Consider the following 50,501-nt stretch of genomic DNA (forward strand, 5'->3'; position numbering starts at 1 on the left):
CATATAAAAAATACCCAAGTTGAACTTCGACCTCCTCCTACAACTCTACAACTACGGTAAGAAAAAAATATATTTACCCGATCAAAAGTTACAGACGTTTGGTCAGGAAAAAAGCTCTGCACCACTGTGCAGTGGCATATTATGAATTCTACCATTTTCTTATTGAAACTTGTCGATTTTGCCCTACTTACCGCAAATAGAAGAGTTTTCTAAAATATTTTCACAGAACTTTCTGTTTGGCTGACCTTTCGGATTTTAGAGAATTCTCATAGTTTTTTCTACACATCTATAAAATTAATTTTTAAATGGTAAGTGTTAAAGCCAGGAAATACAGATATTTTAAAATTAGCATTCCATTCTCTTTTGATACGAATTGTCTTTCACACTATTATGTTGGAAATTTTTATATTTATGGCGCATAAATTTTGGTACCATACATACAATGTGTAAAACTTATGTTATTCGTTCTTATTAAACTCTCATAACAAAGTTATAAAAACTACAACAAAAATATTCAAATTAAAGAAAACAACCCAACAACATTGCCTCAATAAATTTCGTTCCGATCATTAATAAATTATATTTAATCTGCATAATTGCTGTTATTTTAAATGTTATTTCTATCGATTTGAAAACTGGTATTTGGTGCCAGCGCGTTTTAAAAATTATTTCATATTATACGAAATTCTCCCATTATTTGGTATAGGTGGGAATTAAACGAAACTTATATAATGTTGGATTCTAGATATTAATTAGCAAAAAAAAACGGCACCAGAATAATTGCCGTTATTGGTGCATAGAAATAATCCAATATATTATATTATGGTACATATCTATTAGTGAATTATTTATATTAATTGTCTAATAAACGATTGAGAATTTCCATTTGCAATAATTGAATTTATGGTTAAATCGTTAAAATGCTATAGAAAAATGACATCTAAATTATAATTAGTGGCTGAGAATTGTCAAGCAATAACTTGTTATAACTGATTTAAAGTTTCCAAAAAAATATCTCTTTATTGTCGTCGGCTTGTCCGACTATAACTTCCCAAAGAGGCCGAGAGGTCTGTCGCAATGTCATGACACTTACATCATCTTGTGTGGTGACATATTTAGGTACATATCCGATATCCATGTTCGTATATCAATAGAATTGAAAATGTTTCGGGTCATAGTTAAAGTCTCTAACTATAAGCCGATTTATATTTTGATGATTTTAGTGGTTTGTCCTATCTCTTGAAAACACAGGGTAAGCAACATTGATAAGAAAGACATTCTGAACATTTATTAAGAAAAAATGTTTGTATTCATTCTCATAAAAACAAATTAAAAAAAAAATATTAACAAATTATAATTATCACAGCGAATAGTTGAAATCCGGTTTTATAACTTTTACTTTTTATGAAGTAGCTAATTAATTAATAAAACTTGATTACCAATTCCCTATATAAATCAAAACAAGAATATTTTTTTATAGCAACTAAAGCAACAAAAAAAAATACTACAATTTTTAATTGTTTATTTTCTTCTTTTGTTTCTTCTATAAAAAATAAATATATGCTTTTTGGAAGATAACAAATCTAACCCTTTAACACCAAATAATATTAATTGATAGATAGAAGATAGAAGAATTGTTATCATACATAACGAATGAGTAAAAATTTACTTTGCTACGACCGTTCTTCAAGACATTCTTTCCGAGAAAAAAGATCCAAATTTATTGCCCTTTGGCTAACATTAAGACATTTCATGGGGAATAAAACCAAACATAAAAGTGTGTCATGTTAAGCCCCGCATACATCTTTGCCATATTTCAATCGATAAAATAATAACATGTTAAACTTAACAAATTTAATTATAGAGGGATTTTATTTTGATTAATGACCAAATATACAAACACGTGTAGCAATAAGGTCGTTTAGTTTATTACCAAGTCGGATTCGTAGTTTCGAGTTTTACAATAACATTGATTTGTTATACTTTTGGTAGTATCAGCGTCTTGTAAAGTGTGAGTTTGATCTGGCGGGAGGTGGCCTTGTTTCTAAACTGCTTACTTAGACCATAGTAGCATCTGTTGGCCATCACAATCCTCCGAATTTCAAAACTGATGTCATTCGTTTTATTTATGGCGGTACCAAGGTATATAAAGTCTTTAACTACCTCCAAGCTGTAGTTCTCAAGTTCCACAGTTGGTCCGAGTCTACTGGACGTCTTGCGCGTTGATACCATCAGCTTGGTCTTCTCGCTGTCAAATGCGGTTTTATAGTCGACAAATAGGTGGTATGTGTCGATGTGTTTTTCGTGGATCTTTTTCATGATTTGGCGCAGAGTGAAAATCTGGTCAATGGTGGATTTGCCAGGTCTGAAGCCGCATTGGTATGGTCCGATGATGTCATTGACCATTGGCTTCAATCGTTCACACAGCACACTGGATAGGACTTTATATGCGATGGGAAGGAGACTTGTTCCTCTATAGTTGGCACATATGTCTTGTCTTGTCTGCTTTTTTGTGCACGGGACACAGGATGCTGAGGTTCCAATCATTGGCCATGCATTCATCTAGCCAAATTGTGCTAATCAGCTGGTGCATGCTCCTGACCAGCATTTGGCCACCAGTCTTGAATAGTTCGGCTGGTAACCCATCGGCTCCTGCTGCTTTGTTGTTCTTGAGCCGATTAATTACTTTTATGACCTCATCTTGGCTAGGTGGTATACACTCTATATCATCATCTCTTATTGGTTCTGGGGTATCTTCTTCATCGTCATTATTTGATACTAGGAGCTTTTCGAAATGCTCCTTCCAGATCCTCAACACGCTGTCTGTATCTGTCACAAGGATTCCTTTTTCATCTCTACGGGAGGATGTGCCTGCACCAAAAGCCTTCGGTTTGGTGTTTTACTCGTTGGTAAAATTTCCCGACTTCATTCTGACTCGTGTACATCTCGATTTGCTCACGCTCACGTTTTTTCACATCATTAGCATTACGACACTCCTATTCGTACCATGGGTTTCTTAGTGGTGGTTTTTGGTGCCCAATTGTTCCTTTTGCTGCAGTTTATAGGGAGTGGGCAATTCTTTGCCATTGTGCTTCTATACTATTATTGGGACAAGAAGTGCTTTCTTCAAGCAGATGGGTTAGTTGAGCGGAGTAGGCCTCGGCTACCTGTTGTGTTTGCAGCTTTTCGACGTCGGGTTTCCGTGTTGTATTAGATCGCACCTTTGCTGCAACATTAAGACGGGTGCGTACCTTGGCTGCCACATGATAATGGTCCGAATCGATATTCGCTCCTCGGATCGATCGGACGTCTAAAACACTGGACGAATGCCTTCCGTCTATCACAACATGGTCAATTTGATTTCTCGTTGCTTGATCGGGAGAAATCCAGGTGGCCTTGTGTATATCGCGATGCTTGAATCTGGTACTGCTAACTACCATGTTTTTTGTCATATGCTGTTTCTAGGCGCTCGTAAAATATGTCTTTGGTCTGTTCATCGGAGCATGGGCGCAAATTAGACTGATGTAAAAGAACTTCGCTTTTATACGGATTATAGCAATTCGCTCATCTACTGGAGTGAATCTGGAGACAAGGTCTTTTATTCTCCTGTTAACCATAAATCCGCAGCCAAATTCATGTCCCGTTTCAAGGCAGCTATAATACAGGGCGTAATCATCTGATTTACTTACGCCTGTCCCTTTCCATGGCATTTCCTGTAAGGCAATAATATCGGCTTTGTACTTCTTGAGTATATCCGCCAAAGCGAACACTGCGTCTGTTCTGTACAACGTGCGCACATTCCAAGTGCAGATTCGCAGATCGTGGTCCTTTATACGTTTGCGGGGATCGTCAACATTAGGGGGTTTGGTTTTCTTTTTCTTTGCTTTTTCATGGTAGGTTGGGTTTTCCGAGAGTGGGCAACTAACCCGACGCCTCAACCCATTTTTTATAGTTCTAATGGGTGAACTCGCGGCACATATTAGCTCACTATTTCATCGGGTGATGAGAATAGCTCCCCAGTTGACACCGCGGGGAGGTCTGTGTCCACAATTGAGATGAAATAGGGACCAAGATAAGCCTGGACTTCGCCATGTTAAAGTCAATCAGAGCCGTTGCTTGGTATCTATCATCCCCTACGCCACCCGTAAATGATGCACCAAATTTGTTAATATTTGATTAAGACAAAGTTTTGCACAGAATACTAAATTAGGTCCTGATTGATGTATACGTACTTTTATTGGAATCTTTTCAGATTTAGATATAGCTCTCATATATAGTTTCGTCCGATTTTATGTGAAGCACCATGGATCCTCTTCTATTTGCACGATATTTTGGTGCAAATGGAGGAGCCTATGTCTGTTCAATTTGCATGAAATATTGCATAGCGTATTGGATTGAAGTCGCTTCAGCTTTAGATATATAGCTTCCATATATACTTTCATCCGATTTCACCTAAAGCTTGTCCGATTTAGACCAATTTGTACACTATGCACCAAATGAAACCTAGAGTAACGTGTATTGGATTTTGTGTCAATATAAATTTGGGGTAGCGCACTGTGCTGTAGCATACGGTTGCTCAAATTCGTAAATTTATATATGGAACCACACATATATTTTGGTCGATTTCCTACAAGTGATTGACATTCGAAGTTTTATAAATTTCAGAATGATATGTGTACGAGTTGTTTTAATTTAGTTCAAATATCTATGTACTTCACACGGTCAATTTCGTCCGATTCCATTTCAATGGTCCCCCAAAGATACTATGTCTATTCTATATACAGGATATTGTACAGATGAGCATCTCTAGTATGTACCCAAAGTGGTGAAGGGTATCATATAGTTGGCCCCGTCCGACTTTTGAACTTCCGTTACTGGTTTTCAATAGTGCAGATATTTGGATCAAATTATGAGGAACCATTCTTGCGTTCTTGTTCTTGTTCTAAATAAGTTTACAGATATCTTGATGTAGAAACTCAAAATTATATATACATTAAAAGAATTTATCCATAAAATCAATGTGTAAATGATAATCTATATAAAACAAGGGTTTGGGGAATACCTAAATAAGATCCCTATAACAAATAATGAAAAAACTGAACCAATTTGAATGTTATAACGAAATTACTATAATTGTATTAGATACGTTATCATTTAAACATGGGTTTTTAATATGTATTCTTTAATGTATATATAATTTCGAGTTACTACATCTAGATCAGATCTTTATAGACTAATTTAAAACAAAAACCACATGATAGTCCCATTTTTAAACGAATTACAGCGCTATATTTGGCTGGGTACAAATGTACCACGGTTATTGATCTACGTATACTTTTTTGGTTATTGATTTAGGGTTAAAAACTGTGACTAGATGATTATTGCTCAAAACTGGATAATATAACCCTCTATTATCCAATTTTAGCAGATTAGAATATTTATTCATTTCTAAAACAATTTCTAACCATTTTCAAAAGGCCAAACTAATAATACTTGTTATACATTTTTAAGACACCCATTGTTCTTTCTCGTGGTTGGGCGCCAAAATGACGTCAACGTTTTTAGCAAGAAATAGATAATATTTTCATAGAAAATCATCAACATGAATGCGAATACCATCTGTTTAATCCGATTTGACAAATACGAACTCCACCAAGAAAATATTAAGATGACACATAATGCTAAATAATACCAAACTGGCTAACCACAAAGCTTTGGCTTCTTTATTCTTTTTCAACTTAAGCGGTGTTAAATAAATTATTGTCTATAAAAACAAAAATCAAAATAGCGGATATATAACACAACAACAAAAACACGAAACAATATCATATTTTTGGAAACTAAAACTTTTTTGGAATGCCCAAAATCAAAACATCACAACATTGAAATGGGGAAGTCCCATGTATTCGAAACGTATATTTAGATTGTATAGATGTATAATTAGTATTATGCCTAATAGGTGTATTGACCTATTGCAATAATAGGTTATTGAAAGGGTGTAATTTAACGGCATGACAGTTTTTTTTAATGATTACATTTTCAAAGCAAGAAAAAATTGATGAGGATAGACAATAAACTATGGTCTGTTCCCGTACTCAAAACTGGTAAAACTTTTCAAATATATTAAGGAAAAATCGAGAACAATTTGAAGTAATTGAAGACCCTTACAGGTTCAGAAACAAAGCAATATGTAACTTCTAAATTAAAACTAACTCATTTTTTAAATTACATTTTTTTATTTACATTTAAATAATCTCGTGTTGGAAATTTTCTGAACAGATATTTGTTTACTCATTCTCAATCTTTTTTCTACAATTTATTGTTGTTCACAACCAGAACTCTATGTTAACAATTCTAGGATTCATGAATTTTGAATTCTGACAAAATGTCAAACACAAATTAAAGGTGGTTGTTAACATATAAGTAACAAAAGGTATAGAACTTGCGACCAAATGAAATATACAATATGTCAATAATGACTTCATATGTCAATAATGACTAATTATTAACCATTTTTAAATATAGATGCTCGTATTCTGCATACCGACATATATATATATATATATATATATATGGTAGGGATTATTGGGTACTCACAACTCAAACCAGCAAGGAAAAGACGAAAGTCGATCGGGGCCTACTACACTATGGGTATATGCAAGTGGGGCTCCCAAGATTCTTATATTGATCTGAAATTTTGGCAACACTAAAAACACTACTTACAATCTACAATCTACTTACAATCTAACACTACTTGACAAAACTTAATATATATCATTGTTGGCTGAATTTCTTACGCTGTTCAGTGTCTGGTCTCAATTGGGCACACTTTAGATATTTGGCGTACAAAAGTTCGGACTTACATTAAACATTTTCTGTGAATCAGTTGTTTGCCCGAAATGTAACATTAAAGTCAATAAAATAAAATATAGTCACATCAATTGGAAAAAGCTTCTAAAACCAAATCAGAATAAAGGGGCTGGTAAAGCTTTCATATAAAGATATGAGAGCTATACTCAAACAGTGACCGATCAACCCAAAATATTAAACCGAAAATAAAGAAAACCGTTATTCATTTGGGGGTTTACCAAGAAAAATTTGCCCAAAAATACCAAATAGTGGCGCCCAATGAGAACCCAAAATACAGATCAATCTGATTAAAAATTTTCTCAAGGTGACTTGTTCTTGACGGGTATAAAACATTTATTATTTTGCCATCAGTAGGACGTACATAAGGAGGAAATAAAAATATAAATATACATATACAAGTCCCCGCCGAATTTTTAGTATTTTCAAAGTCTTAGCCAAATTTCTCTGGTTGTAATTTGGCATTCTGGGTTCATAGAATAATAAAATAAAAGCAATATAGGTCCTTATGTTTTAAAAGCCTCCACATAATAGACCCGAATTATTTAAAATCAGTACTTGGCGTTTATAAAAATATAAAGACAATTGTTGGAAAAAAAAATATTTTTTTGTATGCCGTCCATTGTCAGTAATATTAATTTATGAGTTGTCGGTCAAACTTCGAAAAATATTTACCATATTCATTTCCACATATGGGCACTTCCGCAAAAAGGTAAACCAAAGTCGAAGAATTAGTTTCCTTATTTATGCTTAAATTCGTAAAGTAAAGGCAAAAAATACAAAGAAAGGCCACATTTGTCATTTTTTCTTCTTGTTCTTAGCATAAATACTAATTTAAAGACTATAAATGCAGAGACTGTAGAAATAAAAATTGCAAAATCAACAATGTCGAGTGAGTTACGTCGCGTTAGTGACCGAGAAAAAGCCTTCGCAAATAAAGGGTATGACAAATTTTAAAATTTTGAAAATGCAATTATATTGCTTGATATCTCTTACTCATGTAAAGAATATAAAAAGTTCAAAATATTTACACATTTCTCAGAGTTTTACCATTTTTAGCAGTGATGTCTGAAGTCGTGTATATTTGAAGTCGCGTGAGTGACCGCTCTTTTGTGGCTTTTATCTCAAAAGTTAAAAACTCCTAAAGTTCTATAAAAAAAGTATCATGGGGGAATTGTAAAATATGTAATTGTTTTCGATTTATTTAAGATTTAAAATTTGATTTTGCCTCTGAAAGTCGTGTAAGTGACTGCGGAAGTGCCCATATACTAATTATTCAAGGGGTTAAGTTAAACCTGAATGTTTGCTTTTTATATTTTTCCGAAAAATCAACTTCATCTATTAAATTTGTAACCTATCTGCCCAGTGATCACTTCTTTTGCTATTATGTTATGACTTCAATAACTGTAAGGTACAAGATCCACTGAAATTTGTATTTTTATTTTTATTATATTATTTAAAAAAAAAAAATCATCCTAATTTAAAGGTTGGCTACAGGGGTTGAGAAACACCTAAATAAGATTCCTATAAATATAATAAAATTCGAAAGCTACCACAAAAGTACTATCATTGTTTTAGAGAGATTACCATTTAGACATGAACTTTGATAAATATTCCTTTAATGTATATATAATTTTGTGTACTTTCATCTACCTCAAATCCCCATACACTAATTTATAAAGCACACCTGATAGTCAAATTTCTAATGAATTATAACACTAAATTTCGATGGGTAAAAAATGTACCACGGTTATTAATCTATTGACTTTATAATATTAAATTTGTATAACTGTTTCATCAACTATGAGTGAAAAAAGTTACACTTTTAAAATTTATAAAGAGGAAATCGAAAATAATTTCGATTAATTGAAGATTCGTGTGGGTTCTGGAGCATAGATTATTTTAATATATATGGGACTTTTTGGGATGTTAATTTATTTTTGGGGATTTTTGAGGATAACACATCTTCATTTGGGGATTTCAGTTAGAACAAAAACTGGCAACGCTGGCAGAAGAAGCCACTACCTACAGAGTTGATTTTTTGTTATTCAAGCTGTCCATGCTTATGTGATAATGCTTTTATAATAGAGGGTATATGGAGTTGATTATCTAGAAAAGTTCCGCAAATAATATTAAATTGTAAGATTCTAATCAAACAAAAGAGTACAAAGCAGTGTTGCAAGCAAACAGTTTTTTTTTACTTTTTTCGAATTAAACAAATATACAAATTGATCTCACGCAGACATCTGTGTTTCAACTAAACAAAAACTTGACAATTCGTTCGTAAAATATAATTAACATAATGAGAGCTAGTTTTGTCAAGATAGCTAATTTTTAAATATTTTTAAGGTGACGTAAACGTACGACACTATAACATATTGTATCATCTAAAATTGTGGTTGCAGGAAATCCTTATCGTGGGTGGTAATCATAAGAAATGCAAATGAAATATTCTGTTATTATTAATAAAACAAAATTTCCATCACGCTAGAATCTTCGCAACGATCGTGATTAATATAAATAAATATAAGATTCCACATATTTACGGTATTAGTCTTCTTAAGGTGATTTCTGGGATTTTTTAAATCCATTAGCATCATTATTTGGCGGATGTTTTTTTTTTTTTTTTTTTTTTTTTTTTTTTGTTTTGCTTTTGGTCTATGGCATTCAAAACTTTTAAATTCAGTAAGTCATGATGAATGCAAAATATATTCTTGGGCGATTATTGGACATTTGTGTGCGTATAATTTGAATGCCATCATTTCGATGCCTCCTGAAATTGACTATGTCTTCAGAGACCGGTTTTGGCCATTCAACTTGCCTTTCGGATGATGTTTCAATTTTTGCATTGTTAATGTTATTAACAAACAAATTACAATAGGCAATAATAATGCAGAAATTGAAAATAAAAAACACATAGGCTGCAAATCTTCAGAATCTTGCAAAATCTTCATTATGTCCCACATTGTCAGGTGGTGTGTGTATTATATTTGTCATTCCGTTTGCAACATCTCGAAATATTCATTGGAGAGCCCAGTATTTTTTCTGAATAAAATTCGCTGTTTTCCGAAGATACAATAATTTAGCGCTCCGGGCACTTGGTGGGCTAAAACCGTCACTGCACAAAATTTCCAAAAAGGTTCCATGTTTAGACAATACCTTTTATATGGGGTTGGTATTTTCATGAATTCAGGGCATTCTGCAACAAAAGGGGATTGGTGGGTAAAACACAGGAAATTTTCAATGTTGGTTCATATTTTAGAATAGCCCCATATAAAGGTCTCATTTACATACAATCATAGCACAGCCGCCAATAGATGTAATTAGGCATTCCACTTTCCAGATAGGTAAAATATATGTTCACAGGAAATATTCTCTATAGGTTCATGTTTTGACATAGCAACAATATAAAAGTCACGTTGGTTCCCCAACGTTTTTTAAAAAATTTTTAATACCCATCCCATTGTGGAGGGTATAAAAGGTTCGGCCCGACCGAACTTAACAATATTTTTACATTTTTTGGAACCATGATTTTGGAAAAAATGCAAAGCTTTGTGGTGACTTCGATATGGGATGATCTATCAGTCTTAGTTGTGATCTACGCCTTGGGCGACGTGTATTGAATAAAAATAAAATAGTATGGCATCTTCAAAATTGGTGAGTGATGTTTTGAAAGTGCAAAAAAATGTAAAAAAGAACATAAATATTGTAACATTCAATTGCCATGGATTAAATGCTGTTCCTGTCAACATCTTTAAAACCTATTTTGAAAAAAGTGATATAAGTTAATGAAATCGAAGAATCGGTTTATGTTGCAAATATAAATTGTATGTGATTTAAAAAAGGTGTCAATTTTTAAAATCGTTATTGTCCCCATAATTATTTTCCCACTAGATATTGATTTTGTTTTATCGAATAAAATAGAAATAAATACTGGATTAACATTTATTTCTTATTTCTTATTATTCGATTTCGAATATTATTTTTGAATGGCCTGAAAACAACCTCGATAATAATGGTGTTTTTGAGTGTATATAATAATGAAAGGAGTCTAAACTTGTTGAAATAGGTTCAGATTTAAAGATATACAAATGTTAAATAATTTTCGAATTTGGGCAAATTATTACAAAATGTTGTTCGTTTACCCAAAAGTTTTTCAATATATGTGTAATTAGCAAATTCTTAGGAAAATGAAATAATTTTGAAAATAGCTGATATTTAATCAGCTGTTTTGAATTTTGTAAACAAACAAAAAATTGTTCTCAAGAAAATTGATTGTTTTGTGAATTTTATTTTGATTTTGTATCATTAAATACCAAAAAAAAAACAAGTATTTAAAAATAAGGTAATACAAAGTAATTGGCGAACGATTTTTTAGGTTCCAAATCCAAACAATTTGTTTGTTGTTTTAATCAGCTGTGTCGAAACAATCTTTTTACTGGATGTTGTTCGTTTACTTTTTGCAGTTTTCTCTCTTGAGAAGGAAAAATTCGTATTTACTCTCTGCAAATTCTTACTTGTCAAATAAACCACAAAATAAGGGGAGAGCCGGAAAACGATACCAAAACAATACACAGGCGGACGATGAATAATGGTTGTGGTGCCTTTTTCTTTAGAGTAATACATTTATTTTTGTCAAAAAAGTGTGTGAGAGAGAGCGAGAAGAAAAATGAACACAAATAGTGGTAAAGTAGAGCGAAGTAAGCACGTACTAATTGTGATATTGATGAAATGTTTACATTTTTGGCAAAAGGAGTGGCTTTCTCGTGATTATAAGTATTTTTACTAGGATTCAAAGCGAGGCATGTAGAAAAAATTAACAATGAATGAAATTATGAAAATAATGTTATACTTAGATATTTGTCGTGTAAAAATAAATATTTTGGTTAAGTTTATGTTAAGTAGAATATTTAAACATTTATATAAGTCTGCGAATATAGCATTACATTACTTCCATAGAGAATATCGTATAATTTTATCCTTAATTTGTACGATGTTGCTGTTACATTTTCAGTTATTGGTATGTGCCATTTTGGCTTATTTCTCAACATTCACTTCTGCCGGTCTATTGGATGTCATCTTACCCACCATTATGCAGGAACATTATAGCTTTGTGCCCAGCAAGGAAGGTTATCGTTTCAAGTAAGTAATTTTTCCACAGTATTTCCCATATAGTGTGTAATAAATGTGTTGTCCTTCTCCATCTCTTTCAATCCCTCGCATAGCTTGGACGAACCCGATGGCAGCAAACGTGAAGAAGTCGGTATGATTATGAATCCCGGTACACCGGAAGAGGAGTTAGTCGTTATGGGTACCTACTCGGTTTACGATGAAAAGACCGATTCCGAAACTGTTACCATGTACACAGCCGACAAGGATGGTTACAAGGCTCGCTATATGTTGAAGAACCGTAAATTAAACCCCAGTACTTTGAAATCGGCGACAGGTTAAATTATTTGAAATTGCGTGTTGCACACATTTTCAAGTGGTCATTTTTTAGTTAATTTTATTTTTTATTTTCGATTTTTATTTATTTTCTTTGATTTTCTTAATAAAAGTGTATAGATAAGTTCGTTAGATAAATGTGTTTACATTCATTCATGAGTGTCTTTCTTATTGCCTAGATGTTTCTATATTCGAACCGGTTTCATATTATTATTTTTTTAATATTCAAAACTGAGCTTCTTTATCGAAGAATATGGTCATCGAATTTGGCAAAACGAGATGTAAGTGTTTTTCTGCTGTTTTCGGCAAGGTCAATGTCACATAAATTTGCGTGTTGGTTTTGGTCGCGTCTGGTGTATTTTTTAATCCTCTGTTAGACGTGGTGTTAATGTGTTACTCCCTCGATATTTGTACAGCATACATATGTAGATATGTATATTTCCATGTGGCAGTTACAAATTTAAAAGAGCTCAGAGGTATACAATTATCAAATCTATATAAACATTTAAATAACATTCACGGCCCATTCTGCAGTTTTATGATCTAAATTTGTGGATCTTGTCTGAGCAATTGTTCCGTTTGTAACTCATCGAAATATTCATTTCCGAAAAACAAAAACAATTTTATCGTAAACACATATAATCAGTTTGTTTACATTTTTGTTAAACGCGCGCGTGGGTTACGTTTATTTTCTATTTTAATAAAATAAATAAAACATTAAAAAACACATTTATTTTAGAAATATATTAGAAATTCGTACTTTGGAAGCTTTTAGATAGTATGTATATGGGCAATATTGCCAATTTTTTAACATAGCTGAAGCGGAGGTTCACCCCTTTATAACTCGGGAACTACTTAAGTATATGAAAAAAAGTGAATAGTTTTGGGTTAACTGATCTGTCGTTGCAAACTGTTCATGATATTGACCTCCAAACTTTATTTTGGTGGAAGCTGAGTCTACTTTATTGTAAAAAAACGTGTAAAAACAGGTTGAGGCGAACCAGTTTTTTTATGTTCTCTATCGATTTGTGACTAAGCCACTCATTGCACGGTCTTCGTGTCAAAAGAAAACTAGAAGCCAACAAAATGGGGACTACGCCCCTTATGTATCATTTTTCAAAATTTTAACTGCATCTACCTTTAAATGATGCTGACATTTTGAAGCTCGATTTTGAGTGTTTTTTTAATTTTACTTCTAGCTTTAATACGCAAACAGGAATTTATAAAAATCGATCATAAGATTATTGTAGTCGCGATTCTGCGTAATTTGATATGTATTTTGTGTATGTAGTATGCACAGCTTCAGAGTAATACTCATCCGAAGGTGCGAATTTTGTGCGATCAAATTTCTAAAAAACCTATTTTTCGGGCCAAATTTTTAGATCTGTCAACTGAATGATATGGGTACCCGCGATCAATAAGGTTTTTTACGTTTCGGATGATATAAAATCTTCTTCGTGAAAATCCATCTACTAGAACGGCGAGAACTGGCCTTCCAAAAACACGAAATTTGGCAAAAAATGTTTTGGAAAATATCGCGGATTTATTTGCGTTTTCTGTGTATCATTTCCGCATCAATAAATGACCTCATACGGATTTTGATCTTTTTCGAGAAGAGAACTTTAAAAACTTCAGCCGAAAGAGAGATGTACCCAATTTATCTCAAAAATAGATTGTGATGGCACATCCATGGTTCTTAATGGACCACATTGAAATGGTATATATCGATGTATTTTTTTAGGGTGCACACCGAAATCGGATGCGCGTTAATGGCATATGGAGTTTTCGGAAATTATTCGCGTTTTACTATTTTTTGGGTACTTCAATGTAACGTGCGGCACATTTTAGCCTTCAAATGAAATTTCGCAAAATATATATGAATTGGAAGATAAACTTCAGTACTTCCTGAAAACCGCATGCGCATCAAATGAATTTGAGAATTACGCGAATTAGACTCAATTTATCTCAAAAATAGTATGAGCTGGCACATCCATGGTTCTTAATGGACCACATTGAAATCGGTATAGATCGATGTATTTTTTTAGGGTGCACACCGAAATCGAATGCGCGTTAATGGCATATGGAGTTTTCGGAAATTATTCGCGTTTTACGATTTTTTGAGTACTTCAATGCAACGTGTGGCACATCTTAGTCGTCAAATGAAATTTCGCAAAATATATATGAATTGGAAGATAAACTTCAGTACTTCCTGGAAACCGCATGCGCATCAACTGATTTTGAGAATTACGCGATGTAGACGCAATTTAAAATGTATATTTCATAATATTATTTTATTTTAAGATTTATTCCTATTTATAGAATTCTAAGATTTATCGGAAGGGTCTTGATATAATCCGCAAGGCGTATACTTATAAACAAAAAGTGATTATTATTATATATGTCAATTTTTCGGCGAAATTCGGGTAAAATAGCAGAATAACCCCAACATTTTTTTCTGAAATTTCTTGTATAAAATTAAAAAAATAAATATGATGACATTATTTTTTCGAACGAAAAACAAATATTTTTCCTCAATATCTTGTTTTGTTGTCGCTGTGATTTCGAAACCGCTACACGGACTTGTGTGATTTTGATATCATTTGATTCACCATCGTGTTTAGATTGTGTAGATATTTTTAAATTAATTTTTAGGTATGTGTATGTCATTAAAATAATGAAAATATTGATGTATTCTGCTATATTTTTTTATTTTTCTCATATTTCGCGAATATGTGCAACTTTATCGTGATTATTATAATATATTCATATTCTTATTTTACGGAGGAAGATATATATCAACGTTTTTGGTCAATATAATAAACGGCGTAATTTTAAGATTTTTTTCTTATGCCCAAAATTAAAACCTCGATAACTTTTGCGCGCATCAACCAAAAATTTGATCGCGAACGGTTTCGGAGTCAGAACATTTTTCTCTATATGTGTACCAAAAATCATAGATGTGCCACAAAAACAAAAAAGCTGATTTTTTGAAAATGGAATATTAAAAAATTGGCAATATTGCCCATATATGTGATTTTAGTAAAAAACTAGTAAAAAATTCGTTATGTTTGGCCGGTCTAAACTTTTCATAACTTATACCATGAGGTATACATATAAAACACCTGTAATCCTTCTGGACTTTAAAGATATGACAGATTGTGCCACGAAAGTGTTTTAGTATGTCAAACACAAATGAAAGCACAGTCGTTTTAAAAACGGGTGCATAATCCCAAAAATACAGAATAATGGAGGGTAGCGTTATATGGGACTATCCAAATAAATGTGTCAATATTATTAATTTAGTAAGATTTTTTAACAAATGATAGTTCAAAATACTAATTTCGTTGAAAAACGTGACATAAATCCCCAAAAAACCGAATATTTGGGGGTGCCGTTATATGTACGCTATGGTAAAATGTTGACCAATATTGATTAGTTATATTAGGAAGATGGATCACCCAATGAACATATAAATTATAGCAAATTTTATTGAAAAACGTGTCCAAAGTCTCCAAAATGCTTAATAATGGGGAGTACAGTTTTATATGGGGGCTATCTTTAAAAGTGGACCCATATCGAATACTTCTGCTAGGGAGATTTGCTACCCAATGGGGGTCAATGTACGAAAATACAGTCAATTCAGTTTAAAAAAGTGTCAAAAAGTCCCAGAATACCGATTATTTGGTGATGCCGTTATATGGGGCCTTTTCAAAAACGTGGACCGCTTTTTGTAATACCAAACATACTATGAGTAATAGCAACGTATGTATGTGCATTCAACAGACAGACGGAAGGGTAAATCGATATAGAATTTTATTCTGATCAGGAATGTCAAGAATATTTCGAGGTGCTGCAAACGAAATGACAAATTCAATATACGCTCCACCTTATGGTATAAAAAGATCGAATATTCAAATACCTGCAACCAATAAGGAGAATAATGTTTAGAAAGATATATACTTTAACATTGTATTTAAATTAACAAATATTTAATTATTTATTTCATGTTATTTCTAATGTTCGGATTTTTATTTAAAGTATCATTAATTTAAGGGGACCCCCCCCCCATACTCGGTTTCAAAAAATTTAATTTTGTATTTCGATTTAATTCGAACCTACACTAATTCAAGAATGTTCCTATAAATTTTCAAGTGAAAATCTCAACAATTTTTGAAGATATAGTCGATTTATTGTGTTAGCATCAAGTGACATCAAGAGGGCTTCTCTAACTTTAGACGCGTTTTTCTCCAAACAGTGTTTTTGCGAATAACCTAATCGATTTCAAATTTTGGGACTTTTCTCTGTGAGTGTATAGCTATCGTATGAACTAGGATAAAGCCAATCGGTGAAGATCTTATTTATTTTTTTAACTAAGTTTGTGGTCAAAAATAGGCGATTTTCCAAAAAAAAAAAATTTCAAAGTTCCGCCATTTTGTTAATTGTTGTGCGAAGTCAATAATCCTAGTTCATACGAGAGCCAGACATGTACTCTTTCTAACAACGTTGAAATTTTCGGATTCCGATGTTCCAGTGAGGAGTTATCATGCCCGCCATCAAAAAAAGGACTTTTCTTTGATCACTAAAAACAAGAACACAAATTTTTTGTAAATTATTTTTCTTCTTTTTTAAATCTTCAAATATATATGTGCAAAGTTACAAATCTTAACAAGCATTGCTATTCATTTACCAGCCCATTTAAAATCTTAAAAATAACAAATCGAGAAGGGGGGGGTTTCCCTTAAATTAAATGAAAATGTTCATAAATTAAATAAAACAGTAACAGAAATTCATTTTCTTAAAATACATTTTTGTATTAACCCTCACCTTTTTTATTCACCCTTTGCCAGCCAGACAGTGAAAAAAACGTAACCCTTAAAAACAACCGTTATATTCAAAAAATCGACTCAAAATTGATTTGGCCCAATGACGAACCCTATTGAAATTGGGAAAAATGTAAATGGTGTACCAAAGTCTCTATATATCTTTCGATTTGCACGAAATTTAGCACAGCATACTGAATTAGGTCTAGAACGATATGTGTTAAATTTCGTGAACATCGGTCCATATATATTTTCGTCCGATTTAATGTAAATGGTGTACCAAAATCCCTATATATCTTTCGATTTGCACGAAATTTGGCACAGCGTACTCAGTTAGGTCTAGAATGATGTATGTTAAGTTTTTTGAAAATCGGTCCAGATTTAGATATAGCTCCCATATATATTTTCGTCTGATTAATGTAAATGGTGTACCAAAGTCCTTATATATCTTTCGATTTGCACGAAATTTGGCATAGCGTAATGTATTAGGTCTAGAATGATGAGTGTTAAGTTTCCTGAAAATCGATTCAGATTTAGATAAAGCTCCCATATATATATTTCCTCCGATTTAATGTAAATGGTCCACCAAAGTCAATATATATCTTTCGATTGCACGAAATTTGGCATAGCGGAATGAATTAGGTCTAGAATGATGTGTGTTAAGTTTCGTGAAAATCGGTTCAGATGTTGATATAGCTTCTACGTATATATGAACATAACGTGTGACAAGTTTAGTTGAAATCGGTTTAGATTTAGATATAGTTCCTATATATAGTTACGTCATTCCTAACGTCTGTTAGGAATATATCCAAAGTGGTGAAGGGTAGCATATAGTTGGCCACGTCGTCTTTAACTTTCCGCATTATAGATTTGCCTAGCCCCTATGTGGGAGGTACCAAAAGGAGTAGACCGATATTCCCCATGTTGGAACTTGAACTAATTTTGGAAGAGATAATAAGATGGGCAAAGTTTGGATAAAATCAAAATTTTTTGAAACAAATTTGGTCCAAAGAAACATGGGGTCTAGGACCAATATTTAGAACCATAATCGGTTTGTAGAAATGTCGGCATAGGAACACTTTTTGGTATGTTCCTTACATTTTTATTTCAAGTACCTGTCAGTATATTTATGGTGGAGGGTATCCAAAGTTCGGCCACGCCGAACTTAACGCTTATTCACTTGTTTTTACTAATATGTTATTATTAACAACATAAATTAAATGTATGAATGACTCTGTAATATCATTATTTTGTTGATTGATCTAAGAGGGGCATTTAGTAACCCTATCTTGCACGATCAAATCAGCTGTTTGTGTCAAGCGAGAATTTAATTCTGAAAAAAATACAACACAAACCTTAGTATTTATTTAAAATTGGTTTTTAATGGCGTTTCATATTGTTTTGTTTTTATTATTGTATTTTTATTGTAGTTTTATTGCATTTTTTTATTAATTCATTTGATTTTAAATCGAAATGGAAATAAAATGTCGATTTTTGGTACAAAAGGCTTTACAAACAGTAAAGAAAAAAGTTTGAAACCATATGATTGTCACTTACAACTTTTTAAATTCACCTTGTTAAATAGTAATTATTACAAGTAAGAAACTCATATTTTGTTTACACTTATTAGGAATTCATTTAAATTTAAAAATAAATCGTGTAAAACATTGGTCCATAATTGACTGAAACTGGATGTATTTTCCACATATAGTAGGCCTCGTAGTGGAACAATTAAGCTGCATGGAATCTATTATGGATAAATTGGGCCTGAAGACATTTTAATTGCCTACAAATCCCCGCACAAAATATTCAAATCAAACATCTTATTAAAATGTTAGTTACTCAATTCCTTTATATCCCATTATTATATATTTGCTTAATTTCTCATTAAATTTATACATATGTACAAATTTATCTCACGCCAAAATCTATGTATCAACCAAAACAACAAAATAACCAAAAAACTAAAAATTGTTTCGTAGAAAATAATTAGCATCGCATGAAGGGAGCTACTTTTGTCAAAATAGCAAAACTTTTAAATATTGTTTGTAGATGACGTAAACGTTTGTCACTGTAACGTAGTGTATCATCAAAACAACATAGTTGCATGAAATCCTTATCGTGGGCGGTAATCAAATAAATTTGAATATTAATTTTTTGAGATTTTTCACTCTTAAATAAATAACAACAAACAAAATAGAATCGTCATTATAATCGTGATTAATGATTAAAAAACACTAGCACAAAGTATAATAAATGCCACATATTTATGTTATTAGTCTGCTTAAGGTAATTTCTGGGATTTTTAAATTCATTAGCATCGGTGTTCTCTCAAAATTCATTCGGTGATGATGGATGGCAACGATTCTATCTACCGAACTGTGTAAGTGTTGATATTCTTGGACGGCATGCGATATACGAATAATTTGAATGCCATCATTTCGATGCCTCCTAAAATTGACCATGTTTTTTTTTTCATAGTCTTAGACCGGTTTTGGCCTTTCAACTTGTCTTTCGCTTGCTGTTTGAGTGAGTGTTTGCTTAGTTAATATTATTAACTAACAGATTATAATAGACAATAATAATGAAGAAATAGAAAAAAACCACAAAACTTGTATTGGCTGCAAATCATAAGAATCTTGCAAAGTTTATTTGACATCACGATTTCTGAAATAAAAACATCACAAAGCTTGGTGGTGACTTCGATATGGGTTGATCTATCAGTCTTAGTTGTGATCTACACCCTGAGCGACGTGTATTAGTCAAAAAAAGTGAAAATATGGCATCATCAAAATTGGTGAGTGATGTTCGAAAGTGAAACGAAACATAACAAGATTAGTTGTGACATTCAAAGATTATGGATTAAAATAGTTTCCTGTCAAGAGCTATCGAGGCTTATTTTCGAAGTGTTATATCCGCTAAATTTTCATTTAAAAGAAGTAAACGATTTTGAATTAATTGACATTAAAGTGCGTTAAATGGTGTTTTTGAAATTAAAAATTAATGTTCGAAATTTTAATAGTCATTATTGCTGCCATTGATCGAAATAAAATCAAATAAAATTCTAAATTGAATTTGAATAATCCGTATCAGAATGAGCTAGAAATAAATACTTGGACTACAAGAATTTATAAATGTCAATGTGATAACACCATATATACTCTATTAAGATTTTATTTTCCTCGTTTTCAAATGTTCGAATTTATTAAACATTCTAAGCTTATCGAACTTATTTCCAATCGTCTACTTCTTGATGTTGACGTTTAAAATATTTCAAAAGTAATAAACAAAAAAAACAAAAACAAGTGTTTGAAAAATAGTATAAATTAATGATAATTATCTGCCGATATCTGGTTTGAATAACTCCAGTCACCTTTTTATAAAAAAGGAACTTTAAAGATCATTTGGTTTAATTGAATTAATTAATGTTCAATACGATGATATTTAAAACTTGTTTATATTAAAAACATATTCAATACGAGAATTCTCGTGGAAATATTCTTCTGTATCGAAGGGAACGTGAATCCCATAGTCCGGACTATGGAGAGATTAGTAAATGGTGGAATGACCGGCTACAGACATTGCCGGCAAAGACTACTATAACTATATATATATATTGCAGGAGGACTCAAAAATTTCAAAAACTAAACATCTGACACTCTGCTACATACGAAAAAGTATATAGTATAGTATTATGCAAATTTGCCTTTATTATACATTTTTATTTTTCACCATGGTACAATTATAAAAGGTAACAGCAAGTCCCAGCTGATTTGATTCCAACGTAATACTAGTGTCAATATGAATTTGACAAATTATGTTTTTAAAAATCACCCAACAGGAAAATTGGGAACGCATACAATTCGAAATTGTTCTTTATTAAATGTCCTCCCGTATTCATTTTACTCAATCTGCCAGTTGAGAAAGTTTGAGGAAGCAAATCGTTCTTCATTGAATAACTCGCAATTCACTGCATTTTCATATGTGTTACACAAATCAGTGGCAATAGCTCAATTATAGGAAAGTTGTGGAAGCGATAGAAATATAAATTTGAAAGATTTTCATTCATGTTTTTCAAATTATATTTTGAGGATTCGAAAATATTTTATTTTCAAAATAAATATAATTTATTTGTTTGTTTACATTTTGCTGTCAAATGACGTTGACACTAGTATAACTTACAAAAACAAATTTCCATGTGGTTGTTGTATCGTTTGTTGTACAACAACACTTGCTGTTACCTTCTATTATTATACCATGATTTTTTACAAACGTAAAAAATAGACAGGAAACTATTGATTTTCGATAGCATTGCCATATTGAAATGGATAAATTCAGATTATGGTTGTTAAGGGGACCCCCCCCATTCTCGGGGTCAAAATTTGTGTTGATATAATTCGAATCTACACTGATTAAAGAATGTCTCTACAAAATTTCAAGTGAAAATCTCAAGAACTCTTGAAGATATAGCCGATTTATTGTGTCAGCATCAAGTGACGGCTGAAGGGCTTCTCAAACTTTAAACGCGTTTTTCTCTAAACATTTTTTTGCGAATGGCGGGCACGATAACTCAAAAACTAATAATCCAATCGGTTCCAAATTTTGCAACGTTTCTCTGGGAGTGTATAGCTCTTGTATGAACTAGGATAAAGTCAATCGGTGAAGATCTTCCTTATTTTTTAACTTGGGTTTTGGTAAAAAATCGGCGATTTTCCAAAAATATTTTTTCAAAAGTCCACCATTTTGTTAATTTTAGAGCGAAGTCAATAATCCTACTTCATACCAGAGCCAGACATGTACTCCTTCTAACACCGTTGGAATTTTCGGATTCCGATGTTCCAGTGAGTAGTTATCATGCCCGCCATCAAAAATAGGGACTTTTCTTTAATTACAAAAAACAACAACAAAACAATAACAAAATTTTTTTTGTAAATTATTTTTCTTCTCTTTTAAATCTTCATACATATATGTGCAAAGTTACAAACCTTAACAAGTATTGGTATTGATTTACCAGCCCATTGAAAACCTTGAAAAATTAAAATCGAGAATGGGTGGGGTTCCCTTAATGCAAATTAGGGCTGTCGCCCTTAGCATAAAATGCCTACTTTAAAGTTTCGGCAAATATATTAACTTTAAGCGACATGGGTTCCACTGTAGTTCCACTGTAGACCCAGCTTACCAAACAAAAGAAATTGAGTTTGAATAGATTCTATTTTATCAGAATAATACGGCATTTACATTAGAACTTTTTACCGGGTTAACCTACTTTATGAGGATTTATTTGACATATATTAAAAGTAATTGACTGTTTAAACCCACTGAGTTAACCAAATCCGGTACAATGTAAACTACTTCAATACTTCTATAAAATACAACAACATTCTAGTACTGGTCAAACTAAATAAATATGCGCTTTGACACAACCTACAAAAATGCCTTATCTAATATCCAGATTTATTTTAAATCATGGTCGAGGAAGAATTTGGGTTTTTTTCTGCAATAGGAAAATAAACCTAAACACATATTTTCATTATTCTAATAGGATATACTCAAAATTAGGAGATATCGGATATGTTCTGGAACACACTGTGAGTTTTTTTACACCTCACACATACACTTCCCCTCAGAAGTTACCTTCTGTTCTGCTTCTCACTTAAGGGGCATTCATTAATTTGTGTAGATTCGAATTATATAAAAAAAAATTGTTGACCCTTAAATTGAAAATTTCGAACTTCTGCACAACAAAAACATGTTGCCATACAATATAAATGGTATACGATTTTAACATTGTTTCTGCAATTTTTTGTAATTTCGTTAATTCTAACGATAATTGAATTTTTATATTTTATTATTCACAACATAAAGTAATGTATGAAAAACTCTGTAATATCATTAATTTGTTGATTGATTCAAGGGGACGACTTGGCAACCTATATTGTTGGAGCTTGTTTCAAATCAGCTGTTTGTGTCATGCGAAAAATTCATTTGAAAAAAGCAACACAAACCTCAGAATATATTTAATACTTATTGTTAATGGTTTTTCATCTTAATTTTGTGATTTTATTCCGATTTTTTTTCGACAAAATCTTTCGAATTCGTGGGAATGCATGGCATATTTATTAAAGATAGTCTCATTTGCTAAATCGATGATGGCAACCCCAGTAAATCTGTACTTGATTTTGTCATTTTAAAATAAAATTTGTATTTGAAACCGTAACCATTTACGTGCGACGAATGGCATATTTGAAAATATTGAAATAAATTATATTTTATAATAATTTTATTTCAATATTTATATAAAGTCTTGTTCTATATAGTCCGTTTCTTATATTTGCTAACATCCTTTGGAGAATGTTAGCAAATATAAAGTCCGTTTCCTTATATTTGCTATCTTTCGTCTTTCCTTTTTGAACTTTTCAATGAGACACTCTCAAGGCAGAACAGTTAATGTTATTTATTAACTTCAGTAGTGTTTGCGGGTTATTTGGGATACCATGATGTCCACTATTTATTTAATATTAGCATAATCCACAACTTCGATTAGGGTCTATATTTGCTGTCAGGCTCACAGATGGATTTTATAAATACCAAGTTTATTATTTTGCCATCACCAGTACGTGCCCTCCACCATAATATGGAGGGTATATTAATTTTGTTTTTCCGTGTATAACTCATGGAAATAATCACTTCCGACCCTATAAAGTGCATATATTCTTGAGCAGCGATGACGTCCATTTAAGCATGCATGTCTTTCTGTTGTAATTACTCTAGCCTCTTAACGAAGTGAGATCGATCGTCAAAATCGCTGAAATTTGGTAAAATGGGTTCTTGTTGGCCAAAATCCATTATATTAGAGTCGTTTTTGTGAAAAGGGGAAATTTAAATACCTTAACTTAGCACTGTTAGGCCATATGTAGGGGAGAGGGGGGCACCTTTGAACGTGGGGCACCTTTGAACAGCGCTCATAAAATCTTGGTTTAATATTTTTCCGACCCGCAACCACATTTTTGTATATGGCAATCTTGTTCTCTATATGCGTAAACCACTTTGACTTAATTTTTCAGTTGTCGAAAAATTGTGCATGGGTGACCATGTTTTCTCAGTGTCATTGTAAACTTTTATTCATTTGGTTGTAAGGGCGCAGGAAGAATTCTGTGATTGTTTTCCTTCGCCAAGCAAATTTTTTACATTCCAACAATCATTTCAAACATAACTAATGTAATTTCTTTCATGTATATTTATTACAAAAAAAGTTATTTTAAATTTCCGTAAAATGCCATGGGTGGGGCACCTTTGAACATGCCCATTAACTCGGGTAAAAAAGGATTTTTTAACTTTTCGCTTCGATTTATCAAAATTTCAAATGGGCAAATAAGATTACGAAATTAACTGTATTTTTCACCATATTAATTTTTGTTTTTAAGTCATTTTATGTTTAATAACTTTTGATCTAAATTTTTTAAATTTTGAACATTTTTTATATATTTTTTAATGAATTAATGCATTTCTGATATGTATGAATAAAATACATACATATTTGAACATAAACACTGTAAAAAACCATGTCGTTCAAAAATGCCAATCCATTTTCAAAGCTGCCCCCCTGGGGGGCAGTTTTGAACACTTTGAGTTCGTCCATTAAAACAGTAATAAAATATATTTATCAAGCTTATAGTATGTCATATGTATATTCATTTTAAAGGTTACATATGTACCTATTAGTTAAAATTTATAAGAAACCAAAAATTATAAAATAAAAAATTTTGTAAGGCTTGAAAGCAAAAAGTGTTCAAAGGTGCCGCCCTCTCCCCTACTAATTTTAGAAAGTTGTGCAAAATATGTGTCAACCGAACTTACATGGGATCTATATCTAAATCTAAACCAATTTTATCCAAACTTACCAGACATTTTTGCAAACCCATTTCGATACGTTACAAATAATAATGTTGTGTCAATCGAACACACTTTAACTCGTTGGTGCACCATTTACTTAATATTGGTTGAAACTATATATAGGAGCTATATCTAAATCTGAAGCGATTTCAATAAAACATTAGGCCAAAAGTAAAAACTTTTTTGCCTATTTTATCAATATGTTAGGAATTGAGCACCAACAAGTGAAAAAATTGACTTTTTGTCGCTCAAATTGCTATTTCAGCCATTGTGTAATTTTACAATAATGTTTACTGGAAAATTAAACGAACATACACGACCCATTGAAGCAGCAATTAAGAAATGTAAATGATAATTGGTTAAACTGTCTTAAACCTGTCATATTTCCAAATATTCATTAATCATCCTACTACTAAATCTACTTATTATAAAATATAATAAATATTTATAAAATTATAAATTATATATTACTATTGCGTTTTCAGTTGTTGGTATGTGCCATTTTGGCCATTTTCTCAGCATCCGCTTCTGCCGGTCTGTTGGATTCCATCTTCCCCACAATTATGCAGGAACGTTATAGCTTTGCCCCCAGCAAGGAAGGCTATCGTTTCAAGTAAGTAATACTACAATTGTATGTCCCACAAATTCAATGACTAATAAATGCTTCGTCCTTCTCTCATCTCCCATCTCTCATCTTAGCTTGGAAGAACCCGATGGCAGCAAACGTGAAGAAATCGGTATGATTATGAATCCCGGTACACCCGAACAGGAGTTAGTCGTTATGGGTACCTACTCCGTTTACGATGAAAAGACTGATACCGAAACCATTACCATGTACACAGCCGACAAGGAGGGTTACAAGGCCCGCTATATGTTGAAGAACCGTAAATTGAGCCCCGGTTCTTTGAAATCTTTGTCTGGTTAAATTCATTTTAAATTGTGTCGTGTGTACAAATGATTATGTCATTATTTTTTTAGTTTTTCTTTGTTTTTTTTACTTTTGTTCTTCATTGCCTATGAGATTTTTTTAAATAAAAAATTAATAAATTATTTAGTTAGATACATGTGTTTTCATTCAATGATGTGTGTCTTTGTTAATTGCCTTGGTGTTTCTAAATTAAAACTGGTTTCATAAAAGTTTTTTTAGCTTTCAGAACTGAGCTTCTTTGCCGAAGAATATGGCCTCCTGAATTAGCATTAAAACAGCAGATGTTGAGAGGTAAGAAAAAAATCCAAAACGAGATGTAAGTGGTTTTCTGCAGTTTGCTTCTTTTTTTTCTATGATTAGAAAGACAGTCTTGTGATCTTCGACAAGGTCAATGTCATACTAATTTGCGTGTTAAAACATATTTATTTCTTTTTTTTAATCCTCTGCCAGACACGGCGTTGAGGTGTTGTATTTGTAATTATTCATCGATATTCGCACCAATAATTTAAAGCTATTTGCGTATTTTTGTCTTTATGCGACTGCTACATCACTTAAAAAGAGTCCAGCGGCAGCCAATTATCTAAATTGGCTTAATCCCCATTAACAATTTAAAGCTATTCATGTCTGCAATTCTGTGATCTGAATTTGTGGAACTTGTCTGACCAATGTATGGACAACAAAAATGAATGACATCATTGAGGTCATTTGTTAAAATGTAATCGATTATGTTAATATGTTTTCAATATTTTCCACATTAAAGAGACATTAAAAAAACGCCCTAAATTCTAAGAATACCAATTTACATCCAAGGATATGAATTTGAAGTCTTTATTAAAAAATAAATAAACAAAAAATATTTTTATTCGAACCAAAATATATGTAGGGGAGAGGGGGGCACCTTTGAACGTGGGGCAGCTTTGAACAGCGCTCATAAAATCTTGGTTTAATATTTTTCCGACCCGCAACCACATTGTTGTATATGGCAATCTTGTTCTCTATATGCGTAAACCACTTTGGCTTCCTTTTTCAGTTGTCGAAAAATTGTGCATGGGTGACCCTGTTTTCTCAGTGTCATTGTAAACTTTTATTCATTTGGTTGTAAGGGCGCAGGAAGAATTCTGTGATAGTTTTCTTTCGTCAAACAAATTTTTTGCATTCAAACAATCATTTCAAACATAACTAATGTCATTTCTTTCATATATATTTATTACAAAAAAAGTTATTTTAAATTTCCGTAAAATGCCATGGGTGGGGCACCTTTGAACATGCCCATTAAACTCGAGTAAATAAAGGAGTTTTTAACTTTTGGCTTCGATTTCTCAAAATTTCAAATGGGCTACTAAGATTACGAAATTAACTGTATTTTTCACCATATTAATTTCTGTTTTTAAGTCATTTTATGTTTTAAAAATTTTTGATCTAAATTTTTTAAATTTTGTACATTTTTTATATATTTTTTAATGAATTGATGCATTTCTGATATGTATATGTATTAATAAAATGCCCCCCCCTGGGGGGGGGCAGTTTTGAACACTTTGAGTTCGTCCATTAAAACAGATAAGAGCATTTTCTTGTTGAATGTTTATACACTAGAATAAGATAGGAGTTTTCTATTGCCACATGTGGTATGTTGGGGTGAGGTTACGGGGAGTAATCTTGCCACATGTGAGATAAAGATTTGTGTGTGTCCACTCCATGTGTTATGGCAGGTGCACTCTCTCTCTCTTTTACACATTAGTCTAAGATAGGTTAAGTCATATTGTAATACTTAGTTCATAAGGAGCACTTTTTATATTAATAAATTAGTGTGTAAATGCACAGCAAACAAATACAGACGTGCTCACTCCGCGGACAATATCCGCGTAAGATCCCTAGTTTTTCACTATCATTAAGTTTTTCTGAAAGATATTTTAAGTTTTTATCCTGTTCTGGTTTATAATGAATTGCGTTACTTACTATCTTAGCTGGCTTGTGACAGATCTTTCGTTCCATAAGCCGAGCTTAAAAAAGATTTGCAGGCGCGTCGATCTTTTGTGCAGTTTTTCAAGTTTGAAAGATCATATCCGCAATGTTTTCTTCCACTTGATCTTTCCATCTTATTCGTGGCCTTCCCCTTCTGCTTGCACCATCAGCTGGTTCGCTTTTATATGCCTTTTGGGCTGGGGCATCTTCATCCATTCTCACAACATGACCTAGCCAACGTAATCGATGCAGCTAAATACGTCTAACAATGTCGATGTCCGAGAATACATTGTACAGCTCATGGTTCATTAGACGGCGGAATTCACTGTCAACGCAGATCGGCCCATATATCTTACGGAGAAATTTTCTCTCAAATACTCCAAGAGCTGCCTCATCTGCTTGCGTAAGTACCCATGCTTCAGAACCATATAATAGCACGGGTAGTATCAGCGTCTTGTAGAGTGTGAGTTTGGTCTGGCGGGAAGTGGCCTTGTTTCTAAACTGCTTACTCAGGCCATATGTTGGCCAACACTATCCTTCTCCGACTGATGTCATTAGTTTCATAACTGATGTTATTAGTTTTATTTATGGCGATACGAAGGTATATAAAATCTTTGACTACCTCGAAGCTGTAGTTCTCAACTTCCACAGTTGGTCCGAGTCTACTGGACGTCTTGCGCGTTGATACGATCAGCTTGGTCTTCTCTCCGTTTACTGCCAGACCCACTTTAGCAGACTCCTTCTCAATTTGTTCAAAGGTGGCTGTTACCGCTCTCAATGTTCGACCCATTATGTCTATGTAATCAGCGTAGGCGAGTAACATGTGTTGTTTGGTGTACAGAGTCCCTTTTCTGTTCACCTTTGCCTCTAGTATGATCTTTTCCAGCAGGATGTTGTAAAGGTCACACGACAAACTGTCACCTTGTCTGAATCCTCGTTCGGTATTAAAGGGCTCCGATATGTCCTTTCCGACTTTAGCTGCTGATCTTGTGCCAGTTGACCATTGGCTTGTCGTTCACACAGCACGCTGGATAGCACTTTATATGCGATGGGAAGGAGACTTATTCCTTTATAGTTGGCACACATCGTCCTGTCTCCTTTTTTGTGCACGGGACACAATATGCTGAGGTTCCAATCATTGGGCATGCTTTCAACTAGCCAAATTGTACTTGAATAGTTCGGCTTGTAAACCATCGCCACCTGCTACTTTATTATTCTTCAGGCGATTGATTGCTATTCTGACCTCATCTTGGCTAGGTGGTATACACCGTCATCTATTACTGGTTCTGGGGTATTCTCTTCACCGCTACTATTTGATACCAAAAGTTTTTCAAAATGCTCCTTCCAGATCCTCAGCACGCTGTCAGTATCTGTCACCGGCATTCCTTCTTCATTTCTGCAGGAGGATGTGCCTGCACCAAATCCTTCGGTTTGGTGTTTTACTCGTTGGTAAAATTTTCGGATTTCATGCTGACTCCTGTACATCTCAATGTGCTCACGCTCACGTTTTTATTGTTTTTTTCTTCTTTTTTCTGAAAATACGTTTCTCCTCTCCTTTTCTCCCGATAATTCTCCATCACATTACGTGTTGCTACTGTCTGCAGAGTTGCCGCATACGTTGCGTTTTTCACGACAGTAGCATTACGACACTCCTGATCATACCATGGATTTCTTGATGGTGGTCTTGCTTTTGCTGCAGTTTGTAGGGAGTGGGCAATTATTTGCCATTGTGCTTCTATACTATTGTCGGGACAAGAAGTACTTTCGTCAAGCAGGTTGGTATGTTTTCGACGTCGAGTTTCCGTGTTACATTAGATCGCACCTTTGCTGCTACATTAAGACGGTTGCGAACCTTGGTTGCCACAAGGTATCGTATTGATGGAACGTCTAAAACACTGGACGAATGCCTTCCGTCTATCACAACATGGTCAATATCGAGATGCTTGAATCTGGTGCTGCTAACTACCATGTTTTGTGCTGCCGCGAAGTTAGTCAACCTCATATCGTTGTCGGATGTTTCCTGGAGGCTGAATTTTCCGACAGTGGCACCAAAAATATTTTCCCTTCCGATTTTTGCACCAAAAACTCCTAGCAGAATTTTAATGTCATGACCAGGGCAGCGGTCATATGCAGTTTCTAGGCGCTCGTAAAAAAATGTCTTTGGTCTGTTCATCTTTGTCTTCCGTCGGAGCATGGACGCAAATAAGACTGATGTAGAAGAACTTCGCTTTTAGACGGATTACATCAATTCGCGTTAGTATAATTAATTTAGTGGACTTTGTTTCACTTCACTAAAAATTGATATTAACACCTTCACTTAACTTTTATAAATGAGCAAAAAATGTCCCGTTTTACTTAGAAGAAAACAAGACAAGCATTTTTAATCGCCCATCTGTGCAAAATGTGATCAGGGAATACACAATTCTAATCGCTTTTCAAACATATGTATGCTCTTTTTTGATTAAGCCTTTTTCAATCTTCAGATGATCAAAATATGATAAACAACGGAAAATAATAGTCATATTTTGCACACTTTGATGATTTTTTTGCGATTGCTATACATTTTGTTTTTGTATTTAAATTAAACTCCTATTAATAATTTTCTAGTCCCTTTTTGGTCGTCCAAGTGTCAATCAGTTTTTAACCGCCAAAGGACTCTTTAAAGACTCCCTAGGGTGATTTTTTTAAACGATCTTTTAAATGCTAGCTGGGTTGAACAAAACAAGTTCAATATTTAAAAATATTTGTCGATAACCCAGCAGCTAACAAATTGTTCCGACTTTTAGGGTGAAGGTGGCTATGTCGTTGTTGATGTCTCAGGTAAACTATTGTTTGGAGGTAATTTCGGGCTCTAATTCTGGTCATTTGCATTGGCTCCAAAAGGTTGTTAACTCCAATGTTCGTTATGTATATGGTTTGGGTCGTAGTCATCATGTTTCCCAATTTGTTGTTAAATTGCTTGGCCTATTCTTTGATAAGTATGTTGAATATCGTATCCTTTTGTGTTATTATAGAATTATGAGAAATGTTGATTTACCACTGTGTAGTAGGTCTGTGATGTGTAGATCCTCTCGGAACCCTCAGTTGTTGTATCCGAGGTTTTCGTCTGTAATTTGTGAAAGATCATTTGTAGTTAGAGTCGTAAGATTGTGGAATCAGCTGTCTTTGAGCCTTCGTAAGTTTACCTTTTCCACTTTTGCGTATAGGAGGAAATTGTTTGTGCATTTGTCTCGTATTTGATGAAGTTGGCTTTGAAGAAATCGCTGATTACAGGTTGCATAGTGTTACTTTGCCAATTTTTAATTCTTGGTTGGGGAGCCATCTTTATTTAACTTCAATAGCATTTATTATTATAGATTGTTATATAAGTTATTGACCATGCTGGCTTTTTTTATATTACATTGGGTGAAATAAATGAAATGAAAATGAAATCGGAATAAAATTGTGTGAACGTGCCTACGAATTCAAAAAATGTTTTGTCGAAAAAAAAAAATCGGATGGAACATTCGAGTTTCTTTTTATCATATGATCATTATGCTCCGAATTACGGTGACAGTTGTTCCATCGTTTTTGAAGACGTAAGGTCTAATCACACCTTCGGAACAAAGAGCACACCAACAGTTAACTTTTCTGAATGTAACGACCTCTCTTCAATAACTTGTGGATTTTCAGTGGCCCGAATACGACAATTTTGTTTATTATCACACCCACCAAGTGAAGCACATTTTGTTCAAAAATTTTCCAAACTCTGTCTGTTGTTCAAGCAACCATTCTTTGGACTTTATATGGATGTAGGTGTAGATCTAAATGCAAAATATGCCCAATGTACTGTTAAACTGTCCTGATTCCTGATAATTAGAAATGTGCATCAATTAAGAAAATACATGGATAAACCTGAATGTATATCTGGGAGATCTTATTAAATTTCTCTAGACATAATTACTAAATATGTTCATATTTCATATTTAAATACTCTCAAAAATATATCCTCAATCAGATCGATAATTCGAGTCAATAATTGGGTGTAAAATTGTGACGCTTCTTTGGGTCAATTTTTGTTGTTGTCTTTTTTGCTATGCAAAGTTGGATGAAAACGCACAAACTAGAAAGACAAATGTCAATTTTGACCACATACGAAACGATTTAAATGTAAAAGGTCAGGTTCATTTTGTTGATGTCTATCGAAATTGATTATAACTCTCAATGGTTTACAATGCAATTAACCACAAAATGTTGTAATTTGTGCTGCAAAATGCAAATTCAATAACGCACACAAACAGATGTTCATGCATCATTGTTTGTGAATAACATAAACAAAACATTCAATGGCCAATGTGGGTTTACATTTGAATGCTACGATACACGCTCAAAAAAATGTCCGCATCGTCTTCTATAATCATTATCCAAAAGATCGAAGAAGATTTCTTCCACAAATTAAATAATAATTAATTAATCTAAAAATATAAACAGTGTCCACCTAAAAAATAAATGAATTACGAATTATTAATTTAACCTTTAAAACAACTGAGAATAATGGACCAACGGAGAATTTCAAATTTTCGGCTTGACATGTTTCTATGGGTGGCATCTAATATTTTAACAAAACAAAAATGTATATATTTTATACATTTGTTTATAATATGTTTAAATAAACGGTGAACTATGCACAATTGTCACGATATCATGCAATGGCACTTAGCGACATCTAGGTCACTTTCGTCTTCATTTTCATAGCTGACACATTACTTACCTCTGGTGGACAATATAGAACGTTATGGTGCGCGTCTAAACTTGGTCCAATTTAACAAAATTGTGTATGGAAACACTTTTCGACATTGGTTTTGGAATTTACTATGGTACATTTTATAGTATAATCGATGTTTGTCGTCAATTCTGTTGACGAGACGATTGCATACAAAAAACTACAATAATATTTTTACAATTTCATTTCAAAAATACTTATTGATTAATTGTTACATTAGAATTTATTTTATTGCATTTCTCAATATTCATAATATTCAACTTTAGCTGTGACTGTTTGCTCGATATTTGGTAACAATTATTACCAAATATTAAGTGCGTTCGTCATATGTTTCTAATTTTTTCATAAATTTGCCTTTGACAGTATTCAGCTTTCAAAATTTAAATGAAAATATCTTCCTTCGCATATTATTTGTTCAGTGGCAAAAAATTATAAATCATTTATATTTACAAATATTTGAAAGTTCCCTGCCTCTTAATCTAATAAATATAAGTTGTAACAACCATGGTTAAATCTTGAGAGCAACGCTTAGCTTTAGAAAACATATTTTGTTTAATTTATTTAAAATATGCCAATCGACATACATAAAATTTTATGAATTTTTTTCATTTTATTTGAAATTGATTTCTGAATTCCAAATGAAAAAGAGCTGCCATCATCAAATTCCCAAATGAGACAACCTTCTGTAATTATGTCATGCTTCCCCAGAACATTTACTCAACAAGAATTTTCAGACAGTAAAATACGAATTGTTCGTTCTCAAGAAAAAAAATTGCAAAAAGTAAACGAACAACATCCAGTAAAATGTTTGTCTCGACATAGCTGATTAAAACAACAAACAATTTGACGCAAACAAAATGCAGCATTTTTATTAGAAAAATGGATAACAAGCGATGTTGATGTTGTTTATAAATACTTTCTTTCATCCATTTTAATGTTTAATGATACAAAATCAAAATAAAATTCACAAAACAATCAATTTGCTTGAGAACATTTTTTTCTGTTTACAAAACATAACAAAACAGCTGATTAAATATCAGCTGATGGTAGAAGAAAATTCATAATGAGTACATTTTCCTTGTAAGAATTTGCAAAAAAAAACTCAGTAACACAACTGTCATATTTGCTCTCTCAATTCACTATCTTTTACTGGACTTTTCGGTAAACGAACAATATTTTGTAATAATTTGTACCAAATTGTACAAATTATTGAGTATACGAACGAACCTATTGCTGGATATTGTCTGTTTACTTCAAAGTCCAGTAAAAGAGAGCGAAAAGAGAAAGAGCTAGTTTGACAGTTCTACGCTGAAAACGTACTGAATGTTCTTCATTTGATCGCAAATGTCAATTACATAGCTTATACATCAAATATAATTAATTCACTGGATTCGTGAACATGATTAATACTCTTACAGAAATACTCGACGTGTGTACGATTCACACCTGCTGTTAAAGTGAATGCCATGATTTAAACGAAACATCATGAGTAGACCTCGGATTTTTGCATATTGGACTCAAATTTTGTATTTAGGCGTTTCATGCTCCAATTGACCGATATTTGGGGTCATGTTAAAAATATGCACGATATGCTAGGTCGATATGCGATAAATATATGCAAAAAAATACAAAATAAAGGCAAAAATATTCAAAATATGAAAAAAATATGCAAAAATATACAAATTTGCAAAAAATATGCACGGTATGCTAGGTCAATATGGTATGCTAGGTCGATATGCGATAAATATGCACAATATATGCAAAAAAATATGCAGAATATGCAAAATATAGGCAAAAATATACAGAATATGCAAAAAATATGCAGAATATGCAAAAATATTTAAAAATATTTTTGCATATACTGCATATTTATCCATATTTTGGATATTCTGCATATTTTTTGTATATTCTGTATATTTGTGCATATTTTTCCATATTTTGCATATTTTTGCATTTTTTGCATATTTTGCAGATTTTGTATATTTTTGCATATTTTTTCATATTTTGCATATTTTTGCCTTTATTTTTATTTATTTATTTTTTTTTTTTTTTTTTGCATATATTTATCGCATATCGACCTAGCATACCGTGCATATTTTTTGCATATTTTTGCATATTTTGCATATCTCGTGCATATGCATTATATGCAAATATGCAAAAAAATATGAACCCTTCCAATAATTCTAAATCCTTTGAAACGAATTTGTATCCAATCAGAATTTCGATATCTTCATTATTAAAAAATATGCAAATATGCAAAATCCGAGGTCTAATCATGAGTAAATGACCGTATGGCAACCCGCAGAACCGAACAAAATGAAACAATTTTTGTTCTTTTTTCTTCGCCCTCATTCTAAACAAGACGAGTTCCACTGCGTTATGCTTCGCACTCATTCGTAAACTTGATAAGTGTCTTCCTTTTTCGTTTCGATTAGGTCTTTATCGGCTATTCTCTCATATCTCCCCTGTTTGCAGCGATCAAACGTTTTTAGATTAGGTCGGTCTTATTTTGCATCTGACTAATTTGCAAAAGCAAAACAAAAACTGACTGGAAACGGGCAGATAAGAAGTAATAATTTATCCGATATTTTGTTAAAAACAATAGTGAATTTGTTCTAATCGACAAAGGACTGTGGCCACCAGTAAAAACAATTCCACACTCCATTTATTTGTTAAATAGTAAAAAAAGGCAAGTTTTAAAAACGGTTTGAGACTATAGTGATGGACAGTCAGGTGAGTTTGGAGTAGCATTGCCTTGCAGTTCTTACGTAGTTAGTGTTAGTAGACTCTTGATTTTCATAATGAGTTTGTTGGTATGTTTGGCAGTGACAATGTTAAGCGCTCAGCAGAATCAAGGGCATTAAACAATGAGTAACGAAAAAATTCGGAAATTCAGTATATCATGTGTGTGTGAAACCAATCCACAGCGGTATAGACTTCTCTTCTAGTGGGATGATAATAAAACAAAGCAGAGACAATGTTTGAGTTTGTTTGTTGCAGTGCCTATACATATAAATTATGTCATGTTTTGTAATTTGGAGCAGACAACATGATGAAGGGGTCAATACGAACAATGATTCCACACAAGTGTCCAAGTCGTGATGGTTCGATTATCTTTTTATTTTGAAATATAACACAAACATAGCCAATATGTATAATCGAATTTAAACGCCATAGATAAAGCAAAATAATGATTTCCAAATATCAAATGCAGCATGACTACCTGCGAAATTTAACAAAAGCAAAAAACTATGTTCATCCTTAAGTATTTAATATTCAATTTATTTCATAACTTCAATCCGTTTCAATAGAGCTTATTCATTTTAAGAGGGTGATCTACGTTTTGCCTCCATAAAGAATGTCATATGTTTCTTTTGGAAGTCCCGCTGTTTACACAGAATTAACAGTGGAGGACAGTTGGCCATGTTAGACATGTCATTTCGGTTAGTAGACCCACTCTTATGGTAACTAACTGAAATTTGTTGTTGTAACAGATTGACCGCAATGAAACTGAAACATTTTTGTTGATAATGGTCCTCTAACTTCCTAGGTCATGTATAATTAATTATGCCATGTCCTCGGTGTAAATTATGCAGAGCAGCTTTATAGATTAATGAGAGATCCACTCAATTTAAGATAGGTAGATGATATTTAGGGATTTTACGTTTCGTAGAGAGTACCAATACCAATTTTTCTTCGTAGGGTTGACAAAATTACGAAAATTGGTTAAAATGTGTAACTCATTAAAAAACCACAGCAGCGCAAAGACTAAAGTCTTTATTTTCACATGGTCGAACTTCACCAGAATCTCATTTATGACCCCGAGCTACAGTAGGGGAGAAAGCACCCCTCACTGCGGCGTACCTCTGTTAACAGTTTTCCTTAGATTTGGGAATATGCAGTCACTAATGTGGCTCCCGCACTCTGACACCGTCCGGTCCATTGTGATTTTCCATGAAAGGTATGGAGAGATCTGTAGGGGAGAAAGGGGGATAGAAAGGAAGTATGAGGAGGTAAATAGGAAATAGTTTCGATGGCTATAGATATTTGGACATATTACGTGCTAAGGTTGCACTTTCCTAACCACTTTAGGTTTCTAATGATGCTGTAGATTAAAGCAGGGTTCATAGTTGAAAAGAACCTTAGACACGGTGGAAAGTGAACACCCTCTTTTTTTATAGATTTCCAAAATGTATAAAATATAAGTCACTTGTTGTTGAACCTTCCTTATTTTACCTTCTTATTGTATCATGAGTTAGACTAAACTTTTTTCATACATCAATGGTTCTTTAGGATGCAATTATTATATCGTTCTTATATACGAACTTGGTGTTTCCCACATGTACATGTAATAACTTTAAGTGATTTATATTAATAAAATAATTTAAAACTTTGATTAGAGTTAAATTCTCGTAGTTTCTAAAAGTGACACCCCAAAACCAACCATTTACTCGACCTACAAATTATAATTTCCCTTTAATACCACATTTGATAAAAACAGTGGACTCCCTTATCTTTTTAAAAGTGATCCGTATCGAAAGAGAACAAAATTATTTGATAAAAAATCGATAGCCACAATGAAAACATGTGTGAGAACAAACAGAACAAAATGTGTAAAAATGACGTCAGTTATTTATAGAACAATTAAAAACCATAAAAGTTGTGTACAAACTGTAAAACTAATAAACTCTAGCTATATTGACTACTCTGTGGAACGATTAAAAGACCCCTTAATACTTTAATCAAGTTTGATTTTGTATTCTTATTATTCCGCTGCAGGCTCCCGCCGATGGACACTTATTAGACATTGTCGATAATAAGTGGCGCGAAGAAGAGTTACCGTTTGATCAGATACTAGTACCGGCCGACAAATTGCCCGACCCCGAAGCAGATGGTGGTGATTCACACTTAACTCTAAGTGAACAGGTAAACAAAATATTGGAAATTGTCTAAAGAATTTATTTCTATTTGCATTTTGTAATTTAGGAACAAAAATGGACTGATTTAGCCCTTGGCTCCCTTGCACCCGAATCTTCTCTCAACGATCAACTGAATCTAACAACATTCTAAGAAACTTCCAACCAAAGCTTCTTAGATCTACATGCAATCTGTTTATTCGATTAAAGTCACAAGAAAAACATTGACAATATGAGCCAAAATCAAAATTTACATTCAATGACAAAACTAACCGAGTTTGTGCGGGATTTTGAAGAAGAGCCCGACACATTGTTTGGTCGTTTCGTCAATAAAATACAAAATGCTTACAATCAAAGTTATAATACTGTCAACGATTTGTCCAGTGTTACGCAGCAGACATCATCAACGTCACAACATGCAACCAACAAATCTGTGTTCTATGCCGATGTTAAATCTCCAGACAACAATTCAACCATTACACGTGATAGTTCTTCATCCAGTGTCAATTCGTCATCCATCACAAATGCCCCTTCCCACAAGACGAACAATGAAAGTTCATCGGTATCAACGGATGATAATAATGCAGTCGCAAGGTCTGATACCTTACCTGCAGATGCCAGTGAGGGCCGTTCAATGATTAATGTTCTCAAACGCATTCGAACGATGATGGCATCTAAAAATAATGTACGTGGCATCATAAACTCCAGACGTTTTTTTGTGCAACTAATGTTTATATTTCTCCCATAGGATTTGCGCAATTATAAGGATACGGATCTACAACGTTTCTGGATGCCTGACTCCAAAGCAAAGGAGTGTTATGATTGTACCCAAAAATTTTCAACATTTAGACGTAAACATCACTGTCGCCTGTGCGGACAAATATTCTGTTCGAAATGTTGCAATCAAGTAGTTCCGGGAAAAATAATTATGTGCTCCGGTATGTAGTCCCATTTAATGTTCCCAAATCATGGGAAATGTAAGCGGTTGAGTGACTTACAATTAATTGCATATACCTATACCTACTCCATTTACAGGCGATCTCAAAGTCTGCAATTATTGTTCCAAAATTGTTCTCAGCTATTTGCGTTCCCCGAATATAACCAAAGACTTAAACGCGGATCTGCAGGCACTCCAACAGGACTTAAGCAGTAAATTGGAAACGAATAGTGACAGCGAACCCGCAAAACTTACGGCCGAACCGATTCGCTCACAATTGCAAAGGAAGGTCTCGGTGGGGTATCAAGAAGAACGCATTGCTGCCCACCAACCACCCATTAGCTTGACGATGGATGATCGCAAACACATTTTGCAGCAGTCCAATTCTCTAATAACACTGTATGAGGAAATGCGCAAGGTTTTGCCACCACAAAATTGTGGTACTGAGCTGATAGATTTTCTCAACACAAATCACAAGTCTTCCAATAAGGTTCAGGCCATTGCCATATTAAATGCCATGTTAGACGCTGGATTTATACAGGCAATTGTTCATGATTCTGAAGAAACGGAATTTGATGAAAACCTCCATTATCGTTTTGTAAACGATCTACCCAGGTATGTTGGCCACATTCTGTCGCACAGTTCATGTTCACATAAATTGTAACTTTTTTTGCAGGCAAGTGTTGGAAGGTTATGTTGACATTAATCAACCATTGGAGAATACTCACCCGCAATATGAACAGTACGGCATTGAACCACACCCACCAAAATCATTGGACGCCTCATTTGGAGCAATGACGACGCGTGATGCCGATTTGGATAACGCAATGCACACAACAGCCTCTAAGCTACTGGAGTCCTACTGTGAACACGAAGAACAGCTTTTAACACAAATGCTACGCAGCTTCAATTTAGATCTACAGTGGGCAAATGTCCTCAATCCGCTTTGCTGTCGGGCAGCTAATCATTTCAAACCGGAATACTGTACCAATGATTTAATGGACATAAGGAATTATGTAAATTTTAAGAAGGTACCCGGTGGTAAACGTTTGGAAAGTACCATTGTTGGTGGAGTGGTATTTTCGAAAAATGTGGCTCACAAAGACATGGCTACTCGTGTGGAACTTCCCCAGATCTTACTATTGCAATGCCCCATTGTGTATGAGCGTATCGAGGGGAAATTTGTGAGTATATCGACCGTTCTGCTGCAGGAAAAGGAATATTTGAGAAATGTTTGTGCTCGCATTATGAGTTTCAAACCGAATGTGGTATTGGTACATAAAAATGTAGCCGGTGTCGCACAAGACATTCTGCGCTCGAATGGCATAACACTGGTATTGGATGTAAAATTGTCGGTGATGGAACGCCTAGCCCGAACATTGCAGTGTGATGTTCTCACCACAATCGAGGGCAATATTGAAAGACCAAAACTGGGAAAATGTGACGCCTTCTATATTCGAAATTACCACGATGATAACGGGGCAACAAAAACTCTTATGTTTTTCGAAAAACTACAGAGTCCCAGAGGCTATACTTGTCTACTGAGGGGGGCAAGCAACAAGGAATTGGCCAAGGTGAAAAAGATTGCCTCATTTTTGGTTTATGCTCGCTACAATTGGCGCCTGGAAATGTCATTCCTCTTGGATGAGTTTGCCGAAGCTTTGGCACATAAACCACCCATTTTCGACTCCAAAGAAACCAGTCCAGCAGATGAGAATGCTAACTTAACACAGAAGAAGTCCAATAGTCTTGCTGAAGAGAAACAGCCCGACGACGATTGTGATGAAGAGGAAGAGTTGCCGCAACTGCGCTCGGCAATACCAAAGCGAACTCTGGTTGTGGAACGCAAATCGGAGGAAAAAATCCTAACAACATCAACAGATGTTTCGGCTGACTTTAGTGACCCCTTAAGGTCTACCGACAACAAAACTAACCTAGAAGCGTCACAAAATTTACAGTTAGCCGTTGAGCATCGCTATGATAATCGCTTCCGCAGTGCCCTAAGTTCAACTATACTTTCTGTAAGTCCATTTCTGTCATTTCCCCTACCGTACTTGGAAACCGAACAGGGTCGCAAATGTCCTTTGCGCGCTCTTTTCCCCCCTGAATTGTATTATTCCAAGCTGTGGTCAGATCCAAGTACGGCGAACTCAAATTCCTATAATATGGAACGTTTAGAAAGTACCGAAATAATACCAACGGATGAGGATCAGGTGGAGTTAAATCCACCACATGAATTTCTAAAAATGAAAATTACCGCACCAATCGACAATAAAGACATTCAGACTCTGCTGGCAGAGTTTAGAGCGTACGGTGGAAGGTATCCAAAGCGATCGAAAAGTAAGTATGGATTATTTGTTTTAATTTTCAAACAACATCATAAATGACATGTTTCCTATCAGTGTTTAAATTCCTAAAGCCCCGGAAGGAGAAAAAGTATCAAAATAACCAAAAATGCAACGATGGAAATGTCTACAAAGATGCGCTCGATATTGAGAACCATCAACGACTGCCGGTGCTATTCTGTAGTTTCATTTTTAATCCAAAGGGTGCATCCTCATTTTGTGCCACACCCACGTTGTTGGATATGAAATTCTATGGCCAACACGATATAATGCTGGGGCAATTTCTGCAGCGCTATTGTTGTCGTCGTTCCTATATGTGCACACGGTGTAATTTGCCCATGTTGGGTCACACCAGGCGTTATGTCCATTCAATGGGCTGTGTCAAGGTTTTCCTCAGCGAAGATAACACCAACTCAGATCCGAATAACATATACTTTACGGCGTGGTGTAATATATGCAATGCAGTAACTCCCAGCGCTCCTCTGTCCGAAACTACCAAATGTCTGTCGTTGGCAAAATATCTGGAGTTACGTTTTCATGGTCATGCATATCGCAAAAGATCCTCAGGAGATGAGAGTATTAATGGTACCACAACGACAGCCTGCCAGCATTCGCTCCACCGTGACTATATTCATCAATTTACTTATCGAGGTGTTGTTGCTAAATTCCAATATACGCCCATTGATACGTGGGAAATATCCCTGCCATATCTGACACTAGACCTACATCCGCCAAAGGATTTCAACCGGTTTGAGGTGCTCGAAGATGTCAAACATTTCTCCATGAAGGGCCATGACATATACACCCGAATACATGAGCGCATAGCTGATTTGGCAACGGAAGATGAAAATTCACCTCTGGTAGCCAATCTCAAGACCATACTGAGCAAGGATCAATTTTTATTCAAACAAAAGGTGGAAATAGTACAAACATTGTTAACCGAGAACAAGGCCAGTCCATATGACATAAACGACTCCCTGTTAATGGCTAAACGAGTGCTTGCCGAATGCATTGACCAGTGGGGACCTCGTTTGCATGAAATGGTTGTAGCTCAGAAAATTGCATCGAAACAGGCTCAGGAAACAGGTCACCATGTCATCGATGCCGGTACCATATGTACAGAAGATTTGCGTTCGGAAAACACAGACTATTCTCCCACTCCTAAGACGGTTGTTGCGGATGGATCCCGCTTGGTGGGAACAGCTAGTGGCGAGGAATATCAGGAAGGTGTACAAAACAGTGAGACACCAAACAGTGCGGACAAATCAAGTTCGGATTCGCATTTTATAATGCCCGCAGTGCCACCCTCGTCCAATGCCGGCAGTAGTTCTACTTCGTCTGACAAGAAAACAATCAAGAAAATGTTGACGCAATTGCTGCCCTCAACAGGTCCCGTAAATCTTTTGCAGTCGCCATTTAGCCCTTTAGAACATTACACATTGCCTTTGGGAGCATTCCCCATGGTTGTACACGATCACGACTTTAGTTCGATTATTGCGTATTGCCTCACCTCCATGGAGTACAAAAGGGCACTGAGTGTACTGGCTACACAGCAACATTTCACAGATACTACTTCCATATCCAGCAATTCTGGCATTAGTGCCAATCCCAGTCCACACGTAAAACGAAAGTCTCAAGAGGGGTAAGACAAACACACATACATATACAACATTGCAAATTAATTCAAAAACCAAAAAAAAAAAATTATTTTCGAATTCATTTAGAAATCATGACATTGAAGATGTCTTAAAGGATACCAGTACACCGCCACCTAATGTGAATCCCGAAGAAGAGCGAACAAAATCGAAATCAAACAATTCCCATGTGGAAATTTCATTCCACGATAACCAGACCCAGTTCACATGCAAGATCTATTTTGCCAACGAATTCGATCAGATGAGGGCTAAAACCCTGAAATCTCCCAAACTCGATAAATCCGTCTACAAAGAAATTGAACGCATCAAAAATCGTGAAGAGTTGAAAGTCACACAAAGTAAAAATGGTCCCGAGATTGAATTGGTTCGAAAACCCAGCGATGTTGGTCAACCGCACAGCGCTGTACCGGATATCAAATGGGAAAACAACAAAGATGAAAACTCAAATTCCCAAATGGATGTTACCGAAGAATGTCGTTGTTACTTTGCCCGTTCGTTGTGTACCAGTGTTCAATGGGAGGCGAAAGGTGGTAAATCGGGTTCGAGATTTTGCAAAACTTCTGGTAAGCCCGACTGTTTATATAATGTTGTTTTGTCTCTTGATAACCCTGGTTGTGTTGTGAATTGTTGTAGATGATCGGTTTGTCCTAAAGGAAATGAACAAGAGCGATATTAGCATGTTTGAAAATTTTGCTCCCAACTATTTCGATTATTTGAGTAAATGCCAGCAGAAGAGTCAACCTACACTTTTGGCTAAAATATTCGGTGTATTTAAAGTTACCATAAAGAAAAAGGAGTAAGTAGAGTCATACTGGGACAATCTTTCTAATCCAATTATTCCTAATGGTGATCATGCATTATAGCTCCGTTGTCGAGAAGGCCTTGTTGGTGATGGAAAATCTTTTCTATGAATGTGATATTAAAAATAAATTCGACTTGAAGGGATCTGAACGCAATCGTTTGGTGGATCCCACAAATCAACAACAGGGCGACACAGTCCTGCTGGATGAGAATTTTGTTCAAAGTAAGACAGACAATCCAAAATTTCACTAAATATGTTGTCAATTAGAATGGAAAAACTAACCAATTGCAATACAATTACAGTGTCCTGGCTAAAACCTTTGTACATTTTAACTCACAGTAAAGTCGTTTTGAAGGATGCCATTCATCGCGATGCCAGTTTCTTGGAAAAGAATCAAGTCATGGATTATTCCCTACTTGTTGGCCTCGATGATAAAAACGGAGTCTTGGTATTGGGCATTATAGGTAAAAGTTGTAAACAAAATATATTAAATAAAACTTACGATTTGGTAACACGTCTATTCTGTTTCAGATTACATACGAACTTTCACTTTTGACAAAAAGGTCGAATCATTTGTTAAACAGACCGGTATACTTGGTGGTATGGGGAAATTGCCCACCATTATACCGCCAGAACGTTACAGAATGCGTTTTGCCGATGCTATGGATCGTTATTTCTATACAGTTCCTGATCGCTGGGAAGGTCTATCGAAAATTTGATATTTAAATGTTTACTAAATAGTATTGATATTTCTTGGTATTACCTACAGCCTCAATTTGTACGTAACGGCACTTTATATAAAATTGTTGATTTGAATGTAATATAAACTTCTATTGTCAGTGTTAATATTTAAGAATCGAATTGTAAAACTTCAAATAAACTGATTGCACATTTTTTGAAAATTAATTGTTCTGATTTTTATTTATGGACATTGTGAACAATTTGTCCTCACTGTTTATTCCTCCCTTAATTTTAAAAAGTTTTTATTCGGGGAATAACGGCATCAATGCCCAATCAATTAAGTGGCCCACACACGTCAAACATGTGCGTTCGATCGGTGTGAATCGAAGCAATGTTTGACGTGTGTGGTACGGTGTTCACACCGATTTGCCGGTGCGCACACCGATCGAAAGAAATTAAAAATTTTTAATTTTTCGTTGTGCGACGCTCACATGTTTGACGTCTGTGGCCTGGTGTGTGGATATTTTCTCATTTGTTGAGAAATTTCGTGGAGTGCGGATCAGCGGATAAATGCAATACATATGTATTTGGAAGATTTTTTGATGTTTTTACACATATGTGTGGCAAATAAAAATGTTTTTCCCGGAATAAAATAAAAGTATTTAATACATTTATATTAAATAAAAATATTACGTCTTTTTTCCGTCATCACTATCGCGGTCCATCTTCACGCTTCAAAAATAAATATGAAATGAAGTTTAATGGATCCGTTTGACGTGTGTGGGCTAGGAGCTTCACACCGATCGAACGCACATGTTTGAGGTGTGTGCCCCACTTTATTGGACCATGAGCGGCATGATAAAACACGCGCGGAATTGATCAAGTTATCGATTTTTTCGAGAGTAACCGGTATCCGATCTGTTAAAAATAAATGTTGTTTTGCAAGATCATGCCCAAGATCTATTAATAAGGTCACCAAGATAGCAATCGAAATCGGAAAACAACAGTTTTTTCTCAAGTCTAATGTCAAAAATTTCGACTTTGTTTACGTTTTCATAATGGAAGTCAATTCACAATAATGCATTTTGACAGCAAACTTGAGAGGTATCGATAATCAGCTGGTCTCCCTTGGTGACCTTATTTATAGGCCATGATCATTGCCTATAAATAAACAGCAATCGAAAACAGCTGTTTTTTCTCAAGTTAATGTCAAAAATTTCGACTTTGTTTACGTTTTCATAATGGAAGTCAATTCACAATAATCCATTTTGACACCAAACTTGAGAGGTATCGATTATAATAGTAAAATGATATCGAAGAAAATAGTAAAATCTAGTAGATTCTTGCAGTACGGGAGCAGACCAATTGTGAACAAATATATGTAAAAATATGAACCACATTTAAGTGAATAGAAAACAAAATTGTGTTTTCTTTGTAAACTTTTAAAACATAGATGTGTCTTTTTACTCATATATCGACAACAGACCAATGGTCTGTTCCCCTACTGCAAGAATCTACTCGATTTTTCTATTTTTTTCGATATCATAAAGGAAAATTCGTTATCGTAGTAAAAAGTAGTAGATTCTTGCAGTACGGGAACAGACCACATATGTTAGAAACATATTATATTCTTTAACCCTTTGTGGCCCAATGTTGCCCACAATCAACAAAATGCTTTAGAGCTTATATTTAATACACAGCTAGTAGATGTGAATTATATGGATGGGAAACATATAAAGAGAAATATAAAAAATCAAAATTTTGGTAAAGTTATGAGCCTTTCAGTATAGTGAAGAGGGTAAATTTGTACAGTACTAATTTGTGTACTGTACACAAATAATTAATTTTTCAAATTATTTAAATCGCTTCGTATTCAAATTTTATGAATTCTGTAATCAGAATTATTTTTGATTCTTGTAAAAATGAATATAGAGAAGAATTTAAAATAATTGTTCTGTCGATTTTGCATTTGGCTTTTTTGGTATCGGACTTCAATTTTCCGAAAGAATGTACTGTATCTCCCGAATGCAAGAATGTAGCGATGACAAATAGGACTTACTGAGTAACCAAATACCGGAATACCTAATTATGATTGAAAGTTTTGTTGATTTGGAAGTATTATCATCTATTCTTTGCATTTTTACTAGTTTTCCGTTCAAAAACTTGTTGAATGATTTTGTATTCAGAGAACGATTTTGACATTTTTCCCATTCACTATCTTTACTATTAAAAATGTACTGGAATAGAACAGTTGGTCTGTTCTCATACTGCAATAACCTATTAAATTCCTTGTACATTAGAACTTTTTACCGGGGTTAACCTACTTTATAAGGATTTATTTGACATATATGGAAAGGAAATGGCAATTGAAACCCACTGGGTTAACGAAATCCGGTTAAATGTAAACGTACTGTTACATTTTATTATTTTCTTCGATATGATAATGGAAAATTTGTTATCGTAGTAAAAAGTAGTCGATTCTTGCAGTACAGGAATAGACCAAATAGTATCAATGCCTATGTATAAAATCATCCAGTGTTACGACTCCCTGTTAGGCGGCGCTAGAGGGGACCTTCCGGCTAGTTAGCGGTCTCTGGGCTATGGTCCTCAACCCGTCCACATCTCTAGCCCATCAGGGGCGAACACGAAAATGAGACTTTACTATTCAAATAAACAAACCCATTACATTCAAAACACAACACCTGCCTTGATAAGAGAGTATAGATGTTTTACTCTCACATTTTGCCCTCCCAACCATGGTTTCCAAACGTTCCAACGTATCAATATTATTGGAAACCCCGCAAACACACACACACTCACCTCATCACCTTCTTAGAATCCTCTCTAGAAGAACGATTACAACATATTAGTTAGGGTAACAAAATCAACACATATTACATTTATTCTTATAATATAAGCCTTAAAACTAAAAAACCTGTCTCGGATTCTTCAACCCCAGATCACTCAATATATCAATGAAACAAAAACAAATTCGATATTAAAATTCCCTCTTTGAAACGCTAGAGATTCTTTTAAATAACACTTTAAAAACTAGTCATCAAGTACCTATTATAAAGGAGCTCGTTTATAATGGTTGAATAGGCCAATCCGGCATTAAAACTACATACGACGAATCCCTAGTCTTCCTTCAGAGAATTATATGACCTTTAAACACTTAAAGACAATCTGGAGTCAAATCACAAATCCTTACAAATTCAAATAAAAAGTTGACATACACAAGGACAACACAAGATACACTTAAATAATTTGTCTTATAATAATTATCAATATTAACGAATTTTAAAAATATTTCTTTGGGAATCCCTTTAAGGCTAAAGCATTGGGTTTATTCCCAACTCATTGTAGGTATTAAAATTTATCGCTTTCTTATTTTTCTTTTGATATACTTCCAGATAACCGCCTATCTTAGCTGAGTAGCACCGTTACCTCTGTTCCGGCCAAAAAATAAAGGAGGATTTAGATTACCATCGGCCACACAAAATTTGGTTTATGTTGCTGCTGGCAAAAACAGCTGAAAGGCCACACATCCACACACACACAACACAAAAGGCTCGTTGGAGATCCAAAAAAATACTCACTGACCTCCTCTTGGGAATACCGGAGGCCAGTAGCAGATTGGTGTTGGCGTTTTTCTGGGGAACCTACCACAAAATATCTCCCGTTTATACTCATATCAAATCACCTCATTATAAGAAAACTCACGGTAATTTTTTGATTCCACCGGTTAACAAAATATATCATTAAATAAAAACGTTTACACATATATTGACTGTCGTTGTCTTTTTTTGGTATTTATTTGGATTTTTCTCAACAGTTTTGTGGTGCACTCAGACCTGTGGCGGTTAATCCTAGACTAGAGCTATAATCTTGCTCCTACCCTTATTTATAGAGTCTACATTTTCCTCCATTTTCATCAATTTTCCAATAATTTTTTAGGAAAATACATTTAATGGCGAATGTTGCACTAAATGGCTACCCTTTTTCAGTGTTGATAAAAATGTAGTAATAAGTACACTGAACACAGCCTTATTTTTTATTGATGTGGCTACACTGTTCATTTCCTCAGTCTCTTCAGTTCGGGTTTCACACGCAGAGCGCGCGCGTCAAATAATTTATTGGTGATTTTAAATTTAAAGGAAAATTATATTTTTGGCGGAGTCCACCAATCCATGTATTGGCCCGAACGAGTGGCTGTGCTTCAATTGTTGCAGATAGTTTGGATAGCGCCGCCCTAGAAAAAAAAAATCATTCATCCCACCCACCCACGCAACAAAACTTCGACCATTGCTGAGTCGATTTTGCAAGGGTCGATGTGCGTGTGATTTTCTTTGGACAACGTGGGGAATTCTCACCCCTGAAGTCTCATCGCCGGGTAAAATTCATGGTAAGTCATTTCATGATTCCATGTGGTTCTTTGGAAACAGCATCATTCATCTTTTTGCTGTTTCACACATACACACATACATGAGAAACGGTGCGGTTGCGGTGCGTGGTAACGTCGACGTACAAGTTGCGCTTACGCACCCTCATCGTTTCTCGAATCAATTGGCAACGTTATAAATGAATGAATGTCATCATTCACTAGTGAATGCCATTTCATTAGAAAAGATAAGAAGAAGATTGTTTACATTTTTTTGTGTTAAGCTGAAGGTGATTATTTCAATGTAATTAATTGTGTATTTTTTTCTTGTTGCAGGTTATCCTAACTCCATTGTGTGGGACCTACAGTCAAGGGGCAATCGTAAGTATAGACTTTTAATGCATACAATTGGCTATAATTATTTTTTCTTTTTTTTTTCAGGCAGCCTAGGTGTACCGGTGGATATTTTTGTATGGGGATATTGCCAGGCGTATAAAATAGATAATGGAATGCTCTATGAGCAAAACTACTGCCATTTAAATGCCTAGTTGCGGTGCTATGACGAACCTGGAAAGAATTGTGAGCATGGTTTGGTGGAATTGGTTTGTATTGTCACCATACGTATTGATTAGTAGTACTAATTTTTTTCTTCTTTGTTTCACAGGCAAATCAGCATCGTATGTGATACCGGCAATCGATACATTTGAGGATTTCTACACAACACCCAGTCTACAAAAATCCATTTGATGAATATCTAGGGAAATTTGCAGTGCAACCATGGCTTTCTCCAAGTAAGTCTCATTTATCGGTATTTAGGAATTCGGTGAAACCATTTTACAACGTTGTTTTTAGTTATTGTCGTGTAACAAAAAAAAGGTGTCATTTTTTTAAAACAAAAGCAGTGAAATGATTAGGTTGGGTCTGAAAAATGTTAATCCCGTCAGCCACGAGGGATTATATGTGGGTACATAGACATAAAAATTAGGTAATGAATATATAATAAATGATGACTGACAGTAGCATCTTGAGATTAGGCATGTGGGCCAGTATGGTCGTGTAGGTATATTAGAGGAATATGGAATTTCGATTGTTGGAATATGAAGTGAATGAATTTTTTGAAAACAACAATAGCAACAGGATGTTGTTGAAATGACCCTGTTATACATCAGAGGGGTAAACATTCAAAAAAAATTGTTTTGTTATACCATTATATAAATGTTGAAAAAAATGAGTTTGTCGCAACTTGATTTTTGGTGGGTATTCGTTTCTGACACAACTGGTGATAGGAGTCCAACATCATGGATTATAATTTTTTTTCACTAATCAGAAAAATTTAAGACAGTACTGAACAGTAGGACATTTGTCATTTTGTAATTCTTTCCAAATTGAGAGTAACACTTCTCAATTTTGATTTTACTCTTCATATTAATACCATTGGTTAAAACATATTTTGGTTTTGACTCTTTGTTAACTAATTGATATTCTATACGAATTCCAAATTTTCCTGACCCTATAAAGGTTTCTAGTGAATGAGTATTTTTTTCTTGGCAGCAGTTAGAAACATTATGTGGTTGGAGCCTAACATGAAAATCTACCTCAATGGTCTAACTTGCCCAAGTATGCGATGGCATAGTTCCGACCTGCTACTGTTATGGGTGAGCCATTCATGGGGTCTAGATTCAGCTACATGGTCATTGGCCGTAGTTCTTGTTAGTCCCTCATAATCACATATCTGTTCGACACTTTGCCATAAAAAGATATCGTCCTCACTATGGGCTTTACATTTTTAGGTCCTTCACGTGGCAATTTCCTAAGGGTCTTCCTTGCATATCTTCGATTTCATACATATTATTTCCAACTGGCTTCACTATTGGCACGTTGGTTGTAGCGTTTCGAGCTCCTTTCGTATGCTTCATGCAAGTTTTTCGAAATTTTATTTCTGATTATATCTAATTTGTCCTTTCGATTTAATTCATTTATTTTGTGGTCGCAGAGAGATTGCAGTTGCCTAGCCAATTTATAGTCGCTTCCGTTTGTATACATTTCATAGCCAAAAAGGGCAAAAAAGGGTGTTAAACCTGTGGCCGTATGTACCGATGATCTCAGA

At 34.2% G+C, this 50,501-nt stretch overlaps 3 protein-coding genes across 3 annotated transcripts; all 3 read left to right on the forward strand.

The window, feature by feature from the left end:
* Positions 1-10,421: 10,421 nt before the first annotated feature.
* On the forward strand, positions 10,422-25,950 carry LOC133335411 (endocuticle structural glycoprotein SgAbd-9). The gene is made up of 3 exons (XM_061543682.1): positions 10,422-10,524; positions 25,511-25,638; positions 25,725-25,950. Exons 1-3 carry the CDS (start codon positions 10,507-10,509, stop codon positions 25,948-25,950), a joined length of 372 nt encoding a protein of 123 aa, XP_061399666.1. The 5' UTR covers positions 10,422-10,506.
* On the forward strand, positions 16,745-37,773 carry LOC133335412 (anaphase-promoting complex subunit 13). Its single transcript, XM_061543683.1, has 4 exons — positions 16,745-16,757; positions 35,362-35,410; positions 37,457-37,603; positions 37,664-37,773. The coding sequence occupies exons 2-4, from the start codon at positions 35,399-35,401 to the stop codon at positions 37,745-37,747; spliced, it is 243 nt and encodes an 80-aa protein (XP_061399667.1). The 5' UTR covers positions 16,745-16,757; positions 35,362-35,398; the 3' UTR covers positions 37,748-37,773.
* Positions 37,774-37,816: 43 nt separating this feature from the next.
* Positions 37,817-44,069, forward strand: LOC133335427 (putative 1-phosphatidylinositol 3-phosphate 5-kinase). The gene is made up of 11 exons (XM_061543697.1): positions 37,817-38,278; positions 38,342-38,531; positions 38,629-39,145; positions 39,207-40,276; positions 40,325-40,887; positions 40,950-42,517; positions 42,600-43,093; positions 43,164-43,326; positions 43,394-43,554; positions 43,635-43,796; positions 43,864-44,069. The coding sequence occupies exons 1-11, from the start codon at positions 37,826-37,828 to the stop codon at positions 44,049-44,051; spliced, it is 5,529 nt and encodes a 1,842-aa protein (XP_061399681.1). The 5' UTR covers positions 37,817-37,825; the 3' UTR covers positions 44,052-44,069.
* Positions 44,070-50,501: the final 6,432 nt, after the last annotated feature.

The sequence above is a fragment of the Musca vetustissima genome, unplaced genomic scaffold (assembly GCF_032173495.1).
Source record: "Musca vetustissima isolate MV318-11 ecotype Yass unplaced genomic scaffold, APGP_CSIRO_Mvet_v1 utg7762, whole genome shotgun sequence".
Lineage (NCBI taxonomy): Eukaryota > Metazoa > Arthropoda > Insecta > Diptera > Muscidae > Musca > Musca vetustissima.

Coding starts and splice junctions, on each gene's coding strand:
- LOC133335411 (XM_061543682.1), top strand. Junction 25,639..25,724: donor AAGGAAGGCTATCGTTTCAA/GTAAGTAATACT, acceptor CTCTCATCTTAG/CTTGGAAGAACCCGATGGCA.
- LOC133335412 (XM_061543683.1), top strand. Junction 37,604..37,663: donor ACTTAACTCTAAGTGAACAG/GTAAACAAAATA, acceptor TTTGTAATTTAG/GAACAAAAATGGACTGATTT.
- LOC133335427 (XM_061543697.1), top strand. CDS start 37,826: ATGAGCCAAAATCAAAATTTACATTCAATGACAAAACTAACCGAGTTT. Junction 43,555..43,634: donor GGATGAGAATTTTGTTCAAA/GTAAGACAGACA, acceptor ATACAATTACAG/TGTCCTGGCTAAAACCTTTG. Junction 43,797..43,863: donor CTTGGTATTGGGCATTATAG/GTAAAAGTTGTA, acceptor ATTCTGTTTCAG/ATTACATACGAACTTTCACT.